The sequence below is a fragment of the Notolepis coatsorum genome, assembly GCF_963971535.1.
Source record: "Notolepis coatsorum genome assembly, chromosome: 15".
NCBI classification, from domain to species: Eukaryota; Metazoa; Chordata; class Actinopteri; order Aulopiformes; family Paralepididae; genus Notolepis; species Notolepis coatsorum.
In genome coordinates, this window is record NC_140179.1 from 16,748,182 (window position 1) to 16,820,270 (window position 72,089).

Genomic DNA, 72,089 nt, shown 5'->3' on the forward strand with positions numbered 1-72,089 from the left:
AAATATTTCTTAATTAAATGGGTATTTGGAAGAGGAAGTGTGTTGATTGGTAGTATGTGTAAAATGTAAATAAAAAATAGAAGAAATGATGTATCATATGGTATTTATTTAGTATGTATAAATGTATTGGATTGTATAGAGATACAGCATTTATACGTAATTAACAATGGAATAAAAATATATAATTTGAGTTAAAAAGGGGTAGGAATGGAAAAAAGGTATACTTCTTCCTACTTCTTTTTCGAACAGGGTAAACTGTTTTGTTTATCGGTTTCTCTTTTTGTTGTCAAATGAACAGATATATTTTTGTCTTTCATTCATTCCAGACTCGGATATCCAACACTGAGGAGAGGCTCTGCAGTTACCACAGCTCACCACTAGAGGGTAGTAAGTAGCATATGGCCAAATAATATGGAGTTACCACAGCTCGCCACGAGAGGGTAGTAAGTAGCATATGGCAAAATAACATGGAGAATAATATTTCACAGCCGTTTTATGATAATAATAATATTAATAATATTAATAATAAGGAACGCTTCACGAATTTGTGTGACAGAGAAACACACACACACTCGCAGATAGGTAGAGAGCTTTTAGGTAAGAAACGTCAACATGTCAAAATACTTCCCAAAGGTCAGTGAATACCACGACCACAACACCAGAGGAAGCTCAACAAATCATGTTAAACCCAGATTCGGCTCAAACAAGGGACTAAACACGTCTCGCAATTATGCCACATCATTGTGGAACGCCCTACCCAAAGCTGTAAAGGAATGTGAATCCCTACCCACATTCAAAACCGCTCTAAAAGAGCACCTACGGGAGGCTGCAATTCGAAACTGGCCACCGTAAATGTCCAAACCCCCTCCTAATAGACAGTCTCCTCCCCACCGTATGTATATATTCTCTCCCCACCGTATGTATATATTTCTCTCCCCATCGTATGTATATTTCTCTCCCACCCACCCACCCCCTCCTAATGTACAGTCTCCTCCCAATCATATGTATATACTCTGTCAGGATCTATGGGTAACAGTACTGTATGCCATAAATGTCATGATGTCATGTATGTCATAAATGTCACTATGAATTGAAAATGGGGGACCCTGATGTAAACAAGACAAAAGTCTTTCTCTGGTCTGCACTTTGCCGCCCAAGCACGAGTTAACTCGTGATTCGATTCCACCCGTTGAGGACCAGAGCCACGAGTTAACTCGTGGCGAGTTGTTATTGTTTTATTCCATATTAATAACGCTATTAACGTCCGCGATCGACTTGCAGGACCTACCCACATATTTGATTTTCGAAACATGCAATACCGGCCAGATCCGCTTAGGGGCGCCATCGCTCCACTGCAGTATCAATGAGGGCGATTGAAAAAAAAAATCTTTTCACTGTCTGTGGGCGTTTCATATGAGCCTCGGTTCCAAACGAAGACCCTCCATCTTTGATCCCGTTACCGAACGCATATTTCAGCCTGGAATAATGGGATTTATGATTAGCCAATGGACATATCGATCTACCAGATTACGATGACTAATGACGAAATGCTGCCGGCGATCACATGGCCTGACGGTAGGATACTATTCACCCAAATTACAGCTGGATTGGACATTGTTTTAAAACGTAACGTGATCGATCAGTGAAAATGGCTACCCGCCGCCCCCATTTCATCCATAGATGCTCTGTAATAGTCCGGATGCTACGCAGTTTGTTTTATTTCATTCGTATATATACAGCAGAAATGGCGTTTGATATAACGTGACTAGGTCTTGCTCGAAAAAGAGATCTTTGATCTCAAGTGACTACCTGGTAAAATAAAGGTAAAAAAAAAAAAAAAAAAAAAAAAAAAAGAAAAAAAAAAAAAAACTAGCCTTTAGCCTATTATCTAGCTCCCCAGAAAAAAACAGGCGAAAACTGTGATAAACCTTATATTCACGGCGCTATAAAATGACAACCAACCGATGGATTTTTATTTTCTTTAAGCCATTATGAAGGCACGGTTTATGCACTCAAGTGACAATGAGAATGGACAGATAGCAATACTATAAATTATATATATAGCTGTTAGAAAGTACATCGGTTTGTAAACAAACCTCTGTCCTCTGGCCTATAAATCGGCGCTACATGCTGGCCGTCAATGTGTTAACAATTGTATGTATTGAGCCGTACTGTATTGTACCCATTCTGCAATCTGTTAAATAAAGTTTTCATGCATTCATTCATTCAGTCTTGTTTACAGTTCAAGTTTCTTTATTAGTTCTCATACAGAAGTACAGAATACTTTTATACAAAATGCTTCTTTCTGTTACGCTCCAGAGACTGTGCTAGACAAAAAGATAAGTATAAAATAAGTATAGCAGTATAAAATAGAAGTCACGTAGACACAAGTGTTCAATATGTTCAATGCAGAGTAGAAGTAACTGAGTTACCATACAATATACTATACAATATACTAATATACAATATACTATATAGTGCAAAGCAGAAATGGGATGAGGTACAATTTAGGTACAATTTACAGTAAGGTGTACTGAGGTATGGGTTGTAGTGCAAATTCTTTGCCAATAAATATAAAGTGTGTTTAGGTGATCTAAAGTGTGTAAGTGGGTGCTGCAGTGAGTTGTTTGTTTAAACTGAGTGTGGATGTGTGTGCTGTGAGTGCATTTGATGGTTGTTGTATAGTGTTAGGTCGCTTTCACACAGGAGCTGTTTGGTCCGGACTATCGGACCAGAATTCGATAGTCCCCTTTTTTGGGTTTTTTGTGAATGCGCGTCGAACTCTGGTCCGCCAAAAAACATAGGTCTCGGTTCGCTTCATCGGACCAAACGCGGACCAAATATAGGAAGTCACCTGATAAACTGTGCATCTTGGGTAGAAGGAAGAAAAAAACAGCAGCTTATTATTATTATTAATATTATTATTATCGCAGCGTGCGCGGCATTCACTGCAAAACAAGCACACTGTAGCCTAAACATGTCTCCTGATAAACTGTGCATCTTGGGGTAGAAGGAAGAAAAAAACACAGCGGCTTATTATTATTACCGCGGCACGCAGCATTCACTGCAAAACAAGCACACTGTACACATATGGGCAGAAGACCAAATAAAACAGCTGCTTGTGGGCACTCACAAAAACAACGAGGTGTACAAGTTGTTTAGCGAGAGGATGGTGGTAATGGGCTTCAATAGAACAATGGATCAATGCCACGTCAAAATAAAAAACTCTGCCTCCGCTGATCTGGAGTCAGACAGGGCTCGCAGTCCACAGACACACACGCGCACACGCACACACAGGCTCGCAGCCACACACACATTTCCACTCTATTGTCCAATAGACGAGCGCCCTTTTCGACCGCGTGATTGTTCAGAAAGTTTTGGTGCGCTTGACAAATTGCTTTGTGAATGCAGACGAACCAAGTGAAGAATGCAACAATGTTGCAACTTCACCACCAGAACCGCACAGAGTCCACCAAAACTATATGTGAAAGCAATCTTATTGTTCGTTGAGCAACCTGATGGCCTGGGGATAGAATCTGTGCTTGCCATGAGACTCCGGTATCGCTTGCCTGACCGCAGCAGTTCAAACAGGCAGTTGTTTGGGTGGCTGGAGTCTTTGATAATTCTCTTAGCCTTACCCATGCACCGCTTGTTGTAAATGTTCTGGAGAGTGGGAAGCCCCCCTCCAATTGTGCGTTCGGCTGAACGGGCCACTCTCTGTAGTCTGCTACGGTCTTGTGCGGTGCTATTCCCAAACCAGGAGGTGATATTGCCAGTCAGGATGCTCTCTATTGTACATGAGTAGAAGTTCTTAAGGATCTTCTGGCTGACTTGGAACTTCCTTAGGCGCCTGAGGAAGTAGAGGCGTTGCCGTGCCTTCCTCACAACACTGTATGTGTGAGGTCCATGTCAAGTCCTCGGATATGTGGACTCCGAGGTACTTAAAACTGTTCACTCTCTCAACCGGTGCCCCGTCGATGCATCAGGGTCCCCCATTTTCAATTCATAATGACATTTATGACATACATGACATACAGATAATACAGTACTGTTACATCCAGAAATTTATTTTTTAAGTGATATTTATTATTTAAGTGGAGTCACTTGTCTCCTATCATTTAATTGGTAAATTATGTTAGTACTTCGGGATCTAGGCGTAGTAGATATATCAAATTTAATAATAACTCAAATGCTGCTGTCAGTCAGTATTTTAAGCGTCATGTGTCGTTAGCGCTTCCTGATTGCTGATCTGGACCAAACTACAACTGTACAAGCAAAACTGTACATTGGAATATCGACGAAACCATACTTGGTTCCAAGAAGAGGGTCTCGTTTATTATTGGGTTAGGGGACATTTACTGTACATTGGAGGGGGGGTTGGGTTAGGACATTTACAGGGGCCAATTGTCACATGACATATCTGTATAAAATGTATTGGCAAATAACTGCCAATTTATGACCAGACGTTAAGTATTATTTATTAATTAATTTGTATTGAGTTTATTTCTCCTGATATGACCTTATTCAATCTACTCTATAAAGTATAAAATACACTAATTGTGCTCTAATTAGCCATCTCCAGTACTGTTTTCACTGTTGCAAATGACCAGAGCAGCCAACTCCTGTAGGGGAGCCCCCCCCCTCCATGTCTCCCCATGTCTTCCAGCTGTGTTTGACACCTTAGCTTTACTTCACCTCCTCATTTTCACCACTAGATGGCCTCGTGTACAAAGAACCCTGTGGTTTTGATTGTTTGTTCACCTCCTGTCACCTTCTCTCATTTAATTTATTTCGTTTTTATCATACAGATAAAATACATATCATACATGTAGCAGAATTCATAGCAGGAAAATCTAGTTCCATTAAATTTCTCACATTGTAATTGCAATAGTGTCGGGGCAATGATCCTACCTGTACAATCAATGTTAGTTATTTGATTCCTCACTGCAATAGTGAGGTATTATAAATAGTGAAATATTGGTAATGGTAACACTTATCAAGCAAACCTAATCAAGCAGTCCTGCAATGATGCAGACATAATGACAAAACACAAAAGTGACTCAGACAGTAGAATAAGACATTCCACACAGCATGGACAATGAGAGACAAGATGTTAGCTTACTCATATATTCCAAAATGTATTTTCATACCACAATGGAATCTAAACGGTATATATTGAGAAATGCTGTGCCTGAGGGGTCTGGGCTTTTGCATGGTCATTACGAAACTCTTCTTAGAAATAGAAACTGGCCCGGTAAATGTCCAACCCCCCCCCCCCACCCAACCCCCTCCTATGTACAGTCTCCTTCGAATGTATATATATTTTTTTATGATCTCTTTCTCAGTACTGTATATTTGTATGTCATAAATGTCTTGACGAAACAGTACTGTATATATGTATGTCATAAATGTCTTGATGAATTGAAAATGGGGCACCCTGATGTAAACAAGACGAAAGTCTTTCTCTGGTCTGCATTCTCTTAACAGTTGTGTGTATTGAGCTGTACTGTATTGTACCCATTCTGCAATCTGTTAATTAAGTTATCAATCAATCAATCAATTCTGAGATACTTTTGCGACATCGCCACCCAGGACATGGAAAGGATAGTCTAATCCTGTATCCGGTACTTGCCCCTTATTTGAAATACCTCATTGCTGACTCTTTGTAAACAGCAAAGAATTGCAACAGCCGTGACAATACAGCTGTCTCTTATCGTTTAGAACCCCAGTTTTATTGAGTTGTTTTTATTTTTTTTGCAGGGGGTATAAGCTTATTGCTCATGTGTGTGTAGTTGTATGGCTATATTTTGGCCCAGAGGAATGTATTCACGTAACGAAGCACTTGTTTTGTCTTGTTCGATTGTTCCTTTATTCGCTGTGATTTAGTTTTCTACTGCTCCCAGGATGTTCTGTTTTGCAGTAACGGCTTTACTCAGAGCTTTCAGAAGCTCTGTCATGTTTCAATCTGTGTTTCTCGATATTTTTTTCCTTGTCCTTGATTATGTTTCTCATGATCAAAATAAAACGTTTAAAATCTCCAACGTCCAACACGTTATTTTGTCTGATGCACAATTTCTTGTTTCGCTTAACAGGGACAGGTGTCAATACTTTCACGAGTACTTATGAATACTGAACTCATGATATTGAATACCAATAGAGCACTTGACAGTGGCATTTACCAATTCGGCAAACTTAGTCTATTGAAAACTGAGGGGAATTAGTCTTATAAGGTCACATTTTAATTACATTAGTTTGTACATTAAAGGAGCATCATGTCATTGTGTCTTTACCACCACAGCACCAGGTGTACTGGGACAACATTGGAGAGGTGCCTGCAAATGAAGGCGATCTAGAGTCGAATGATTGTACGGTGAATAGCGCCATCCTGTGTCCATGATAATCTGCCACCAGTTTATACTGTAAATCAGTGAGAGTTGCCTAGTGCTACAATGGCCCGTCCAAAGATCTCTCGTCATTGTATTGACTATAGGGCTTAAACCACTACACCTTGTATTCAAGATCCTTATATTTAATGGTTATCGTGTGCACTGTGCAGTATCACAATTAATACGCTAACACACCATTCACCAGGCCAATATTGTCACGGTGTAGTACTGAACCCATTATGCACACAGACAGATCTTGTGAAAACCCAATATGGGTATATTTAATAGAATGGTCAATGTCCAGGCAGGGGTCGATCCACAGGGGTGATACTCATATAGTCCAGGGTGTGCAAGAGAGTCAGACAGACGGTGTCAGAGCAGGGACAGGGATAGTCAGCCGGGCAGGTGTCAGATCAGCTCCTTGTGAGTCAGCCAGTGTCTCCAGGTCTTCGCCGAGCAGCTGAGGAGAGAGGACAGAGTTAGACACGGTCAAAGAACACCAGATCCAGGCGTACAACTAGAACCAACAGAATAGTGAATACGAGCAAAGTAACACGACTAACCGGTAACGACAGATACAGATTACAAAACATACAATTAAAAACTAAAAATCTCTAGAAGATCTAGTACATTTACAAACCAATGAGCTTCTAGATACAGTAGAAAATATATGCAGCCAGTATGAGCTTCTAGATACAGTAGAAAATATATGCAGCCAGTATGAGCTTCTAGATACAGTAGAAAAGATATGCAGCCAGTATGAGCTTCTAGATAGACAGTAGAAAAGATATGCAGCCAGTATGAGCTTATTGCATACTCATCTTAAACAGTTGGCATTAGTGCAGAATTGAACTAAAACTGTCTCATAGGAACGGATTTTGGCATTTTGAATGACTAAATGACATAAATGAAAGCTCTCATCAACTCCAGCAGAATTGCTAGTCATTCATAATGGCATCGAAAGACTGTCCAAATGACCATAGTTCTGACAATTGTTTACCCCATTATGCGTCTGTATTCTTTCCATTGACTCCGTACAAGGTACCCATGTACATGTCAAAATACTTCCCAAAGGTCAGTGAATACCACGATCACAACACCAGAGGGAGCTCCACAAATCATGTTAAACCCAGATTCGGCTCAAACAAGGGACTAAACACGTTTCGCAATTATGCCACATCAATGTGGAACGCCCTACCCAAAGCTGTAAAGGAATGTGAATCACTACCCACTTTCAAAAAACACCTAAGGGAGACTGCAACCCGAAACTGGCCCCTGTAAATGTCCGAACACAACCCCCTCCAATGTACAGTAAATTACCAAGTATGGTCTTGTCAATAATCCAATGTACAGTGTTGTTTGTACAGTTGTACAGTGTCCCCCCCCCCCCACTCCTAACGACCCCCCCCCCCCCCCACTCCTAACCAACCCCCCCCCCCCCCCAACCACCTCCAATGTACAGTCCCCCCCCACCCCCACCTACCCAATCCAATGTACAGTTTCCACGCCTAATGTATATACTCTTTTCTTTCTGGACTCTTTTTGTATCACAAACAGTACTGTAATTGCAAATCTGGTATGTCATAAATGTATAGATGGAGCAGTACTGTCTATCTGTATGTCATGTATGTCATATATGTTACGATGAATTGAAAATGGGGGACCCTGATGTAAACAAGACGAAAGTCTTTCTCTGGTCTGCATCCCCTTAACAATTGTATGTATTGAGCTGTACTGTACTGTACCCATTCTGCAATCTGTTAATAAAGTTTTCATTCATTCATTCATAGGTAATTCTACCCTTGCTCAGCAGACATGCGACAGAGTAGAGCAGTCGTCTGGTAATCCGGGGGTTCATGGTTCGATTCCCACTCCTCCTGGGCAGCGTGTTGAAGTGTCCTTGAGCAAGACACTTAATTGCCCTGATGAGCAGGTTGGCACCTTGCATGGTCGCCTCCGCCGTCGGTGTGTGAATGTGTGAGTGAACGGGTAAAATGTGAGGAACAAATTGTAAAGTGTTTTGGATAAGTGAACTGGAATAGAGTGCGGAACCTGCGGGTGTTGCATAACTTGTCTCATCATTACTGTACAAATGTTTGTCAAGTCCTGTTGGATAGTTAAATCTAAATACTAATAAACTATGAACTTGTGAAAGTGTTGTTCTTTTTATATATGTATATACACACTATATGTAAGGGCAGCCGAACAACAAAAAGATGCCAGTGGTATGAAGCTCTTTCCAACACGTGGTGCTGTTGACAGTAAATCAGGTTGTCTTGTTGAGTGCATTTAAAGCTTGCAGGATGGAAAGCATAGCATAAACTGGGTGTTTAAACTGTAACTTAAACTAATAAACTTGTGTTGCGAAATAAACCTGAAAATAACAAAAAACAAACATAACACGCCCGTTTGAAAAACTGTGGCTTCCCTGTGACGGTTCCCCAATTCCCTCCCGCTGCGCACCTGTGACACACATAAATAGGCTGTGCCCGAGAACATCTGAGCCCCTCCCATATGCCCGCTGCCCAGCTAATTAGTCAATAATCTCAAGACACCTTCACAATAACACAGCACCTTCATACAATAAAGTAACCACGGTAAAATCATCAAATTGGCTACAACACTATACATTGGTTTTGATAGTCTATCAGTGAGCTGGATACAATCCTACCTGGAGGGGAGAGAACAGATGGTGGAGGTAAACGGTACCCTACCCCCCCCCCCCCCCCCCCCCCTCACAGTGAGCTGTGGTGTTCCACAAGGAAGCATACTAGGACCGCTACTATTCCTAATTTATGCAAATGACATGTCGTCAGCTTGTGACTGCAACTTGTTCCTGTTTGCGGACGACTCAGCCCTGCTGGTCTCTGACAAGAACAAGTTACAGGTTGAAAAAGCCCTCAGCTCGGAACTAGGCTAAATCTGCTCGCCGACAACAAACTATCATTACACATGGGCAAAACAGAGTCCATTCTCTTCGGTTCAAATAACAAACTCAGCAAGACCGACGGCTTCTCAGTTACAGTGGGTGACAATATTGTCACAAGGAAAGATTAAATTACCTACCTGGGTTCCATCCTAGAGGCTAATCTTTCCTGTGACAAAATGGCATCCAATGTAATAAAAAAAGTCAACCAACGAACTCTATTCTTGTACCGGATCTCCTCCCTGGTAAACAACAATACCCTGAAGACTCTGGCAGGAGCACTCATTCAAGGGTACTACGACTATGCTTGCACCTCATTTTTGTATTTGTATTTATTGGTTTAAAATACAGAGACAGTGCATATTAAGGAACATTTGACTGTAAATATGCCAGTTTAGCCAAGTTGGCTAATTTTCAACTGTAGTCTCTGGGGCAGGTGACATGAGCACAACAATAATTAAAACATAGTACAATAATTAAAACACAGTAGGAATCAATATAGGTTACAATACACTAAAATACATACAAATAAATACATTAAAATACATACATTAAAATACAACCCCTCAGTTAAAATGGTCGCACACTTGACCATCTCTCAACCATGATTTTAAGTTAGTTTTAAATGAGATGTAACTTTGATACTCCCTGAGCCGTGTTGGCAGACTGTTCCAGGTGTGGGCTGCTCTCACGGAAAAGGCTGTCTGACTAAAAGCAGACCTCCTGTTTGGGACTACACAGTCCCCTCTGACTACAGACCTGGTATATCTATCAGCAGATGCTTTCTGCCAAAGCACCTCAAAGGCACTAAAAAACTAATTACAAACATCTCAAAACAAGCTAGTCAGACTACTGCTTGACCTGACTCCTAGAACCCACCTCACCCCTGCCCACTTTGACAACCTAGGATGGCTTAGAGTAGACGACAGAGTACAGCAACTTGCAATGGGCCTGGTCTACAAGATACACTACACGACCAAGGTACCCATGTCAAAATACTTCCCAAAGGTCAGTGAATACCACGATCACAACACCAGAGGGAGCTCCACAAATCATGTTAAACCCAGATTCGGCTCAAACAAGGGACTAAACACGTTTCGCAATTATGCCACATCAATGTGGAACGCCCTACCCAAAGCTGTAAAGGAATGTGAATCACTACCCACTTTCAAAAACACTCAAAACACCTACGGGAGACTGCAATTCTAAACTGGCCCCTGTAAATGTCCTAACACAACCCCCCCCCAATGTACAGTAAATGATATTCCAATGTACAGTTTTGCTTGTTCAGTTGTACAGTGTCCTGGGATCATCCCTATGTTCCCCGGGTCCTATGTTCCCCGCTTGATTGATTAATAGATTGAACATTTTATTAATTTTTATTATTTTATTAATTATTAATGTCCACCTTGTTTCTAACTGGTTACGGTTAGAGTTTGGAATCAGGGCTGGTGGTCTAAAATTGTCAATCAATCAAAGCGGGGAACATGGACATGCTCCCAGTGTTCCCCACCCACTCCCCCCCCCCCCCCCCAACCTCCTCCAATGTACAGTTTCTATGTCAAATGTATATACTCTCTTTTCTGGACTCTTTTCGTATCACAAACAGTACTGTATTTGCAAATCTGGTATGTCATAAATGTATAGATGTAGCAGTACTGTCTATCTGTATGTCATGTATGCAGGCACGTGCACACATAGAGGCCAAGGGGTGCTTGAGCACCTGCCTTTTTGCGCCTCATGAAAAAAGTGCCCCTTTTGGATTTATTTTTTATTTTTAATTTAATTTAAAAAAAATTACCATTACGCATATAGACTGCCCTTCCAACTGAAAAATGTCAGGATAGAATCAAAATATTAGGTAAAGAGAGAGATGCCCCATATTCCATTGCAGTTTGCACGGCCTCCTCACCGTGCCTCTCCGCGGACCTATTTTATGCATAGCGTGGGTGGTGATGATGATAGAACCGCTGTGGCGCATACAGTTGAATGCTGGTATTACACTCATTGAGGGACACGAAGAAGTCAATTGTTAAGGCGATGCAGACCAGAGAAAGACTTTAGTCTTGTTTACATCAGGGTCCCCCATTTTCAATTCATCCAGACATTTATGACATACACAACATACAGGTATATAGTACTGTTACATACGATATGCAAATATACAGTACTATATGGTGGGGAGAACATATTTATATATATATATACACACATATAAAGATAGCAGGGTCACACTGAACTCGTGGAACAACTCGTTGTCGAGGGGTAGCCATTTAAATTTCTACTGGGCTGGAGTGATTTGATTTGAAATCTTTATTTAGAACATGTAAATACAAAACAATATAAAATCAAAACAAATCATTGCTCTCTAGAAATGAAAAGGAAAAAAATAAACAAAAACAAAACATACTTAACTCTATTTACATGTTCGAAAAGGAGTAGGAAGACATAATTGTATACACTTATTTAATCCTACCCCTTTTACACTACTCAAATGTGTACCAATTTAAAACCTTACAAAACAAATATATATGAGGGGGCGGCTAGGTGGTGTAGTGGGCAAGGCGCTCGCCACCAATGCAGGAGACGCTGGGTTCGAGCCCAGCTCTCCGCATTGCTATTAGCTTGGCTGGTCGTTCATACTAACACAATTGGCAGCGTTAGGGGTGGGAAAGCTAATGGGTGGGGATCGGACGTTGTGGACAGCGACTCCTACAGGTCGGTTGGTGCGCCTGCGCAGCAGAATCAGGAAGCGACGGGGGCGGCGTATCCCTCCCACGCAGACCCCCGCCGCTGAGAGATCGCGCTGTGCAGGTGAAAAGATGCGACGGCTGCTTCCTCGAGTACCGGAGGGGACACGTGATGCAAGGCTTCGTCCACTCTGCTGACAGGTCCGTTGTTTCCTATGGTTCACACAGAGTAGCTTGCTGCCTTGTCATAGCGCAATTAGGCCGCCGTGTCAGGAGAGGGCGCTGTGCAAAAGTTCGTCTGACATTTTAGCGGCCTAGCAGGTCAACAGCAGATGATGACGCCTCTGGCCGCAACCGCGACCATTTGCCATGTGTGTGGCTTTCAGAACGTAGCTGATGGATCCATGAGACCCCAGTCCGAAAAAATATGTACATACACAGAAGAAAAAAATAATGCATCACGGAGGCATTAACACTTTGATTGCCTAAGGCTAAATTCATGATATACCATCCGTTGCCAGCTCTATTTAACATGGAGAAGTTCCCCTTCTTTGCAGGGCTATAAATTCTATTGCTAGATTTCCATTATTAGGGCCCATTCAAGGTCCTATATGTATTGTTCATGGTGTAGCAACGTTAGACCATATTTTAGTATGAATATGTGAATGAAAAAGTTTAAGGTATAAGTATGCTTTCATCTCTTTCTGCAGCTTTCTCCAGAACGTGATTTATAGCCCCAAATGCATTATATTGATGATGAAATAGTTTGATAGCAATCGGCGCGATATAAAAAATTCCAACTGGACGTACTTCTGGAAGTTACTACACGTCATCTGATGTTGACCGGATGGGCGAGGGGGCGTTTATAATTCCGTGGGCAGCGTTATACCATTCATCTAATGTGGGTCATATGTTCATCAGATCAGTTAGTATCGAACACGGTAATATTACATGCTAAAACTCACCCCAGTCTCCTCGGGCCGTTGGGCGATCAGCGTGGGGTAGACAGTTTTCCATTATGGGATGTCGGAATACCCGGTCCATTTCCAGGTTGTATAATAGTATATACGTCCAAATCATGTTGTTTATCGAGTTATTGGCAACGGATCGCTATGTATTGTGTCGAGCTCGAGTCCCGGGACCTATAGCGATCCACATGGCTTCCTGTTTGGCACTTCTGCCGATCGGCCACCAGATGGCGCTCTTGAACCGCTAGAGGATTGAGAGGAGCTCAGAACTGTGTGTGAAGGCTGCAGAGGGGAAATATGATTCCGATCACAGATTTTTGAAATATTGATATTAAAGACTAGTTAGGGCGTCCTCGGCAACTTTAGCATGGCTAGGAAAGACGCCTAAACACGTTTTCGGCACTTAGTGTTAAGCCAAGTCGTGACGAGGCGTAAGTGACACGCATAGAAGTCCTAGGTCATTTAAACAAAGCTAGCGCTTAGGTCCCCGGCATATAGTGGATGTAAAAAACGAAAAATAAGTGGCATTATGTAAGTTATAAAATACAGACCAGGCCAACCCCCCCTTAAGTCAGACGGCGAGAACAATAAAGCATCCAGGCGACACCTAACGTCACACAGTCGACCATATTTATAAGAACAAAGAAATATAGAGTGATATGGGCGCGTTAGCCATAGCGAGGTGCTAACGGCCCAAAAGCAAGCTACTACCGCGTTTGGCACTGGTGAGGCCGGTATCGGGCCCCTCTACGCCGGGTCTTCAAGAAGTCCACGGCGTCCTCAGGCGATGAAAGATGTTTTCTCGCGCCGTCTCTGGTTGTGATGATAAGTCTCGCAGGGAACTGAAGAGACGGCTTGAGTCCTAGCTTGTAGAGCGGGGCCATGACGTCTTTGTAGCGGGAACGCTGCTCCACGACTTCAGGACAGTAATCTTCAAAGATTAGGACTGGTTCCCCTCCTCTTCCGTGCCTCCCAGATAATCCTCTCTTTTATTCGATAGTGATGTAGGCGAGCAATAGGCCTGGAACCGGGTGCTGGCTTGGCAGTAAGGGCCCTGTGACACCGGTCCAGTTCGGGTGGCGTAGGGAGGACCTCCTTCCCCAGAATTTCAACCAGTACCTCCGCAAAAATTCACTGGGCCGGTCACTATGAACGGACTCATCCAATCCTAATATGCGAATGTTAGACCGGCGGCTCCGGGACTCGACGTTGGTTAGCTTAGCCTTTAGCTTGTCATTGTTCTCTTCTAGCGCCGTACACCTAGCCTCTAGCTCGTCCACCCTGTCAGTCCAAGTATTCAAGCCGTCTTCTACGGAGGTCAGACGCTCGGCATGGTCGTTAACCGACGTCCAGAGGCTGTCGAGTTTGGATTCGAGCGAGGCAGCGGACGCTCTGATTTCGTTGGTTAGGGATTGCCTTAGCTCTTCAATTAGCCCAGCAATGGCGGTTATATCAGCGGGAACGTCGTCCTTCTTGGATTAATTTCTCAGTTGTCTCGTCGCCATTGTGGTTCTTGCAGCCAAAATAAATAGGTAGAAACATAAAGGGGGTATATACAAAAAGGTTTAACCGAGTTGAAAATAAAAAGAGGCTTTTAGGACTAAATATAGAAATACGGGAGTCACATCGTGGCCATGAGCGACTACCCCATCCTTGACCCAGAACCGGAACCCCCAGAAAACAAATGCTTGTAATGTAAAGACGTGAAAAAGGTTTGTTATGACACTACCTTGGTCACGCCAATGGAACGAAGTTGCAATATTCAGTTGATCATTTGTAGGGCTTTACCGAATGCTTCGAAGCTTCGAACATAATGTTGACATTCGAATTCTAAATCAACATTCGAATTTTTTATTAATTTTTTTAATTTCTTTTTGTATCTATTCAATCTGTTTAAACCAATGGGAGTTTTCTTCACAGTTGCAGTTAGATTAGGCTACACTAATATTATACTACAAGACGTCACCATCACTTTCATACCAACCGTGCCCTTATTGGATTATTTATGTTGACGAAACTGATGAGTTATATTCATTAAAAGAAAGTTGATTTAATAAAAGAAAGACTAATTTAATCAGATTAATCACTTTATTCAAATTGAGGATTCAGTTAAAAAAAAGTATTATTAAAAAAATTAAAAGTTTTTTTTTTTTATAGACATTCGAAGCTTCGTTCGAATACTTTAATCGAAGCTTTGAATGTTCAAAAATGACATTCGGTACAGCCCTAATAATTTGTTCAACTTTCAATCTTCTGTCGTGCCTACATCCTTATATCTGATGTAAGGCCTTTACTCCTAGTCCACCTGCATAACTGTGACATCACGACTAATTGGAAAGGCTTACAGTGTGACAAATCTAGGATGTTGGAGTCCCATAAGTTGAAGCTATTTTGTTTTGTTAGAGGATTCTGTGCGACATTATTCAGATTCAGATTATTTTATTGTCACGTCGTTCAGTACCGAACGAGGAACCTAAACACTGGGACCAGGATTCTATTGAAGTGTCTGTCAGCGCTCCAGGAGTTGTTGTTGCATCAGTGACGAAACCTTTGTCTTATAGGAACCTTGGATCCAGGCCAGGGTTAAATACCAGCTTTCTATTCATCACTTGACAAGAACGGGGTCAAATTAGACACTTAATACTATTTAGTTAATTGTTGAATAATTCCTTCAACCTTTATTCTCACAGAGGTCAACACAAGCAATTCTGAATCAACACAAAGTCACCTTTAGTGAGGTCATCCTGGAGGAGTTAGTCAGTGAGGTCATCCTGGAGGAGTTAGTCAGTGAGGTCATCCTGGAGGAGTTAGTCAGTGAGGTCATCCTGGAGGAGTTAGTCAGTGAGGTCATCCTGGAGGAGTTAGTCAGTGAGGTCATCCTGGAGGAGTTAGTCAGTGAGGTCATCCTGGAGGAGTTAGTCAGTGAGGTCATCCTGGAGGAGTTAGTCAGTGAGGTCATCCTGGAGGAGTTAGTCAGAAATACAGAAGAGGAAATCTGTTATGCTTCACATACAGTAGGTTTATTGCTCTGTTTCAGGTCATGTCCACACAGACATGAAAAACTCATTTTTAACCCCTCCGTACCAACTGTCTTTTAGAAAATCTCTGCACACAACTGCAGGGAGCTCTCCAGGGTCCTGATGACGGGCTGCAGGGAGCTCTCCAGGGTCCTGATGGCAGGCTGCAGGGAGTTCTCCAGGGTCCTGATGACGGGCTGCAGGGAGCTCTCCAGGGTCCTGATGGCAGGCTGCAGGGAGTTCTCCAGGGTCCTGATGACGGGCTGCAGGGAGCTCTCCAGGGTCCTGATGGCAGGCTGCAGGGAGTTCTCCAGGGTCCTGATGGCAGGCTGCAGGGAGTTCTCCAGGGTCCTGATGGCAGGCTGCAGGGAGCTCTCCAGGGTCCTGATGGCAGGCTGCAGGGAGCTCTCCAGGGTCCTGATGACGGGCTGCAGGGAGCTCTCCAGGGTCCTGATGGCAGGCTGCAGGGAGTTCTCCAGGGTCCTGATGACGGGCTGCAGGGAGCTCTCCAGGGTCCTGATGGCAGGCTGCAGGGAGTTCTTCAGGGTCCTGATGGCAGGCTGCAGGGAGTTCTCCAGGGTCCTGATGGCAGGCTGCAGGGAGCTCTCCAGGGTCCTGATGGCAGGCTGCAGGGAGCTCTCCAGGGTCCTGATGGCAGGCTGCAGGGAGCTCTCCAGGGTCCTGATGGCAGGCTGCAGGGAGTTCTCCAGGGTCCTGATGGCAGGCTGCAGGGAGCTCTCCAGGGTCCTGATGGCAGGCTGCAGGGAGCTCTCCAGGGTCCTGATGGCAGGCTGCAGGGATGCTCCATATTTAAAACATTCGTAAACATGTGGACCGGAGCGTTGGACACAATCCACCCTGGAAGGCGTTTTCCAAAAAGCTCCATCTTCATGTTGGACGGCCAAAACGCAGAGAAAATACTATGTTTTAAAAATATCCATGTATGCTGGACATGACACCACTTCTCCCATGAGTCAAACCCCAGGGCTACTCTAGTGACAAGAGCCCATCCTCCTCATCTTCATCCCTTTCAGTAGCGTTACATCCTCCTCATCTTCATCCCTTTCAGTAGCGTTACATCCTCCTCATCTTCATCCCTTTCAGTAGCGTTACATCCTCCCCATCTTCATCCCTTTCAGTAGCGTTACATCCTCCTCATCTTCATCCCTTTCAGTAGCGCTACCCGTCTCATTCTAGACCTCTCTGGTCTCCAGCCTGCTTGTCGTGTCCTCACTGGTCTTTGGACTTGTGCTCCTTGCGAGCGCGAGAGGCCATGAGCTTGAAGAAGAGGTCGGGCCACAGCGTGCGCAGGTAGACGGCGAGGAGGGGCAGGAGCCCGGCCAGCAGGACGTCTTTACTGCGGCGCCGCACGGCCGTCAGCACCGTCTGGGCCACGTCCCCCGGAGCCCGGCCCGTCGCTGTGGTTCTGTCCACCACTGAGGAGAGAGCAGACACACAGCATCAGAGACATGTCCACCACTGAGGAGAGAGCAGACACACAGCATCAGAGACATGTCCACCACTGAGGAGAGAGCAGACACACAGCATCAGAGACATGTCCACCACTGAGGAGAGAGCAGACACACAGCATCAGAGACATGTCCACCACTGAGGAGAGAGCAGACACACAGCATCAGAGACATGTCCAGCTGCAGCTGTGACCGCACTTCTCTGCTCACATCGCAGCGACAACCAGAACCTGCCGATTCCTCCTGAGCAACGTCAGAAGGATCCGCCCCTTCCTGACAAAAGAAGCCACCCAACTCCTCGTCCAATCAACAGTCATCTCCCGCCTCGACTACTGCAACGCACTGCTAGCTGGCCTCCCGGCCACTGCCACCAAGCCTCTTCAACTCATTCAGAACGCAGTGGCCCGCCTGATCTCAAACCTACCGAAGTCGGCCCATGTCACCCCACTTCTTAGGGACCTGCACTGGCTCCCCATTGCTGCACGTATCCGCTTCAAGGCCCTCGACCTAGCATACCGTGCGGCAAAGGGAACCGCTCCCGCCTACCTCCGGTCAATGGTCTCTTAACTACACACCCTCAAGACCCCTACGCTCTGCATCTTCTGGCCGCCTCAGACCTACTCCTATCCAAGCTCTGGGAGGGTCATCAAAGAGAAGTCGCCTATTCTCAGTCCTTGCCCCACAATGGTGGAATGAACTACCCAACCCAGTTAGGACAGCCAAAACCCGTCCAATCTTTCGCCGTCGACTAAAGACGCACTTCTTCAACCATTATCTGAAATAAAATTACAAAAAGAATATTATAATAATTTAACCCTAACTAACCTTACTGTCATGCACTCGTCCTAATAAACTAACCTACACTGTAACACGCAACACTTTGATGAATATTGTTACTCAGCTGAGTTGTGCCCTTCCTGATGACCTGTCGTACAGAACTTGTAAGTCGCTTTGGATAAAAGCGTCAGCTAAATGACTAAATGTAAATGTCCACCACTGAGGAGAGAGCAGACACACCGCATCAGAGACATGCATACAACCTGCATTTAATCCTTTCATTTCAATCTAATACTCTTTAACCGCTTACCACGAATTCGGGCCGCCATGCCCGTGCACGGGACGCACGCACACACGTCGCGGCACTTTGCAAGCATCTACCGGCTGCATTTTTTACCTCTGGTCTTACCTCCGTACTTGGAGCCGTCCCCAGTGACGGCGTTGACAGACAGGTTGGTCTGGATGTAACCAGGACTGATCACAGACACTGGGATCCCATAGCGCTCCACCTCGGCACGCAGGCAGTCAAAGTAGGCCTGGGTGGCGTGTTTAGAGGCAGCGTCTGTCAAGAACAAGACTAGTTAGTGTTTAGAGGCAGCGTCTGTCAAGAACAAGACTAGTTAGTGTTTAGAGGCAGCGTCTGTCAAGAACAAGACTAGTTAGTGTTTAGAGGCAGCGTCTGTCAAGAACAAGACTAGTTAGTGTTTAGAGGAGTCTGTCAGAACAAGACTAGTTAGTGTTTAGAGACATCTGTCAGAACAAGACTAGTTAGTGTTTAGAGGCGGCGTCTGTCAGAACAAGACTAGTTAGTGTTTAGAGGCAGCGTCTGTCAGAACAAGACTAGTTAGTGTTTAGAGGCGTCTGTCAGAACAAGACTAGTTAGTGTTTAGAGGCGGCGTCTGTCAGAACAAGACTAGTTAGTGTTTAGAGGCGTCTGTCAGAACAAGACTAGTTAGTGTTTAGAGGCAGCGTCTGTCAAGAACAAGACTAGTTAGTGTTTAGAGGCAGCGTCTGTCAAGAACAAGACTAGTTAGTGTTTAGAGGCGTCTGTCAGAACAAGACTAGTTAGTGTTTAGAGGCGTCTGTCAAACAAGACTAGTTAGTGTTTAGAGGCAGCGTCTGTCAAGAACAAGACTAGTTAGTGTTTAGAGGCGTCTGTCAGAACAAGACTAGTTAGTGTTTAGAGGCAGCGTCTGTCAGAACAAGACTAGTTAGTGTTTAGAGGCGGCGTCTGTCAGAACAAGACTAGTTAGTGTTTAGAGGCGTCTGTCAGAACAAGACTAGTTAGTGTTTAGAAGCGTCTGTCAGAACAAGACTAGTTAGTGTTTAGAGGCAGCGTCTGTCAAGAACAAGACTAGTTAGTGTTTAGAGGAGTCTGTCAAACAAGACTAGTTAGTGTTTAGAGGCGGCGTCTGTCAGAACAAGACTAGTTAGTGTTTAGAGGCAGCGTCTGTCAAGAACAAGACTAGTTAGTGTTTAGAGGCAGCGTCTGTCAAGAACAAGACTAGTTAGTGTTTAGAGGCATCTGTCAAGAACAAGACTAGTTAGTGTTTAGAGGCGGCGTCTGTCAGAACAAGACTAGTTAGTGTTTAGAGGCGTCTGTCAGAACAAGACTAGTTAGTGTTTAGAGGCAGCGTCTGTCAAGAACAAGACTAGTTAGTGTTTAGAGGCGTCTGTCAGAACAAGACTAGTTAGTGTTTAGAGGCGTCTGTCAAGAACAAGACTAGTTAGTGTTTAGAGGCGTCTGTCAAGAACAAGACTAGTTAGTGTTTAGAGGCAGCGTCTGTCAGAACAAGACTAGTTAGTGTTTAGAGGCAGCGTCTGTCAGAACAAGACTAGTTAGTGTTTAGAGGCAGCGTCTGTCAAGAACAAGACTAGTTAGTGTTTAGAGGCGTCTGTCAGAACAAGACTAGTTAGTGTTTAGAGGCAGCGTCTGTCAGAACAAGACTAGTTAGTGTTTAGAGGCAGCGTCTGTCAGAACAAGACTAGTTAGTGTTTAGAGGCAGCGTCTGTCAAGAACAAGACTAGTTAGTGTTTAGAGGCAGCGTCTGTCAAGAACAAGACTAGTTAGTGTTTAGAGGCAGCGTCTGTCAAGAACAAGACTAGTTAGTGTTTAGAGGCAGCGTCTGTCAAGAACAAGACTAGTTAGTGTTTAGAGGCAGCGTCTGTCAAGAACAAGACTAGTTAGTGTTTAGAGGCATCTGTCAGAACAAGACTAGTTAGTGTTTAGAGGCGTCTGTCAGAACAAGACTAGTTAGTGTTTAGAGGCAGCGTCTGTCAGAACAAGACTAGTTAGTGTTTAGAGGCAGCGTCTGTCAGAACAAGACTAGTTAGTGTTTAGAGGCAGCGTCTGTCAGAACAAGACTAGTTAGTGTTTAGAGGCGTCTGTCTGAACAAGACTAGTTAGTGTTTAGAGGCAGCGTCTGTCAGAACAAGACTAGTTAGTGTTTAGAGGCGTCTGTCAGAACAAGACTAGTTAGTGTTTAGAGGCAGCGTCTGTCAGAACAAGACTAGTTAGTGTTTAGAGGCAGCGTCTGTCAGAACAAGACTAGTTAGTGTTTAGAGGCAGCGTCTGTCAGAACAAGACTAGTTAGTGTTTAGAGGCGTCTGTCAGAACAAGACTAGTTAGTGTTTAGAGGCGTCTGTCAGAACAAGACTAGTTAGTGTTTAGAGGCGTCTGTCAAGAACAAGACTAGTTAGTGTTTAGAGGCATCTGTCAGAACAAGACTAGTTAGTGTTTAGAGGCAGCGTCTGTCAGAACAAGACTAGTTAGTGTTTAGAGGCAGCGTCTGTCAGAACAAGACTAGTTAGTGTTTAGAGGCAGCGTCTGTCAAGAACAAGACTAGTTAGTGTTTAGAGGCGTCTGTCAAGAACAAGACTAGTTAGTGTTTAGAGGCAGCGTCTGTCAGAACAAGACTAGTTAGTGTTTAGAGGCGTCTGTCAGAACAAGACTAGTTAGTGTTTAGAGGCGTCTGTCAGAACAAGACTAGTTAGTGTTTAGAGGCAGCGTCTGTCAAGAACAAGACTAGTTAGTGTTTAGAGGCGTCTGTCAGAACAAGACTAGTTAGTGTTTAGAGGCGTCTGTCAGAACAAGACTAGTTAGTGTTTAGAGGCGTCTGTCAGAACAAGACTAGTTAGTGTTTAGAGGCGTCTGTCAAGAACAAGACTAGTTAGTGTTTAGAGGCGTCTGTCAAGAACAAGACTAGTTAGTGTTTAGAGGCGTCTGTCAGAACAAGACTAGTTAGTGTTTAGAGGCGTCTGTCAGAACAAGACTAGTTAGTGTTTAGAGGCAGCGTCTGTCAGAACAAGACTAGTTAGTGTTTAGAGGCGTCTGTCAGAACAAGACTAGTTAGTGTTTAGAGGCGGCGTCTGTCAGAACAAGACTAGTTAGTGTTTAGAGGCGTCTGTCAAGAACAAGACTAGTTAGTGTTTAGAGGAGTCTGTCAAGAACAAGACTAGTTAGTGTTTAGAGGAGTCTGTCAGAACAAGACTAGTTAGTGTTTAGAGGCGTCTGTCAGAACAAGACTAGTTAGTGTTTAGAGGCAGCGTCTGTCAGAACAAGACTAGTTAGTGTTTAGAGGCGTCTGTCAAACAAGACTAGTTAGTGTTTAGAGGCAGCGTCTGTCAGAACAAGACTAGTTAGTGTTTAGAGGCGTCTGTCAGAACAAGACTAGTTAGTGTTTAGAGGCAGCGTCTGTCAAACAAGACTAGTTAGTGTTTAGAGGCAGCGTCTGTCAGAACAAGACTAGTTAGTGTTTAGAGGCGTCTGTCAAGAACAAGACTAGTTAGTGTTTAGAGGAGTCTGTCAGAACAAGACTAGTTAGTGTTTAGAGGCGGCGTCTGTCAGAACAAGACTAGTTAGTGTTTAGAGGCGTCTGTCAGAACAAGACTAGTTAGTGTTTAGAGGAGTCTGTCAGAACAAGACTAGTTAGTGTTTAGAGGCGTCTGTCAGAACAAGACTAGTTAGTGTTTAGAGGCGTCTGTCAAGAACAAGACTAGTTAGTGTTTAGAGGCGTCTGTCAAGAACAAGACTAGTTAGTGTTTAGAGGCGTCTGTCAGAACAAGACTAGTTAGTGTTTAGAGGCAGCGTCTGTCAGAACAAGACTAGTTAGTGTTTAGAGGCGTCTGTCAGAACAAGACTAGTTAGTGTTTAGAGGCAGCGTCTGTCAGAACAAGACTAGTTAGTGTTTAGAGGCGTCTGTCAGAACAAGACTAGTTAGTGTTTAGAGGAGTCTGTCAGAACAAGACTAGTTAGTGTTTAGAGGAGTCTGTCAGAACAAGACTAGTTAGTGTTTAGAGGCATCTGTCAAACAAGACTAGTTAGTGTTTAGAGGCGTCTGTCAGAACAAGACTAGTTAGTGTTTAGAGGCGTCTGTCAAGAACAAGACTAGTTAGTGTTTAGAGGAGTCTGTCAGAACAAGACTAGTTAGTGTTTAGAGGAGTCTGTCAAACAAGACTAGTCTATATTGTTGTTAACTATATTAGCTTAGCTGCTTGATGACAGCTAGGTTTGTTAACTATATTAGCTTAGCTGCTTGATGACAGCTAGGTTTGTTGACTATATTAGCTTAGCTGCTTGATGACAGCTAGGTTTGTTGACTATAATAGCTTAGCTGCTTGATGACAGCTAGGTTTGTTGACTATAATAGCTTAGCTGCTTGATGACAGCTAGGTTTGTTGACTATATTAGCTTAGCTGCTTGATGACAGCTAGGTTTGTTGACTATATTAGCTTAGCTGCTTGATGACTAGGTTTGCAGTTGCCAACATGACAATTGAACTAAGAATTAGATATAGAATCATGTAGTATTGTTTACCTTCTAAATTACTTCTCTAGTATCATACGATACCATCATGTTCGCTCTAGCATTGAAATCGAGCTGCAAAAGGATATTGGCCGACACCGATATTTAAAAGAAACTGCCAATATCGACCCGATATATCAGCAAACCGGTCGACCGCTACTTTGAAATGATGAGGTTTTACTCACAAGCTGATCTATAAGGAATGATGAGGTTTTACTCACAAGCTGATCTATAAGGAATTATGAGGTTTTACTCACAAGCTGATCTATAAGGAATGATGAGGTTTTACTCACAAGCTGATCTATAAGGAATGATGAGGTTTTACTCACAAGCTGATCTATAAGGAATGATGAGGTTTTACTCACAAGCTGATCTATAAGGAATGATGAGGTTTTACTCACAAGCTGATCTATAAGGAATGATGAGGTTTTACTCACAAGCTGATCTATAAGGAATGATGAGGTTTTACTCACAAGCTGATCTATAAGGAATGATGAGGTTTTACTCACAAGCTGATCTATAAGGAATGAGGTTTTACTCACAAGCTGATCTATAAGGAATGATGAGGTTTACTCACAAGCTGATCTATAAGGAATGATGAGGCTTTACTCACAAGCTGATCTATAAGGAATGATGAGGTTTTACTCACAAGCTGATCTATAAGGAATGATGAGGTTTTACTCACAAGCTGATCTATAAGGAATGACGAGGTTTTACTCACAAGCTGATCTCTAAGGAATGATGAGGTTTTACTCACAAGCTGATCTATAAGGAATGATGAGGTTTTACTCACAAGCTGATCTATAAGGAATGATGAGGTTTTACTCACAAGCTGATCTATAAGGAATGGCTATTTTTCCCTGGACGCTGCTGATGACCACGATGTGACCGCGACGCCTCTGGACCATGGAGGGCAGCAGGGCTACAGGAGGATGAAATACATTATTATTATTATTAGCAGCAGTATAATAGTAGTAGTATAATAGTAGTATAATAGGGGTGGGAATCACCAGTTTCATCATGCTACGATACAATATCGATTATTTGGAAAACGATGCGATATTTGCCGATATCACAAAGTCTGCCACGATGCGATATGATACGATTCAGGTGCCTGCGATAGATAGACTATATCATATGCCCATTTAATCCAATCAGTAACATTTAGATCAACTCAAAAAAGGTAACGAAAATATACAAAATCTTTTTTATATCTTCTAGACATTTAAATGAAAAACAATCTATTGTTTAACAGCCACACACCCCTGCTGCTTTCTCTGTGCCTGTGAGCAGGGTTAGGTTAGCTTAATTAGCGCCAGCAGCTAACGTTAGTTTAGGTTGCTGCCAGATGGTTAGCGAATCCAGCTGCCGGAGCTGCACTTGAGATTTTCAAAATAAGATATATGAACCGATCTTTTTACGTTGCATCAATCCTATTGGATCATTGATAATTAGATCGATGTATCGTCCCACCCTTACGTAGTAGTATAATAGTAGTAGTTTGATTTATATTTTTTAGTCTTACATACAGATGTATGCCCAGCCCATAATGGGCTTACAAGACACATAAACAGTAAGTGATCAATCATATAGACCAAGATGGCCACAAACATTCTTACAAAATAAAACATAATAACAAGCTGTAAACAATGTACTTCAAAGAAACAAGAGGAATTCATCTAAAATTATATAGGATATAATGTGTTTAATGCTTTCTCCAAAAATCCCACAAAACTGAAAATCTCCTCCACAAAAAAAAACTCCAACATACAACTCTACTGCCAAAACAAATCCGGAATTTTATAAATGGAACTTTCTCAAATAAAACCCTCCTCAAGTCGGTGTACAAGGGGCAATAAAAAACTAAATGAAATTCATCCTCCACCACTCCCAGATCACATGGAACACACAACCGCTCCTCCTCAGGTTCACCTTGGAATCTACCCACTTCCACAGCCAATGGCAGGGTGCCAGACCTTAACTGGGCACACAGAGACCTCCGTCTTCTCTTTAAGTTTAACATTACATAAGTAGTAGTAGTAGTATAATATTAGTAGTAGTATAATAGTATAAAACCTCTCTTTTTCTTTTGCAACAGCCTATTCAAAACGTTACTGCTTGTCAAAACAGCCTATTCAAGATGTTGAAAATAAAAGGAGTAGTTTTTTATTTTATAAACCATTGAAATAAGAAGCGGAAGTTTAGACTCATTTTATGGAGCACTGTAATGGAGGTTGCTGTTCCTCCTGTCACCACTAGGTGCTCCCCTATAATAAGGAAGGGGAAAGCCTGTAGTAGCAGCAGTAGTAATAGCAGCAGTAGTAGTAGTAGTAATATTAACACTTTGACTGCCATGAAACGTGTTTTGACGTCATTGCGGGCCATGCTCAAGTTGCCGGAGGACGCTGTACAGCGTCCTTATATCAATATTTCAAAAATCTGCGATCGGATTCATATGTCCCCTCCGCTGGCCTGAGATCCACCAGCAGGACCCACTGAGCTCTCTGGCGGTTCAGGAGCGCCATCTGGTGGCCGATCGGCGCAATCGCTTTAACAGGAAGTGGCATAGAGGTTGTGCTAGACGTCCGTAGTACTTCCGGGCGCTCGCTATAGGTCCCGGGACTCTGGCTCGTCACGCTACACAGTGATCGATTGCCAATAACTCGATAAACAACATGATTTGGACGTATATACCATTATACAAGCTGGAGATGGACCGGGTAAATTTACATCCCATAATGATAAGATTTCAACTCTACGATGATCGCCCAACGGCGCGCGGAGACTGGGGTGAGTTTCAGCGTGTAACGTTACCGTCTTCGATACTAACTGCTATTATCAACATTTGACCCACATTAGATGATTGGTTTAACGCTGTCCACGGAATTATAAACGCCCCCTAGCCCATCCGGTCAACATCAGATGACGTGTAGTAACTTCTAGAAGTACGTCTAGTTGGAATTTTTTATATCGCGCTGATTGCCATAAAACTATTGCATCATCAATATAATGCATTTGGGGCTATAGATCACGTTCTGGAGAAAGCTGCAGAAAGAGATGAAAACATACTTATACATTAGACCATACTTTACTATGAATATGTGAATGAAAAAGTTTAACGTTGCTACACAATGAACAATACATATAGGACTTTGAATGGGCCCTAATAATGGCAATGTAGCAATAGAATTTAAAAAGTTATAGCCCTGCAAAGAAGGGGTACTTCTCCATAGACAAATAGAGCTGGCAATCTATGGTATATCATGAATTTAACCCAAGGCAACCAAAGTGTTAATAGTAGTAGTAGTAATATTAATATTAATAGTAGTAATATTAATAGTAGTAGTAGTAGTAGTAGTAGTAGTAATAGTAATATTAATAGTAGTAGTAGTAATATTAATAGCAGCAGCAGTAGTAGTAATAGTAGTAGCAGTAGTAATATTAATAGTAGTAGTAGTAATATTAATAGTAGTAATATTAATAGTAGTAGTAATATTAATAGCAGTAGCAGCAGCAGTAGTAGTAGTAATAGTAGTAGCAGCAGTAGTAATAGTAGCAGCAGTAATAGTAGAACAAGATAAACACAGTACAGTACATACAGTAAATATAAGTAGGTATATTTAAATATAACACAAAGTACATGCTGAGTCTCAGTGCATTATTTATTATGGGGACATGATGGAAAATGTGTTTTTCCTGGTGCTTGTGTGGATCTGGTCTGACATGCGTATGGGATTAAAAAAAAATTAGTTGATCCTCAAGGCCTGGTATCTTTGAACTTGGGGACTGCATACTTTTTTCGAAAAGTGTATCTTTATACTTGTAGCACATGCATAAGCCTGGTCTCTTTTGAAAGATAACATTCTGAAGTTTCTTACACAATAAAGAAAAATCACTTTTAGTGCTAATGAAATAAGAGTAACATAGGGCTGAACTTGAGTTGTACTTGTACACTCACGTTTTTCTGTAGTAGTTGCAATATCCCAAAAAATTGGTATAAGCTGGAAAAAACCATAGCCTGAAGTCTTATGTAGTACAGGTCCAAATTTGTATAAGAATCTGTTCAGAAATGGGTGATGTAGAGTCAACTGACTTTGGTAAACTGTGTAAAAAAAAAAAAGGGTTCTCCATAATGTAATCCATTTCCTCATTGACAGCAATGCATTCTGTGTATTTTTCACTTCCTCATTCCGCGTGTAAATTTTCACCTAGATCCCTAATTCCCACAGCCCCATGTGGGGAAAGCTACACGCATTGGCTACAACCCTGTCCAATAATCCTCGCAATCGGCGAATGATTTGACAGTTCCAGAGCCTCGGGAGTCAGGGGTGGTAATCTGAGGCTTGGGATTTTGTGGAGTGAGGTGGCATTCGAACGGCAACAAATAGGGCTTTAATTCTATATATAATATGTTTTATAAAAAATGCAGACCCTAGCCGCTAGACGCTTGCAAAGTGGCGTGTGTCGCGCCGGTGGGCAAATCATCCTTAAAATGCCCTGTATACGGTACCCCACCTGAGGTTAGCCAACAAAAAGATAATGCATCCGTAAAATTAACAACACACACATAGGCCAGCTTTGATCATATGATGAGTGTTTTGAACATTGAACAGAGATATGAATGTACAAATACGGGGGGTTGGTCAAACTGGAAAGTGTGGTGTGTTTATTACGGCACAGTGATTTAAACTTATCATTTGTCTTACTTATTATTATAATATTATTTATTTCTCCCAAATGAAGGTTCCGACGGCCTGTCTGTGGGCCCGACATTAACAGCCGTCTATTACATTAGTCCATATAGTCTACATTACATTAATAGCCTTTTGAATGTATTACTGGTATTTCTTTTATAATATGTATATTTTTGTATGTTTGGTTTTACAAAACAGGGGAAGTTCTCGATAAGCCTCTCTAACTTCTCCTACACAATATGGTTATGTATTATTATTTTTTTAACTTTTGTTTAACTCTTTGTGTCAATAAATAAATACAAATACATGAATAGCCTACTATTACATCACCTTAGTCCAAAGACTGATAAGAAAACTGTTATGACAACTCTCTTCCTATACTCTTCCCAAGCAATTGCGTGATGCAGGCGGCTGTAAATGTGATGTGGGGCGGGCTGTTGGAGTTTTAAGAGGTTAAAACATGAATGTAAGATGAAAAGATCTGGAGGCCAGGGCTAAATAAAAAAATATAAATTCAACCTGCTTTATTGTACTATACAACGTGAGAAAACAGACTATCTGCTTCGCGCTGTGTACTAGAGGGGCTCGCAACAACTTATAGGCCCCCCCTATCCCAACCCCCCACCCCACAATGTACAGTTTCTTACATTGTAAGTTTTTTACACTTTTTGTATCACAAACAGTACTGTATTTGTAAATCTGGTATGTCATAAATGTATAGATGTAGCAGTACTGTTTATCTGTATGTCATATATGTTATGATGAATTGAAAATGGGGGACCCTGATGTAAACAAGACGAAAGTCTTTCTCTGGTCTGCATCCCCTTGTGTGTATTGAGCCATTCTGCAATCTGTTAATAAAATGTTCAACAATCAATGGTGTTATGAGTTTTAATAAAATCATGCAACATAATTATTTGACCATGTAGTTATTCAGCAGCAGGCTATTATGAGCAATCGAAATTCGTTAGATTGGACATTTTGATTGATTGAAACCATTATTTTTACTCAGGTGAGCTCTGAGGTGAGGCCACCTCATTTACAGAACTGCTCAGTGTACAACAAGATAAAACAACAAAACAATGTGCAGTGCAATCAGTTAAAATCAGTTCCAACATGAATCATAGAGAAATGAAATCAGACATTTAAATTCCCTAAGGGAAGGAAGAACTTCCAACTTTAACTTGAACTGAATGTCTGCATAAGAGAATGCTGTCCTGCCGAGTCCTGTACTAGTCCGTGGAACTTTAAATGTGATCCAGTTACTAGATCGTGTTTGATGGGCGCTGGAGCATTCCTGTCAAACAGGGCAGCAGCTATATACGGTGGCTGTTTTTGTTCGGTCAATGCCTTGAAAATGTACAAGAGCCAACGATAGTCTCGCCGAGCTGCCAGGGATGGCCAGCCAACCTTACAGATTAATTATATCAAGCGGAGAACGAATGAATGAAGTTATTTCAGAACACTGCCCATTGAGTAACAGACAAATGACGTGAAAAAAGCATTGAGTGCTTGAGGTTATTTACCGAACAAAAAATGCTTCAAAGATTCTCATGAATAGAACAATTAGATCTTATCCTTCGTCTGTTGTCATTATTAATATTTATTTTCCCCAAACGAGCGTCCCGACGGCCGTCTGCGGGTCGCAAAACATTAACAGCGTGCGTCGGTTATAATCACATTTAACATGTTAAGCATTAAGCAGAAGAAGAAATACATCTCTGACCTTGAGTCAGAGCGATGGGACCAAAATAGTTGGTGTCCATGACGTCTCGCTGGACAGACAGGTGCGTCTCCAGGATGCTGCCTCGGTAACTGATGCCTGCGTTGTTGACGAGGACGTCCACCTGGCCGTGGCAGCTCAGGATGTCCTCCGCGGCTCGGCCCAGCGTGTGCGGCTCCGCCAGGTCAAACACCACCAGGCTGGGAGGGTGCGCCCCCTAAAGGTCAAGGTCCAGGTCAAACACCACCAGGCTGGGAGGGTGCGCCCCCTAAAGGTCAAGGTCCAGGTCAAACACCATCAGGCTGGGAGGGTGCGCCCCCTAAAGGTCAAGGTCAAACACCACCAGGCTGGGAGGGTGCGCCCCCTAAAGGTCAAGGTCCAGGTCAAACACCAGGCTGGGAGGGTGCGCCCCCTAAAGGTCAAGGTCCAGGTCAAACACCACCAGGCTGGGAGGGTGCGCCCCCTAAAGGTCAAGGTCCAGGTCAAACACCACCAGGCTGGGAGGGTGCGCCCCCTAAAGGTCAAGGTCCAGGTCAAACACCACCAGGCTGGGAGGGTGCGCCCCCTAAAGGTCAAGGTCCAGGTCAAACACCATCAGGCTGGGAGGGTGCGCCCCCTAAAGGTCAAGGTCAAACACCATCAGGCTGGGAGGGTGCGCCCCCTAAAGGTCAAGGTCCAGGTCAAACACCACCAGGCTGGGAGGGTGCGCCCCCTAAAGGTCAAGGTCCAGGTCAAACACCACCAGGCTGGGAGGGTGCGCCCCCTAAAGGTCAAGGTCCAGGTCAAACACCACCAGGCTGGGAGGGTGCGCCCCCTAAAGGTCAAGGTCAAACACCACCAGGCTGGGAGGGTGCGCCCCCTAAAGGTCAAGGTCCAGGTCAAACACCACCAGGCTGGGAGGGTGCGCCCCCTAAAGGTCAAGGTCAAACACCACCAGGCTGGGAGGGTGCGCCCCCTAAAGGTCAAGGTCCAGGTCAAACACCATCAGGCTGGGAGGGTGCGCCCCCTAAAGGTCAAGGTCCAGGTCAAACACCACCAGGCTGGGAGGGTGCGCCCCCTAAAGGTCAAGGTCAAACACCACCAGGCTGGGAGGGTGCGCCCCCTAAAGGTCAAGGTCAAACACCACCAGGCTGGGAGGGTGCGCCCCCTAAAGGTCAAGGTCAAACACCACCAGGCTGGGAGGGTGCGCCCCCTAAAGGTCAAGGTCAAACACCACCAGGCTGGGAGGGTGCGCCCCCTAAAGGTCAAGGTCAAACACCACCAGGCTGGGAGGGTGCGCCCCCTAAAGGTCAAGGTCAAACACCACCAGGCTGGGAGGGTGCGCCCCCTAAAGGTCAAGGTCAAACACCACCAGGCTGGGAGGGTGCGCCCCCTAAAGGTCAAGGTCAAACACCACCAGGCTGGGAGGGTGCGCCCCCTAAAGGTCAAGGTCCAGGTCAAACACCACCAGGCTGGGAGGGTGCGCCCCCTAAAGGTCAAGGTCCAGGTCAAACACCACCAGGCTGGGAGGGTGCGCCCCCTAAAGGTCAAGGTCAAACACCACCAGGCTGGGAGGGTGCGCCCCCTAAAGGTCCAGGTCAAACACCACCAGGCTGGGAGGGTGCGCCCCCTAAAGGTCAAGGTCAAACACCACCAGGCTGGGAGGGTGCGCCCCCTAAAGGTCAAGGTCCAGGTCAAACACCACCAGGCTGGGAGGGTGCGCCCCCTAAAGGTCAAGGTCCAGGTCAAACACCACCAGGCTGGGAGGGTGCGCCCCCTAAAGGTCAAGGTCAAACACCACCAGGCTGGGAGGGTGCGCCCCCTAAAGGTCAAGGTCAAACACCACCAGGCTGGGAGGGTGCGCCCCCTAAAGGTCCAGGTCAAACACCACCAGGCTGGGAGGGTGCGCCCCCTAAAGGTCAAGGTCAAGGTCAAACACCACCAGGCTGGGAGGGTGCGCCCCCTAAAGGTCAAGGTCCAGGTCAAACACCACCAGGCTGGGAGGGTGCGCCCCCTAAAGGTCAAGGTCCAGGTCAAACACCACCAGGCTGGGAGGGTGCGCCCCCTAAAGGTCAAGGTCCAGGTCAAACACCACCAGGCTGGGAGGGTGCGCCCCCTAAAGGTCAAGGTCCAGGTCAAACACCACCAGGCTGGGAGGGTGCGCCCCCTAAAGGTCAAGGTCAAACACCACCAGGCTGGGAGGGTGCGCCCCCTAAAGGTCAATGTCAACTTTATTTATATAGCATATTTTAAATCAACCGAAGTTGTACCAAAGTGCTGTATAATATAAAAACAGAAATACTAAAAGAAATACAAAATAATACAGTATACACACACAAAGTCACAAAAACTACAATAAAATGTTTTAAACAATCACGACACGACCAGGGATGTGTGGCTCACCAAGCCTCAGAACGCCAGTAAAAACAGGCGAGTCTTCAGCTGTGTTTTAAAACTCTGTAGGGTCTGGGCAGCAGACCTCATGTGCAGTGGAAGACCGCAAAAAGCTTGATCGCCTTTAGTCTTTAGCCTCGACCTCGGGACATCTAAAAGTAATTTATTTTCTGACCTCAGTGCTCTAGCAGGGGTACAAAGATGGAGGAGTTCAGCTAGATACTGAGGGGCCAGACCATTTAAGACATTAAAGGGTCACCAGGCTGGGAGGGTGTCCCCTAAACCTAAAGACATGGGTACCACACAAACACATGTTACAACAAGTAAACATGATGATGTATTTGTATATATTGACCACCAGGTTGTAAACATGATGTATTTGTATATATTGACCACCAGGTTGAACCGCTGCCCTCACTCCACTGGCTCCCAGTGCACTTTAGGATTCATTTTAAAATTCTTTTATTTGCTTTTAAAGCCCTTCATGACCTTGCTCCACCCTACCTCTCTGAGCTGTTGCAGGTCTATACACCTTCTCGCTCTCTCAGGTCAGCTGACCAGCTGCTCCTAGTAGTGCCTACAACTAGGCGTAAGCTCAGGGGGGACCGTGCTTTCTCCGTTGCCGCCCCCAAAATGTGGAATGAGCTGCCACTGCAGATTAGGCAGGCCTCATCACTGCCCCGTTTTAAAGGCCTCCTTAAGACTCACCTCTTCTCTCTGGCTTTCGACACCATGTAGCTTGTTGATTTTATGATCTTATTGTCTTACTGTGTTGTTGTTGTATCGTTTTGTTACTGTTTCCCTTGCTTTTAAATATATTTTTTTAAGTACTCTGATCTATTTAAACTTGTATTGCTGCCTATATTTACCTAATGTTTTTTTATCTCTGTTTTGGTACTCTTGTTTTTTTTTTCTATTTTTTGTGCTGCTAATAGTTTTTAATATGCTCCCCCTGTACAGCACTTTGTGCCCCTGTGGCTGTTAAAGCGCTTTATAAATAAAGTTGGATTGGATTGACTTGTTCTCTTGTGCCTTTTTGCTCAGATTAAGACTGGATGAGGCTGGAAGGTCTTTCAGTAAACTGCTATGGAGCCACAGAGAGGTAAATGGTAAATGGTGCCTTTATATAACAGCTTTTATCAAAAGTGTTGCAACTGCAAGCTTTTAGGTTTCCTGTGTGTTCTTCATCATCATCATCATCATCATCAGTACCTGGACGTCTGAGCTGTTCAGCTCCTGGATCACAGACTGCAGGCGGCCGGCGTCACGTCCACAGAGGACCAGCCTCGCCCCGGCAGCATGGAAGAGACGCGCACACTCTGAAACACACACACACACAGACAGGCTGAAACACACGCTAGGCGGTAAGTCTCAAAGTGTTCCTGCTAGGCGGTAAGTCTCAAAGTGTTCCTGCTAGGCGGTAAGTCTCAAAGTGTTCCTGCTAGGCGGTAAGTCTCAAAGTGTTCCTGCTAGGCGGCAAGTCTCAAAGTGTTACTGCTAGGTGGTGAGTCTCAAGGTGTTACTGCTAGGTGGTAAGTCTCAAAGTGTTCCTGCTAGGCCGTAAGTCTCAAAGTGATCCTGCTAGGTGGTGAGTCTCAAAGTGTTACTAAGGTGGTGAGTCTCAAAGTGTTCCTGCTAGGTGGTGAGTCTCAAAGTGTTACTGCTAGGTGGTGAGTCTCAAAGTATTACTGCTAGGCGGTCAGTCTCAAAGTGTTCCTGCTAGGCGGTGAGTCTCAAAGTGTTCCTGCTAGGTGGCGAGTCTCAAAGTGTTCCTGCTAGGTGGCGAGTCTCAAAGTGTTCCTGCTAGGTGGTGAGTCTCAAGGTGTTACTGCTAGGTGGTGAGTCTCAAAGTGTTCCTGCTAGGTGGCGAGTCTCAAAGTGTTCCTGCTAGGTGGTGAGTCTCAAAGTGCTTCTCGAAGAGCTCCGTGAGAAACAGCTTGATAGCAGCCAGGCTAGGAGCACTCAGTGTGGTCTCTGCCTGGTGGGGGCTAGGAGCACTCAGTGTGGTCTCTGCCTGGTGGGGGCTAGGAGCACTCAGTGTGGTTTCTGCCTGGTGGGGGCTAGGAGCACTCAGTGTGGTCTCTGCCTGGTGGGGGCTAGGAGCACTCAGCGTGGTCTCTGCCTGGTGGGGGCTAGGAGCACTCAGTGTGGTCTCTGCCTGGTGGGGGCTAGGAGCACTCAGCGTGGTTTCTGCCTGGTGGTCGGAGGGTGTTCCCTGTCGGCTACCGAGGACGCAGCACCGCGCTTAATCGTCTGTTTGCTTGGCATGTTTGTCACAAAAATATTATACTGTCGAAATCATCAAATAAAAAAGGGGAAAAAAAGACTAGTGGAGGGCATTAAAACTAAGTGTTAGTTTGTAAAAGTTAGGGGAGCAGTTGCGAATGTGTGACCTCACTCCATGACACCGCCCTCCCACCTTAAGTCTTCTTGAGGTGTCTTGGGCCCAGTGGTGCGTTGGTCATGGGACGGGGTTGCACGCCGTTCCACCAGGTCTGTGAGCAGGAGCAAACGCACGCACAAGAATGCGCTGCACTCAACTGATGCGCCAACTCGCCAAGTACCCACCTGGCTACTTTGCATAATAGCTCAGGTCGTCAGGTGTGTTCAAATACGTCCTCAGATACATTCACACAAAACTTGTGAATGAAATGAGTTACATTCCATTCCTAGAGGCAATTAGGCATAGTCTTTATTCTGTGCGCACGCAAGGGAACATTTATGCGCATGCGCGGGAGCGCGAGCACACACCCGGGAGCACGAGCGTGCACGTGACGTAATTAAAACACAGTGCAACCAGGTATGAAATCACCAACGTACCACTGCTTGGGCCTAACCCAGACCCTCATCTATTCAGTATAGACGGTCATATATACATTACAGTTCTCATAGCAGTTATGGCCGTTCCCGTACCGGGGAGGCCCAGCGCTTAGCGGATGAATACAGGAAGTAAACCTGTGAGGTTGCTGCAGGATAAGAGCTTGCAGGCGTACCTTTCCCCAGCCCAGAGCTGGCTCCGGTGATGACCACCACGGAGTCCTGGAGGGAGACCCCCGGTCTGAGGCGGAGAACCACCCGGTAGAGCAGCCAGACGCCCAGACCGCCCAGCGCCAGAGGGAGCACGGCCCCTCCCAACACTCGCTCCATCTCTCTGGGGCAGGCAGGCTGCACTGTCTCTCTGGGCAAACAACACACAATACAATAATAATAATAAGAAGAAGAAGAAGAAAACAAAGCTGGGACCAGTGTAGCAAGTTAATCAGAAAAGTCTTTATTGTCAAGTAAGCTTGCACAATGTACAAGAAATGTGTCTTTTGGTGCATCATTAACACATTGGACGCCGGAGGTCGCTGTGGTGGGTGTATGGCCATTTGTGCCAGCGCTGTAATGCAATAGGGGTAGATGCCGGTGTTTGCAGTGCTAAACCTATATAAAATATTATAGCTATGGATCTAATAACAACGTCGATTGTCAGTGAGTTTCTTCCGGTCAACATGCAAAAAACAGATAAAAATCATCCATACATTCCCATTTTATACCGTGGTGAATATGAGTATAGTTTTAGAGTGATCCTGTGTAAGATCCTGTGTAATCCAGGAAAACTCCGGCAAACAGCGCTTTACTGCATTTTATTATAAATCGTGCCATTTCTCACCTGGATCAAGAATCATTCTGAAATCAACGCTAGATTACCGGTATTATGTTTCATCATGCACGCACGAAAGGGTGGGGGGAGGGGTGCGGGGGGTTTCTATGCTTCGAGCGCCACCAATGGCATACATTACACAGTCCATTACAGACATGCTGCGATCGCGGGAAAAAAATCATCGGATCAACGCAAGATTGATAACATATAGTCCTTACCTCGTTTATGATGTACTGCAAAAAGAATAATCCAATTATCTGATCGCCATTCCAAATACTGATTGTGGTCGTGTGTCCAACGTTATCCACCAAAGAAAATGAACGGGGGCGGGGAGCCTCGTCGATGCCATCCCTATAAGCTGTTGTCTTGCCGGAGTGTTCAGACCCCGCCCCCACGCCACAGCTCGGCCAAGAAAAAAAACCACATCGTTTCAAATGGAGTGCAATAGCGGTCTCAGACAGAGTTGCCACAGCACAGCAGGATGAATTATGAATGGAAATAGCTAATAAAAGGAAAAACGACACAAACGAGAATCTACGTTTTTGGCAATCAAAGGGTTAAGAAATCACTAAATCATCATCGTCAGATACTGATAATGGTTACCGATATATCATGCAGCCACAAGACAGAGAATAACCCATATTCCCATCTATTATCTAGTGTTAGTCCTTGTATCAACTGCTCAGTCAATCAGATTTTATACTATAACTGACACATTCATTTCCCCTGGGGATCAATAAAGGAATATCTTATCTTATATCTTAATCAACAAGAGACTAAACGTGTCTCCATTTTGGTGTTTATTTTTGGTGGTGGGGGTACCGATTTGTTTATATTTGCATCACTGATTGGGCCTTTAAGCTAGCAGCTCCAGGTTGTTACCAGTGATGCTAGTGCTGCCTTTACCGGCTGTGTGCAACAAGGTGGGACCAGGCCCCTTTCGTCACTGTGATGCACTGAGTGAATACACAGTCCCTTATACCTTCATAGAAAAATCCCATAATTAACTCTGTCTCGCTTTTCTCTATCAAAATGCTTCTCGTACAAGTATCGCAGATACATTTCAAAAGGTACTCACAATTGCACGAGGGTTTCGGACAGACAAACGCTAGGGTTTGAAAGCTCGGCGTTGCTAATATTTTTTTTTTAATATATTCTATAAACTGGTCAACACTGCTTTATTTCTGGCGTTGGGTGCCTGATGCGCCTGGTGATCACAGCGCAGGCGCATCAGTCAGCTAAAGCCGGTTTGACCAGTCTATAAAAATAAATGTAAATGTTTATTAGCAACGCCGAGCTTTCAAACCATAGCGCTTGTCTGTCCAAAACCTTTTGTACCTTTTGAAATGTATCTGCGATACTTGTACGAGAAGCGTTTTGATAGAGAAAAGCGAGACAGAGTTAATTATGGGATTTTTCTATGAAGGTATTAAGGGACTGTGTATTCACTCAGTGCATCAGTAATGAAAGGGGCTAGGTGGAACCAGGCAGGTGGGACCAGGGACCAGGCAGGTGGGACCAGACAGGTGGGACCAGGCACAGGCAGGTGGCCGGGACCAGACAGGCAGGTGGTACCAGGCAGGTGGCCTGGACCAGACAGGCAGGTGGGACTAGACAGGCAGGTGGGACCAGGGACCAGACAGGCAGGTGGGACCAGACAGGCAGGTGGGACCAGGGACCAGACAGGCAGGTGGGACGGGACCAGACAGGCAGGTGGGACCAGGGACCAGACAGGCAGGTGGGACCAGACAGGCAGGTGGGACCAGGCAGCTTGTATTTTAATGCCAAGCAAGCAGTGCAAAAATTTACCGTAGTGGCGTGCAGTAATGCGCCTGCCATTTTCCGCCGCCCAGCGCTCATGTGCGTGCACCGCCGGCGGTGGCGTGCTCGCTCGGCTCAGGTGCGTGCGTGCGCCGGCGTGCTCGCGAGGAGGTGCCCGCGCATGCGCATGAGATCCCACCTTGGTTCGTCGACGCATGCGCATGAGATCCCACCTTGGTTCGTCGACGTATTGGTTCAATTTGTGGTTATTATTATTATTAACACGCTTTGGCTTTGCACGCCAGCCAATTTGAATTTGGTTAATCACCATACACGTGATGGACGCAGCAGGCGATCACTCATATTGTTATTCCGCTGCGCCGAGGTACAATGATTGATTGATTGATTGATTGATTGAGCAACATGAGCTAACTGGCTGAGCTAACGCGGAGCTAACACGCAGCTAACATGAGCTAACTGATGCATTTTATTACCTGCTGTGCTGTAATCAAGCCAAAGCAGAGGTACATCATTTTAGTACATAGTTATAACAGCTAAGGGGTGTTGTTAATGCATTTTATTACATGCTGTGCTGTAGGTTACATGATTTAATGTACAGTTTCTACGCCAAATGTATATACACTCCTTTTCTGGACACTTTTGTATCACAAACAGTACTGTATTTGCAAATCTGATATGTCATAAATGTATAGATGTAGCAGTACTGTCTATCTGTATGTCATGTATGTCATATATGTTATGATGAATTGAAAATGGGGGACCCTGGTGTAAACAAGACGAAAGTCTTTCTCTGGTCTGCATCCCCTTAACAATTGTATGTATTGAGATGTACTGTACTGTACCCATTCTGCAATCTGTTAATAAACTTTTCAATCAATCAATCAATTGATTGATTGATTGATTGATTCAGCCAAGCCAAAGCAGAGGTACATCATTTTAGTACATAGTTATAACAGCTAAGGGGTGTTGTTAATGCATTTTATTACATGCTGTGCTGTAGGTTACATGATTGATTGATTGATTGATTAGTACAGGTCAATACTACAATTGTTAATACCTAAATAGCTAGCCTGCTGTTTTTGCATTCATTTGGACTTTAGACGCAGTGGTGGGGTTTGTGAGAGAGCATGGGACAACAATATAGATGACTACCCACATTTAAAGGTAATCGCTGTTGTTGATTATGATCATTCCTAATCTTTATGTGGGGGTCTTAAATTACCAGTAGGCTAATTGCATGTCTCCTGTAGGGTTGGCTGCCTGAAAAGTTTGCACTTCACGTGTGTGAGTATGAGGAAGAGGTGGCCCCAGGAGGCGTCCCAAGAGACCACACTGGTTTCACGTCTACAGTACGCGCGGATGTTCGCACTGTGGAACAGGCCAAGGAGTGGGTGGAGTTGGTGAAGGAGTCATCTGAGGTAACATGGAGAGTGGAGGCTACCAAACCAGCGCTGGGGCGCTCCGTCCTATTCAAGGTAAGAATTGTGTTACGTCATTTGTTAGACTACCATTTGTGCCTTTCACCCATACGCATACTGCTAGTGCTAACCCATACTGCATTCAATCAAAATGTTACACAGACGCAGTACAGGTGCCAGCATAAGGTGCATAAGGTGCATAAGGCGAAACAGAAATAAAAAAAAAACACCGGCTGCCAAGCTACCATGGTTGTTATACTAAAAGTTAGAGGAATGACCCGGTGAGTTTGCACTATACAATACTTATAATTCAATTGTTTTTATGGACATAACAGTTGGCCTAGTTTTTATTGTTGATTTTGATTTATTTTACAGGAGCACAGACCCACACATCCCTAATTTTCCAATGCACATTCGCATTGTGAATAGGCACAATCATAACCTCCATGTCTCAGCGGCCCTGCGCTATCGCGATGTTGGGCAAAAGGCCATAGACACGCTGACCGCGTTATTTGCGATTGGCCACAAGCCTCCTTCTGCTTTGTCTGTGCTAAAGCACGACCTCAAAATACAACACGGAGACGCCTACTTTTGTGCTGCAGCCAACAGAGCGATCTGCCCAGACCTGTCCTATGTGCAAAGGTAGACGTTCGTTCAGTTATAAACTACAGTATAAACTATACATTTTATGCAGTTACAATTACACCAACTAAAATTAGTGTTCTTTGCCAGATTATTCGCAGCGGAGTACAGGGTCCAATTTGGCGCCCGGAGTGGCCCGAGTATGGTGGAAGCCCTCGGTCAGCAGGTGGACGCCTACAACGCCATGTGCCAGGACGCGTGTGCTGTCATGGGAACCTCTTCTCTGGGAGCCCCATTAATTGCGCTGTGCTCTCCTCTCATGAAGAAAGTGCACCACCAGGTATTCTGGCTATCTTTTTCATGGTGTTCCATTTAAGTAACTAAGTAACACACTAACTAACACTAACTATGCCTGCCTGCCTGCCTCTGTGTCTGTCTGTCCGTCTGTGTTTGTCGGTCTGTCAGCTGAAGCACAGTGGCGAACTCTGCTTCATTGATTCCTCCGGCAACATGGATAGGGAAAATATCAGAGTTTTTTTGTTGCTGACGCACAGCCCTGCCGGAGGTCTACCATTGGGGATCTTCTTCTGCCAGTCTGAGGACGAGGAGACGATTTTTGAAGGGCTACAGCTGCTGATGACTCTGATTGGAGAGAGGGCCTTTGCTGGCAGGGGAGCATCAGGCCCACGGATCTTCATCACCGATGACTGCGCGGCAGAGAGGGGAGCCTTAGGGAGGGCATTCCCACAAGCCACTCTTCTCCTGTGCTCTTTCCATCTGCTACAAGCAGTATGGAGATGGTTGTGGAGCAAGGCGAGTCTGGTGGCGTGCAGAGACAGGCCAACTCTGTTCACTGTGGTTAAACAGATGCTCTACTCCGAGGAGACAGCAGAGGTGGACAGGCTGTACTTGGCGGCGAGAGAGCACCCTGTTGCAGTCAGGTTAGTGCTTAGACAAGTGTGCTTATGTTTAGCTGTACACAGACATTCCCACAATCACACAGCACAGCAGTCTTGCAAATTCGGTACAAGAAAGTCAGGAGGCTTGTGTTTGCATACTTCATATATGTGTCTACCTCTCCTTGCTGTCATTACATCATGTATGTGCATCTTCTGTGTTTGTTTCCTTATTTGATCAATTGCAGGTATGAAAAGTACCTGCGGTACATTGAGCGCCTCTACAGTCGCAGAGAGTGCTGGGCACTCAGCTACCGGGCCGCGCGCGGTCTCCTCACCCGGGGAAATAACACTAACAATTATTCGGAAGCAGCGATGCGGGTCCTCAAAGACGGGATCCTCCAGAGGACGAAAGCCTTCAACCCATGCCAACTCTTGGACATCCTGACCTCGAGGCTGGATGTCTACTATGAGGCCCGCATTGTGGATGTTGCCCTCGAACGCTGGATGGCGTACCAGAAGAGGAGATTCCTTCCCCAGGATAGCGACATCATTCCATCTCAGATCCAGCAGGTACTATATCAAATCGGTCACTCGGTCAAATGTCACTCGGTCATCATCGCAAAAGAATTGACCTTCACTGACGTTTAAAACACCTCGCAGAGGCGGCTCGGTATTTTAAACTCTGTGTCGGTCAATTATTTTGCGACAATGACCTCGTAGCTATGCATTATCCCTTACTTGTATGACTTATGATTTGTATAGCTTGGGGACAACAGGTACGAGGTGCAGGGCTCGGTGACGGAGCCATACATCGTGGACATGGAGGCGGAGCTGTGCTCATGCCCGGCAGGACAAACTGGGGCCCTCTGTAAACATCTGGCAGCAGTGGCCAAGTTTTACAGTGTGGATATGTCCAGCACTTTCCTCCCCACAACTCCGGAGATGAAAGCAACACTGCTCAAATTAACATCAGGAGGTAAAGCTAATACCTTTCTTTTCACAATAATAAACCATAATAGACCTTTCCTACACTGAACGCAAGTCCCGCCCCCCATTGTTACTGTTGCTTTTGTTGTGGTGGGAGTGATTACAATGCTTAGATATCGGAATCCAGCTTTGGACCATTTGAACTTGACCTCATCCTCTAGTTGTGATGGCCACACTGTCATGTCTTCTTCTTATATTCTGTATAATACTATAGGAGGAACCGTCTCCTTGGACTTCCTTCAACCCCTGAGACTTGCTCAGCCAGCATGCCAGTCATTCCAGGGTAAGTAATACCACCCTTGCACACACACACACACACACCATAAGATGTGACATACTGTAGTTGTTGATTATGCGGTGTCTTTGTGTCAACAGAAGCCATCCCTGGGCCAAGCAGTACGCCGATGGACCAGCTGCAAGACACCAGCGGTCAGTTATGAACTTGTCTTTTTTTGTCTGTCACTTTCTCTCACTCACTCACTCACACACACACACACCTTTCCTACACTTTGGACCATTTGAACTTGACCTCATCCTCTAGTTGTGATGGCCACACTGTCATGTCTTCTTCTTATATTCTGTATAATACTATAGGAACCGTCTCCTTGGACTTCCTTCAACCCCTGAGACTTGCTCAGCCAGCATGCCAGTCATTCCAGGGTAAGTAATACCACCCTTACACACACACACACACACACCATAAGATGTGACATACTGTAGTTGTTGATTATGCGGTGTCTTTGTGTCAACAGAAGCCATCCCTGGGCCAAGCAGTATGCCGATGGACCAGCTGCAAGACACCAGCGGTCAGTTATGAACTTGTCTTTTTTTGTCTGTCACTTTCTCTCACTCACACACACACACACACACACACCATAAGATGTGACATACTGTAGTTGTTGATTATGCGGTGTCTTTGTGTCAACAGAAGCCATCCCTGGGCCAAGCAGTATGCCGATGGACCAGCTGCAAGACACCAGCGGTCAGTTATGAACTTGTCTTTTTTTGTCTGTCACTTTCTCTCACTCACACACACACACACACACACACCATAAGATGTGACATACTGTAGTTGTTGATTATGCGGTGTCTTTGTGTCAACAGAAGCCATCCCTGGGCCAAGCAGTAGCAGTACGCCGATGGAACAGGATTTGGTCAAGGAGATGATGTCAGTTATGTGGCAACACAGTCGCGACCCCCTCTTCACTGCTGGACTCGCGGCCATGTCAAAACAGTTTTTTCTGCTGACGAGAAACCCTTCCGCATTGTCGTCAGCCTACCACACATTCGGCAAGTCCAGGAGCCTGTCGACGAGGGCTGGCGCATTACGCCGAGCTGCAATGCGGCAAGGCCCGATCATTGGCTGCCAGCCAACTGCAGTGGCACGCAGGAAGTTGCCAGCCGGCTCAAGGAGGCGAGTTCAAGCTGGGCGACCTGCAAAGCGACACAACCTGAGCGCGTCGGTGGCTTTGAACATTAGTGGGGCAAAAAAACATTGAAGCTCATAGTCTCCCAGTCCCTCCACTCTGCAGTAAACAGACATCACTGATATAGTGTCTGGTCAGTAACATGGGTCTAGAACCCACCTCACCCCTGCCCACTTTGACAACCTAAATCAATAGGAGGACCAGGAATGGAACTGGGAACCTCTTCCGATTACCAGACGACTGCTCTACGTCCTGAGCCACTGTCGCGCCTCAAAAGAGAGTGACTTGATCGTGGCAATAGTATGTGGCGTCATCAGAAGCAGGTACCCCTCCCCCACCGGCACTTACATTGGGTTCAATGAGGCAGAGGCCATGTTTGGAATGACCTGATAGAACTCTTTATACACCTGTCCCACGAGTGACTGTAACTGTACCCGTTCCATTCTTTGTAATAATAGCAGGACATCTTCAATTTCAAATATTTGAATACAATTACTGTAAAAGCAACTCCCCCTCCCCCCACTGACTTACATTAGGTTCAAGGAGACAAACCCTTTACATTTAGTAATTTAGCTAACGCTTTTATACAAAGCGACTTGCAAGTTCTGCAAGACTGTGTTACAGTCTTGAGGGCATAGTAGTAAAAACATAATTATTAGCATAGTGCAAGGACGATTAGTAGTAGCAAAGTGTATGATAGTAGAAGACAGTACAAAGGTTATTTTATTTTTATTTATTTTGTTTCCAGAAGACATCCTCAGACATCTTATTTATTTATAACACTGTATACTGTATCTTCCTATGCCATGTTTTATTTTTTACAACTATATGTAACAGGGTGTAATATCCCTTTCATTATAATTACACAACATTCTGTGATTTGACTCTGCCTCCTTCAGTATTCTCCCCCTTTTCTCCCCTTTGATCTGATTCCCGTGGAAAGGTGTGTACATTTATTTCCCTCTTTTTGGTGATTTTGATTTTTTTTATTTGATTTGAAGTCTTTATTTCGAACATGCAATGAATACAACAAACAATAACAAAAAAAGAAAAAAACAACTCAATCTGCATGTTCGAAAAGGAGTAGGAAGAAGTATTCACTTATTTAATCCTACTCCTTTTCCACTACTCAAATGAGTGTACTATTTTTGATCAGTATAGTCACAGAGCGTTGCGTCAGCGAGGCACACAGGATCCTGAAAGACCCCAGCCACCCGAACCACAAACTGTTTGACCTCATATGCCGTCTGGCAGATGGTACCGCGGTCTCGGGTCCACATCCAAAAGAACGCTGAACAGCTACTTCCACCGGGCAAACAGACTACTGACGAATAGACTCTGAATTATCACATGAGCATACACACAAAAGCACCTTAGAGACTTACACACCACACAAGCACACTTATTAGACACAAACACTGCTGCTATTTACACTATAGATTTAACTTTTTTATTTTGTATTTATCCACAGTTTTTTTTACCTTGTATTGTAAAGTTTGTATAGATCGTTGTATATTGTTGTCTACAAATCTACGGTTGAGGAGCTGGGAAAAACAAGCATCCCACTTTCTGAGGAATAAATATGTTTCCTTTTCATGTATGTCTTTTATTTAATTGATGTTGTGATAAAGTTTGTATGTACGTTGTGTAATATGGTGTTCGGTCCACTTTGAAATCCTGCAGTACACAACAACTATGTCAGGCTAGTCCATGAGCTGTCAACATTGTGGAACATATGTACTGGGGCTAAAAGTAGCATGCAGTTGCCCTTTTGTTCCGAGTCCCTCTGAAGATGTGTGTAGTTCTAGTTCAGCCATCACGTTGAAGCACATTCATTCATTATGTAGTTTTAGTTGTTTGCGATTGTTATTACAGGAGATAAGAATTGAACACAATACATACAGTATAAACATATTTTTCTACATTTCTATAAGCACTACAGTACACACAATGACTGTTTCTCTATTCCTTTTTTTTATACACATCATAGTAGCACTAATGCCCAGTGATGAACACCATAAACAATCAAGAACATACATTCTTTCCACAATAAATTATAAACCATGCTAACGGGTCCAACTTTGGCACGGTTCATTTTCTTTTGGTATTTGTCTATGTTGTCTATGCAAGGTTTATACTTTACAGTACAGGTAGTACTGTACACAGTGGTTATTAGATGTTTCATGGTTTTCAACATTTCTCAACCTCCATAATGCCACTGAGCTCTGCACAGAATATTTTACCAGCTAGTAAACAATAACAACATTTGCCAGCTGGGTACAGACCCTCACGGAGTCATATCTGAAGTTATCGAGAACACACAAATATATTATTTATTAAATCTAGAATAATTAAACTTGAAGACATGGTTAAGTTTCAAACAATGTTAATTATGTTTAGGGCAAGAAATAATACACTGCCAGAAAAACGACAAAATCTTTTTCATTTAGAAAGTGAGTTTAGTAGGAGAAAATACAATTTTAAACATCAGTTTGCACGTACCACACTTAAACAGATGTGTCCTTCAGTTATTGGTGTAAAGTTATGGAATTCTCTCCATAGCGAGCTTAAGGGATGTAACAGTGTTAAATCAAAATATTAACCATTAAATAAAGGTTGTAATTCCTTCATAGTTAAAGACTGTAGAGGTTGAGTACTTCATTATCTAAACATGGTAAGTTAGTTAGAGTGTTGTGTTCAGTCAGACAGTAGACAAGTAGAGGTTGAGTACTTTATTATCTAAACATGGTTTGATTGATTGATTGAAAAGTTTATTAACAGATTGCAGAATGGGTACAGTACAGTACAGCTCAATACATACAATTGTTAAGGGGATGCAGACCAGAGAAAGACTTTCGTCTTGTTTACATCAGGGTCCCCCATTTTCAATTCATATAGACATTTATGACATACATGACATACAGATAGACAGTACTGCTACGCCTATACATTTGCAAATACAGTACTGTTTGTGATACAAGTGTCCAGAAAAAGGAGTGTATATACATTTGGCGTAGAAACTGTACATTGGTGAGTTAGAGTGTTGCGTTCATTCATAGTTAAAGACAGCCGAGGTTGAGTAGTTTCTTCTGATATTCCAGTAAAGTACACGTTAACGTTACAATGTGTTGTGTTCACAACACTGTTTAGTTAAAGACAGCCGAGGTTGAGTAGTTTCTTCTGATATTCCATAGTAAAGTACACGTTAACGTTACAATGTGTTGTGTTCACAACAGCGTTTAGTCCGACGACGCGTCGCGATAATATACTATATTCGCGAAGTACACGTTAGCGTTACAATCGTCGCGATAATATACTATATTCCATAGTAAATTACACGTTAACGTGTTGCGTTGTGTTCACTCATAGTTAAAGACAGTTGTGTTCACTCATAGTTAAAGACAGCCGAGGTTTCAAGTGATGCAATGTACGCGGAAATGCCATATCATTTGTCTAAGCGGGGCCTGAAAAGAAAGGCGCTTTACCGCACTGGCCTGCGGTGACGAATGCGGAAGCATTTTTGCACTGCTTGCTTGGCATAAAGCTACACGCGACCAGGCAGACAGGTGGGACCAGACAGGAGCCGGGTGCTACTTCCTTGTTAAGGTATGAACTCACCCGGTGTTAGCTATAGCAGCTAGAACACTTCATAACCACTGACAAGCTCGCTCTGGACAACCAGCTAATGTTAACTAGGTTTAGCTACTTACTAGTCGTCTGTCTCTAACTCACCTGAGTAGCTGTGTCAGGTCGCGGGGGTTGCTGGTTCGACGCCTCTCTTCTCTCGAGCACGACGCCTCACAGCGCAGTTGGAGTGCTGGGCTGCGCGCGCACCACCGTGTGCTCCGCAATGAATTGTGGGCATTTAAGTTTTAAAGGGAGCGACGTTTCATAAAAAAAATAAACAGAAAAACAATAACAAACCTTTATAAGAGCCGTATAAGCTTTTCATACGACACAATTCCCGTAGTGGCCAGACCCCTCCTCCACATATGTATATATTCTCTGTTATGATCTCTGGGTAACAGTACTGTATATTTGCATATCATATATGTCACAAATGTAACAGTACTATATACCTGTATGTCATGTATGTCCCCATGTCATAAAAGTATATGTTGTGTATATCATAAATGCCACTATGAATTGAAAATGGGGGACCCTGATGTAAACAAGACGAAAGTCTTTCTCTGGTCTGCATCCCCTTAACAATTGTGTGTATTGAGCCGTACTGTATTGTACCCATGATTCTGCAATCTGTTAAATAAAGTTTTCATTCATTCACGCACACACTAATAGTCCAGTCCCTTACCGCAGAATTACAATGCATTTGCGATATCTCCATAATATCACAGCTTAGGGCACTCTTTTCTGTTACTTCAAACTATTAAAGGTAGATTCTGTAATGCTAATCAAAGCAAATGGAAACAAACATTTTAGAATTTCTAAATACAGTACAACTCCTGTTTAGCTGTCAATCACTTCAAAAGAAAAACTTAAATCCCTTGATTGATTGCCAGAGAGGAGCGGGAATCGAACCGGGAACCTTCCAACTACTGCTCTACCTCCTGAGCCACTGTCGCCCCATTTAACTCCACCAAAAGGTAAAAGAGTAATTTCATGTAACATAATCTTCTTTCTAGAATATGTTAAATAAAACAGAGCACCCCATCATCACCTGTCTGTTTTAGAAACAGCCTCTCCCAGATCAATAGCTTCCCTGTTCAAATCAGGAACTCATACCAAACATGAATGTCTAAATGAGGTCAGAGTAATATCTCCACATTTCCATAGCACCCATTACAGCTCTTCATAATAAAACACAACATACTTGTGTCCTAATGATCAGGATAAACACTCAATGAAGAAGCCCACTCCCATCACCAAGAAAGTCTAACATGGCTATAAATAGTTACTATGGAACTACACTATGAATGTATTACATGGACCATGTCCCCAAACAGCAACCAATCTATAGCCGACAGCTGTTCATCACTGAACATGCTCTTTATGCACGAGAATATCCTCATGACTTCTTGCTGATATGTAAAGCACATACCTTCAGCTGATCTACTGATCTCAGTGATCACATACCTTCAGCTGATCTACTGATCTCAGTCAATCTCATTGGACAGATTTTCTGAAAAGAATACACCCACACACTACCAGGTGTAATTGTGTGTTAATCTTTCAGAAAAGCTGTCCAATACCACCCAAGTTTCCTGCCAGTCCTGTGTTTGAACCAGCATCCCTCTAGTCACAAGCCCGCTTCTCTATTATATTTATATACTAATATATAATAATAATAATAATAATATATCCACCACCACCATCTTCAGAACTGGGGAAATTGAACTGCATCATTTGGCGGGTACACCCAGAGAAGGGATCAGATGTGGCTGGCTGGTAAACCTCTCGGATGTTTGCAAATGAACCAATAGTGTGGATTTATCTCAGTGTCTCCAATATCTATTGTTGAAATATTATTTAGCAGGGTCTGAAAACATCTTTCCAGCTCCAATATGGAGCAGAACGGTGGATTACAGCATTTACTGTTCACTGGTACAGCGCTCCACATTGCTTTCAGTTTAGCTGGTCGTTCACTATTGGCCGTATTAGGGGGTGGGAAACTGATGGGTGGGGATCGGACGTTGTGGACAGCGACTCCTACAGGTCGGTTGGTGCGCCTGCGCAGTAGAATCAGGAAGTGTCGGGGGCAGCGTGAGCCTCCCACGCGTTACTCCTCGCCACTGAGAGATAGAGCTGCGCAGGTGAAAAGATGCGACTGCCGTTACCTCTAGTACCGGAGGGGACTTGTGCTATGTATGACTTAGTCCACATTGCAGCCGGCTTGTGGGAGGCAAGAAACAGCGTTCGTGACAGGGGAGGGTTGAATTGGATGATACGAAATTGGGATGGGAGAAAATATAGAAAATGGGAGAAAAAGTGGATAAAAAAAAAAAAAAAAAAATTAAAGTTCAAATAACCTCAAAATCTAGAATAAATTTAATCTCCTGATGAAGGTAATAAATATCATTACTGGTTTAGTTTGTTCACAAACCATCCGTGAGACACCAAGTGTACCAAGTACCAGAATGCATGCTGTTAATTAAATAATGCAAATAATTAAGATATTAGAAGCCATTTAATCCGTTTGAGTCATTCATCACTTTTTTACTGTAATGGATGACGTTTGTAAAAACACAAGTTTGAGAAGTTTGTATCGTTTGTGTCACAAATGAAGCGACTCCACCCAAATGAAGCGACTCCACCCACATGAAGCGACTCCACCCACATGAAGTGACTCCACCCACATGAAGCGACTCCACCCACATGAAGCGACTCCACCCACATGAAGCGACTCCACCCACATGAAGCGACTCCACCCACATGAAGCGACTCCACCCACCTTAAGCTCCAATTTGTTAAAAATAGAGTAATTTCAATCCATTCAAAAACCATTTGCAACAGAGTGCCTTGAACTCAACAGGGCCCAAAACCACGTCGCTGGAGGTATCAAGTTACATTTAAAATACTTTAAGACCTTTTATTGCACACCTTCCAATTACAATAAAGTCTACTATACAGAGGGACTTAAATATAATTTTTCAGAGAAATTATTTGTTGACTAACTTACACAATGATTGCTAAACAAATGCTAATAATACTTTTTTTTTTTTTTTTTTTTTTTTTACTTTAAACATCTTACAAACTGAAACGCTGCTCCAAGAGATTTTCGGACTTAAAATGTCTCCCAGTTCTGGAGCAGATCAGATGGGGCACAGTGGAGCACGCTGGCGAGATCTTCTTTTACACATTCTCTCATAAAGAGCGACGCGTGACAATTCCCACAAGAAGGTGCTGCTCTTCACTCCGTTAAGGACACCATGTAGAATATGTTTAATGAAAAACAACAGTAAAATAAAATACAGAAAGGTAAGTTTGAAACATCCTAATGTTTTAATGAGAGGGTGTCGACGTACTGAGCAGGTCTGTCCTGTTTCGACTGCACCCTTCAGTCCACGGGGGCCGGTTCTGCCTCTGGTGCCTGTATTCAGGGAGGCGAGGGGGGCAGAGGAGAGGTGCAGTGAAGGAAACCATGGAGCTAAGTGCCTATCGTCACTTACAGGTAAAGAAACATTGAAATGGGGGCAATTCCTTATAGTTGTATATATCTCCCTCTGATCCAACAGTTCAAAATGTAAGCGTCCACCTGGTGTGGAGCCGACCTCTCATCATGTGAGCGTCCCCCACGCGTGTGGACCAGACCCTCTCATCATCTCTCACATTTACATCTAGGGGCAATTTTTTCCTTTCTCTGTAGATTTTTTTTTGTATTTTTTTCTCATTTTTCTTTAGCTTGTTTATTTCTCGTCGTCGTCGTGGGTTAGGGTTAAAACCCGTCTCTTGGGAGCGCGGCTCATACGGCGTAGAGTTCGTAGATCTTCTTGGCGCAGTAGGCCAGCGCGGCCAGCGCTATCGTGTTGTGGAGTCTCTTTCTGTGCACGTCGTCGCGGCGCACCAGCACCACGGACGTGGAGGAGGTGAGCGTGTGCAGCGGCAGCCGCGAGAGTTTGTGGCTGTCGTACTCCACCTGGTACTTGCAGCAGGGGTCGAACTGCCAGGAGATGCCGTAGAGTGCGGAGCACGCCACGCTGAGGGCGCCGGCGGGCAGCGCCACGTACCGCGTGTACTCGGGTGGCAGCGAGAGCGGCGTCATGAGGCACGCCGTGCCCGACAGCACCGCCGTCTTGTGGAGACAGTTGCCCACGGCGATCCAGCGGGCCGTCTCGTCGCCGATGCGCGTGGGCTCAATCACGATGTATTTGTACTGCGCCTCCAGCGCCTGCTCCAGCTCGTACTCGAACTGGTCCTGGGCGTTCTCCCCGTTGTAGATCTCGTGCACGATGTAGCAGTCGGTCGCCGCCATCACACTCCTGTGGCGCGGAGAGAGAGGAGGGAGCGGTGAGGGTGACAGTCTTTACATCAAGCAGCCAGTTTAAATAATGTTACATCAAGCAGAGTTTAAATAATGTTACATCAAGCAGAGTTTAAATAATGTTACATCAAGCAGAGTTTAAATAATGTTACATCAAGCAGTTTAAATAATGTTACATCAAGCAGAGTTTAAATAATGTTACATCAAGCAGAGTTTAAATAATGTTACATCAAGCAGAGTTTAAATAATGTTACATTAAGCAGAGTTTAAATAATGTTACATCAAGCAGAGAGTTTAAATAATGTTACATCAAGCAGAGTTTAAATAATGTTACATCAAGCAGAGTTTAAATAATGTTACATCAAGCACAGTTTAAATAATGTTACATCAAGCAGCCAGAGTTTAAATTAGGGCTGGGCGATATGACGATATTGTATAAATATCGGGTACAGTTCATTAACTATACACTTTTTAAACGTATCGTGGATATCGTGATGTTTTGCCCAAGAGGATTGTGTCGCGTCAATCTGGTCCACACGTTGAAACTTTTGAACAGCGCCGCCCCACACACACACTACTGCATCAAAGTTACTACTTATGATAACAAAGGCATTCGTTTTGTGGCATTAACGTTATATAGTTACACGTTCAATAACATCAGCGTATTTACATAGCAACGTCCGAGGTCGACCTAGATATAGCAAGCATTAGTCGTTCATATCTCAGCCCGTGCTGACTCAGTTGTGCCCATTCTGCGGTCTGTTAATAAAGTTTTCAATCAGACAGATGTATGGAAAGGCTTTTATTATAACATCCGTTGCAGTAAAATCATTATGCCTCCAGTCGTTTAGTCATCCTGCGGAGCTAAAAGCTAAACGTCGGCCGCGGGGAGCTACCGCTACCATTGTTGTTGTCATTGAGCTCTCCAATGGCGGAAGTAAAAAATTAATACACGCTTGCCGATTGGTGCTAAGAACAGCAGGGCGGGTGCAAGCGGTGTGACGTAATTGGCAGACTCGACTGTCAATCAAAATGATTCTGTTTGCCGTCTGAATGAATGAAAACGTTATTAACAGATTGCAGCATGGGTACAATACAGTACAGCTCAATACAACAACAGTGGTCTGGAGGATGCAGACCAGAGAAAGACTTTCGTCTTGTTTACATCAGGGTCCCCCATTTTCAATTCATCATATTTCATATCTAAATCATATAATATCTCATTGCTAAATATATGCAATATATAATCTAATAATCCAAGAATCTAAATCTAATATATAATATAAAAATGCTAAATGCATGGGTATTTTATTTCGTCTTTAATGTTAGCTTGCAAACTCAAATACTGTCTTGGTAAGCCTCATAATGAATTGTTTGGGGAAAAAAAGAAAAACATCGTGATGCGTATCGTGTATCGCCGAAAGGTCAGAAAATATCGTGATATCATATTTAGGCCATATCGCCCAGCCCTAGTTTAAATACTGTTACATCAAGGAGCCAGAGCCTATTGTAATGACCCTGCTGTGTTACAAACATATCATTCATTCATGGTTTTGTTTCAGGAACACCTGTAGTAAAGTAATATATATGCATGCTGCCTCTTCACTGCTAAAAAAGCTAGACAGTAGACAGTGTGTGCCGTGCTTCTCTGCGCTTCATCACTAGTGCCAAAAGGCTTATTCGCCATTGTGTGCTTTATCAAATGGTAGGATGGACCTCTCTGTACATACAGAGGAAATCCCACATGTTTTATATATAAGGCCGTCCTAGGGAAGCTTCCCCTATATCTTTCTAATCGAATTAGCTTTGCCTCTAGCAGCTACCATACCAGGTCCACAAGATGGCTACTTTAAAAAAAAAAAACGAGAATACACACTGAACCATAGCTGTCAACATTGGGATTTGAAAAAACTGGATATTTCGCCCCGCCCCCTCCCAATGTAGTCTCCTCACCCTCGTATGTATATTATATATATATATATTTATTGTCTGCACTGCGCAGCCGTGGAATCGCGAGGCCATGGATTTAGAATAGATAGAAAGGGCACATTGTGGTGTATCATAATTAATTTGTTGAATACAATAGGATTTTTATAACGTTGACACAAATGAAAGAATATTTACACCTCTGATTTAATTCATTCATTAATTTAATTGTAGGCACTGTTTATATTGTACATAGTCCTGTGTAGGATTGTCACGATACCAACATTTTAGTTTCGATACTATACCAACATTCATTTTGATACTTTTCCTCAAAAAAAATAAACACAGATGTCAGATGTCATTATTGTTCTTTATTTTAAAATGCACTACGCCAAATGCAGCAGCAGCAGACTTCTGTAGTTTAAAAAAATTCAAGGGGTAGAAAAAGTATGGTTTTATTATTAGTATTATTATTATTTTACATTTGTCATAGCAGAGGGCCTAATTAGTTTGAGATACCATAACCTACCCCCTCCTAATGTAGTCTCCTCCCCATCATATGTATATATTCTCTGTTAGTAGGGATGCCCCGATCGATCGGCCACTGATCGTTATCGGCCGATAATCAGTATAAATATGCGATCGGTGATAATGCTTTATTTCCGCCGATCGTCAAAACCGATTGTCTCGATGTCTCGCAGATAATACAACTACAAGTATGATTATATAATATATATTTTTTATTATTAAAAAAAAATTATATAAAATACGTTTTTTATTTTAATTTTTTAATCAAAACGATCGATATCGGATCGGTATCGGCCGATATGGCTCAAGACGATCGGTGGCAAAAAACGTGATCGGGGCATCCCTATCTGTTAGGATCTATGGGTAACAGTACTGTATATTTGCATATCGTATATGTCACAAATGTAACAGTACTATATACCTGTATGTCATGTATGTCCCTATGCCATAAATGTCATGTATGTTGTGTATGTCATAAATGTCATGAATTGAAGATGGGGGACCCTGATGTAAACAAGACGAAAGTCTTTCTCTGGTCTGCATCCCCTTAACAATTGTGTGTATTGAGCTGTACTGTACTGTACCCATTCTGCAATCTGTTAAAGTTCTCATTCATTCATTCATAGAAAACATTTTGATGAGTGAGACTGATTAGATATAGCCTATCGTAATATAGAACTAGGTTGTCATAATGTTTAACACAAATCAAATAGATTTCCGTTGTCTATTGATCCCCAAGGGGATCAATAAAGGAATATCTTATCTTATCTTATGTATGAAACATTAAATGGGCAATTGTCAAACGTTGAGGATCTTTATTGATTAACTTTAGCCAGCTAGCACATCTAGAGACAGTTTGCATAGAATAAACTAAGCTAACGTTAGCTTATATAACGTTAGCTAGTAGCTATGTCATTCTAGTTAAAGCTGAGACTATTATGGTTAGCGTTGGCTAGCTGGCAAGATAGCCACGCTACTAGCCAGCCAGGTACCATCGCTGGCTCTATAGCCACGCTACTAGCCAGCCAGGTACCATCGCTGGCTCTATAGCCACGCTACTAGCCAGCCAGGTACCAACGCTGGCTCTATAGCCACACTACTAGCCAGCCAGGTACCAACGCTGGCAAGATAGCCATGCTACTAGCCAGCCAGGTACCAACGCACTTCGGGCTCCCACTTTATCTAGTAGCTGCAGGTTTTCTGAAGCTGCCATTGCGAATTTAAATCTGTATTACATAGGGCTGTCTTAAATACTTCGAAGCTTCGTTCGATGGCACAAGCTTCGAACATACAAAAAAAATCGTTATTTTTCACTGTCGTTGGCTGTGAGAGCAGCCCCACTGCACCCAGGCAGAGCAGCCGAGTGAAACCTTGTTGGCTGCGTCACAGTCACGAAAGGGGCTACTTAATTAATTTATCCAATCCACTTTATTTATAGAGCACATTTAAAAACAACAAAGTTTACCAAAGTGCTGTACAAGTCCCACAACATAAGATAAAAAAAATAAAAAAAAATAAATAAAGATTATTAATAATTAATATATATATATTTTCCCCCCCCCGAAGCTTCGAATTAAAATCGAAGCTCGACCCGAAGCTTTGATTGCCAAAAAAAGCTTTGAAGGTCAGCCCTAGTATTACATAACTTCCTACAAGAAGAATGTCGCTGCTTTCTCTAGTCGGGTCCCAACTGCAAAATTACTGTATTACCCTGTATTTTACTGTCGTACACGTTTACTATTATGTAGACTATTCTGTTTTGTTTTTTTGTGTTTACATGTGATGTATTGTATATTGTATACATGCACTTTTATTATGTTCTTGTGTGATGTACCGCACATTTTATTGCTGTCTGATATTTGCAAATGTTATTGCTGTCATCTTGGCCAGGTCTCCCTTGCAAAAGAGATCTTGTATCTCAATGGGACTTCCTGGTTAAATAAAGGTTAAATAAAATTAAAAAAATAAAATTGCTGCCATCTCTTCTCGTTTTCGTTTTCAAGGTAAAGGTTGTGAACGTCTTTCTACTATTACCCTGCACATACCTGTACCTCCCCTCCACACAACTAAGTTAGCGCAACGTCACAGCTGTGCTCCAATAGGAAGGCATTTGCGCTCATAAATGAATAAATAATAATTTTTAAAAAAGTACAATTTTTCCCCAAACGCAGTATAGTATCATTTCAAACACTCTAGTACCGCGGTACTATACCAATACCGGTATACCGTGCAACCCTAGTCCTGTGTGTTGTATATTGTATCCTATGTTACTTTTGTGTTTATTGTCTCTTTCTATATACACCGTGGGAAGGGGGGGGGCACGTAATGGAATTTTTCTGTATGTCTTGCACAAATTGGAAAATGACAAAGTTGACTTTGACTTTTAACAGTCAAATAGTGTCAGACACTAATTGTAATGTTAAAAACGGATACTGCTGTAATATAAAGTGAAATTCTACCATGCCTCAATGTATCAGCTTTAAACATACACTAAATGTTAATGTTTTTTTTTTGTTTTGATCCACTTTTTCTCCCATTTTTCTACATTTTTCTCCCATCCCAATTTCGTATCATCCAATTCAACCCTCCCCTGTCACGAACGCTGTTTCTTGCCTCCCACAAGCCGGCTGCAATGTGGACTAAGTCATACATAGCACAAGTCCCCTCCGGTACTTGAGGTAACAGCAGTCGCATCTTTTCACCTGCGCAGCTCGATCTCTCAGTGGCGAGGAGTAACGTGTGGGAGGCTCACGCTGCCCCCGACACTTCCTGATTCTACTGCGCAGGCGCACCAACCGACCTGTAGGAGTCGCTGTCCACAACGCCCGATCCCCACCCATCAGTTTCCCACCCCCTAATACGGCCAATGTGTATTAGTATGAACAACCAGCTAAACTGAAAGCAATGTGGAGCGCTGGGCGAGCCCAGTCTCCGCATTCGTGGCGAGCGCCTTGCCCACTACGCCACGTAGCCGCCCACCACTAAATGTTAATGTTAGAAATGTTAATTTCCATTATTTCCACCATGTGCAACATTTCCTAAGAACAGCAATGTCCATTCTATCAACTCCAAATCTGTGCTATGAGCTCAATTCTCCCGGTGCATGCAGAAGTGGAATTTCTGTCTTGTTTTGGATGAATGAGTAGAAATGAAAAACGGAAATCTTCTTTTATTAAAGTAGTTTTGACATGTGATATAGATAAAGATATTGTTTCATTGTGTATTGATTAACTTTACATTTGCTCTTCATTACTTTACAAAAGTTATACTGGCACAGTCTAATACAGCAATGGATTATGGGTAAATGCAACGTTAAAGCAGTGCCAATTAGGGATGGGTATCGTTAGGATTTGATCAATACTACTACTCTTATTGATACTGCTTAACGGTTCAGTACTTTATCGATACTCTTATCGGTTCTTTTTGATTATTTTTTTATGCTTTTTATATTTGCAGTTGAGAGCATTGGTCATCTCCCTACAGTAAAGATTAGAAATTATTAAATTATTGTAAATTTGTGTGGAGTGGTGGGAATAGCTGCTTCAATAATAACTTATAACAACAACAGACAAGTTAGACAACTATGTATACAAAAAAAAACGATATACACTGAATGATTAGTTGTTACCTAAAGTCCTTGGACTCCACTGTAGAGAACGGTGCAGGCCTTTGACAACAAACTTTGTCACAGCCCTGTGACACTCGTTCACCCTATCCTCTGTCATCCTTCCTCTAGCTGCTAGGGAGAAAGGATTTTGGGTGGTGGAGGTAGAGGGAGGATGTGTGGTGGCCTGGGCTCACTGGGCTGGGACATGGTGGCTGACGCCTCAGCTTGACGATCTATAAAAAGTGTTTAGATTGTAGTATTTGTAGCTAAACAATTATTTTGTTTATTAGCCTATTTGTAATAATTCGTTATTAGCCTAGGCAACTCCGTATCTTGGCTTACCGGCTGCAGTGGACGGATGGAACACTGCGCGCAAGGTAGTCGAATACGGCGCATTTCTGCACACTAATATCATGTTTTGCCAACAGATGTTTTGATAAATTGCTCGTATTGCCACCCTTACTGGCAAATGTTTTGTTGCACTTGTGGCAACGTGCGTTGTCGGCATCGACTCTTGTAAAGTATATCCATACTTTCGAGCGCTTCGCTCTCTCCGCCATGACGAGTGCATGCAGAGGCAGAGCTGTCTGTGTGCAGCGAGCTTCAGCACGGAGACAGCACCTTCCTTAAGTTAAGAAGTACCCGTATGTGTATGACTATCGCGACTCGCGAGGTGTGTGTGTAATAATAATGGCTCGCTGCGGCTCGCTTCTCGTGCAGAGACAAAGAGAGGAGAGATCATTCCCAACTTTTAAATAATAATAATAATAATAATTTCTAAGTATCGATAGCAGTACCGATGACGTCGGAGCTTATAAATACTCCGGTCTTTTCTAATATAGTACCGGTTCCCGTTTAGAACCGGGGTCCGGGGGTCATCCCTAGTGCCAATGTAAGACTGACTTTACATTAAACGAATGACAATAATATAGTATAAAGTAGGGTATTATTTGGACTAAAGAATGGTGTTGTCTCACCCTACTCGCATGTTAAGGGAGAGCACCATACATTATACACTGAGAAACCACTGCCGAGAGTGAGCTCTCCGGGAACAACCCCACTTTGCCAGTATCGCTTCTCTGCCTTTAGTAGGTAGTTGTAGAATGTAGGGCTGTCTTAAATATTTCGAAGCTTCGTTCGATGGCACAAGCATCGAACATTTAAAAAAAAAATCGAAGTTTTAAAAAGAAATATATATATAAAAAATGTTATCAAACATTTTTTTTCCAGTTTTTTTATCAATTCTTTTTTTTTCCAATTCTTTTTTTTATAAATATAATATATATATATAAATAAATGCATTCGAAAAGTGTATTTAGGAACCAATTTAACGTTAGTTTAGGTTCGTGTTAACGTTAGATAATGTACAAAATAAACGTATTTCCGGTCGCTCTTTTATTTTGAAACCCACCGACCGGAAGTAAAAATGATGCCTCGTTTTCTCGCTTACGCGTCCGGTTCTGTGTTTGTTGGTTTCCGTTAGCTAGCAGCATATCAACACCAGCCATGGGAATACTGTTTTCTAAATTGTGGAGGCTTTTAATCGTCAAGGTAAGAGGATTTGAAGGCATGGTATCCATAAACTTCAATCGGTTCAGATCCTTTGAATGAAATGAGAATGTAAACAAACACTGGCGTCACGTTAGAAAGTATCACTGCGTTGCGTGAAATCACTGACTGAGCCCAGAGAGGAGTGGTTCGGCAAAAAATAGTTCAGAGTGTTTCAAGAGACTGGCTACAGTAATATGATGCTGGGCTGTAGTGATCAGTTCCGTGTGGCGCAAGTATGTAAAAAAGAAAAACAGAAACAACACGTTTGTCATCTCATCTGTAGTAAATAAATGAAGCTGGAATCCATTCGTGACCATGAACAGACCCAGTGTCCCGGATTCAATCTCCTCTCCTCTAAAGACGCTCTGTGGCTAGGCTACAGCCATATCAGACAGAGCAGATGTGTAAACTGAGCTACACTTTCTAACAACCTGCCCACTACCAAGATATCAGAGACATACTCCCCAGTCCCCAATATGAATTGCAAACACCCAAAGAGAGAGGCTCATTAGGCTTGCATTTCTTTGCATCAAAGATGCTACAATCTTCAGCTTTCAAAAAGATGCTGTGTTTGACCAAGTGTTTCCTCAAGTTGCTTGTATTACCCTTCCCTGCTTTGCACGTCGCGTTACAAATGTTGCAGAGTGCGTTGTCAGCATCTATTTTGATAATGTGTAACCCCACTTTCGACTTGCCATATTTAGGGATGGGTACCTTTCACATTTGAACCGATACGGTACCGGTACCTGTGAATCGATACCGGTACCCAACGGTACCTTTTTTAGGTACTTTGGTCTCAAGAAATTTAATTTACCTACCTCAGTCGTGAAAAAAAAAATCAAAACTTCAAATAACTACAATTTCGACCGTTTTCGGCTTGCCATTGCTCCGACTGCTTTGTTGTTGAATCAAGTCAAATCCTAGGTAAGCATATATTGTGCGTGTGAACGTTGACATGAAAAGAAAAAAGGTAAAAAAATAAAAAAATAAATATATATAATTTATATATGAATCGATACTCGGTAGTACCGACGTGTTTCGGTTCGGTACTTTCCCATCCCTAGCCATATTGCCCCGACTGCTTTACCTATAGTCAAATCCTAGGTAAACATGTATTGTGCGCAACACAACGTTCGTGCGGTTTCGTTTAGCAATAAACGAAACCTTGACGCCATCGGACTTAACACATATATATATATATATATATATATATAAATTAAAAAAAATTCGTATACATTTTTTTTAAATAATAATAATCAGATTTTTTATAATTTTTTTTATACAGACAACGGTATCTCACGTGAATCGATACTCTGTAGTACCGACGTGTTTCGGTAAGTACCTTTAAAAGTACCGAATTCGGTACCCATCCCTAATGACGTGCCTGGGTGTAAGTTAAGAGACGGGATAGAATCAGCAACATGACGTGCGTGCCTGAGTGTAAGTTAACACATCCACCGCCGGAAACGCTTTAAAACGTTATTGCCCGCCATGCTTTGACCGCCAGACCACGCTGTACAGCGATATTGAGATCAATATAAATTTTTTTCGCCATGGCATTCATAATTCATATATACACCTCCGGCGCTGCAGCTGGACCCTACGGCTAAAAAAAACGACGGCTCAATACCGCCGCCTGGTGGATGGTCGGGCGAGTTACACTGGTAAACAGGATATGGGGGCTGTGCGTCGATGAAATTCATCCGGCCGTCAGATATTGTTGCATGACTCCCGACAGACACAATGTACATATCGATCGCTTTTAGGGATGCACGCAGGGAGCGAAATTTACTTTTTGACTCACCGGCCAGTGGCGGGTAGATGGGAAGAATCTACCCGCCAAGCATATTTCTTACCTGCCAACTTTCTTTTGATAAAAAAAATGTATTATTATTTTATATAATTTTCTTTTTTTAATAAAATATATATATTATATAATCATACTTGTGATTGTGTTATCTGCGAGACATCACCACCTCGCTGTCTGCAAACAGCTCCACTGTCTGTGTGTATACTCGAGTGGCCTCCAGCTGAGAACTGTGAAGAACTCCGCTAAAGAATTGGATCATGATTTTCGGTTTTCACATGACTATTTGATTGCCCGCCACACGGCGGTCAGACCTCTCAGTGGGAGGCGCCAAACGTAAAAACTCTAGTTTCGGTCCCTGGATGCACAATAATTATCGGGCCGATATCAGTAATTATGACGTCATCCCGATAAAGTTATCGATAGCTCTGATTAGAGCTGCCGCGGTATTGCTATTTTCCTTACCGCACAAATTTGCGAAATATTTCCTACCGCCGCGGTTATTACCGCACAGTGCGCACAACAAAAAAAAAAGTTTGAATGCATTTTTTTTTTTTAGTAGTCTACTCTTATAGCCTGCCTCTAGTCTAATAGCGCTTTTCCACTGCATAGTACCTACTCGACTCGACCCGCTTTAGGCACCTGGTACTTCGTTCCTTTTCCACTGCAGCCAGGTACTACTCCGTTTGTCTCCGTGTGGGGATGCAGGCGGTGCCGCTCGCTTGTGTACACTGAAAGCTCCGTGGGCATAGCCAATTAGCCATGTCCGAGGGCTTGCAGCAAGCCAGAGTTTAACACAGTTTAAATCAATCAATCAATCAATAACAACATTAACCATACTCTCGTTGCGTCTATTCTGCCAAAGCTAACGTTACCTCTCATTGTGTATTCTACCAAGCAACCCGGGTTTAACGTTACCTCTCGTGTATATCGGCTGACGGTAGTATTAGGCTAATAACAACAACAAACTTAACACATCAGCGATCTTGTTGTGACACTAAACTCTCCGCTCGGTGGTAAATTGGGTTGATGTCGGTTTTGTTTCATCAATAAATAAGGCAGAATACACAGTGAATCCATTCTTTTTTGTTTATTGCACTTGGTTCTGTCGCAAACAAATCCTGAATGAAATGCATCCTTAGCGAGGCAGTAAAGATGGCGGCGTTCTGTTTTTGTTCAGAGCCTCCAAACTGTGACGCGTCTCTCTTCTGACCAGTCAGTGGTCTGCAATGTTTCACATGACTTTTCTGGTACCACTTCTACCCAATAGGGTCGCTTGGAACCGAGTAGGGTATATCTGCAAAGCCGCAAGCCAACTTTATTATTATGATAAAAAAACAGCGGTGACGCGGTATTCAGCCTAACTCTGCGGTGAGCGTGATGCAACAGCGATACCGCGGTAATGCGGTTATCGCGGCAGCTCTAGCTCTGATAATATAATATATTTTTTGGTAAAAAAGAAATGCGGTGTGGGTGAATTGGGATGAAGGGCGTTTGTTTTTACTGTAGGCTCCTCCCGTTTTGCCAGTACTGTGGTACGACTGATAGCGTGTGGTTTAGGAAGAGGGCGTTTTACACAAATCCAGCGCTCCCTTTCTTGGCTGTGACGTAGCCACGTAAGTTTCAGAAGCAGCACGGATGTAAACAAAGATGGCGTCAGTAGTGTGGGAAAAGTTTCAGAGGAAAAAAGTTTGCTTGCTATTTGTAACTATGCAATGCAGAAGTTCCACGAGGAGGGAAAAGGGCAACAACTTATAATACATCCAACCTAACAAGTCACCTGCAACATCACCACCGCTACGAAGGTGTGTTAAAAGCCTACGACGACGCGCAAGCAGCTAAAGCTGCTGTGAATCTAGCCCCTTTCATGACTGTGATGCAACCCTTGGTTGAATACGCAGTCACTTATTGCTCCGTAGTAGCCAGGTTAATTTGCACCACCAAGCACTGCTTAAAAGCTAGCGGCTTGAGCCCTTGGGTCATTTCTGTCAAACTTCTTTAATTTAGCAAACGCCTCGTCAATAGGTACAAGCGCCACGGGTTCCTTTGTAGCTGGCTTTGGATTCACAGCAGCTTTAGCTGCTCGCGCATCGTCGTAGGCTTTTAACACACCATCGTAGCGGTGGTGATGTTGCAGGTGACTTGTTAGGTTGGCTGTATTATAAGTTATTGACGGATTGTGAATTTTCTGATTAAAATTATATTTATTTAGAAAAATAAATATGGTCACTTTATCAGTCAAAACAGTTGTCTTGGCTTTGTTTTGTTCATAGTAGTAACGCTCATGTCATGATAAATCTGGTTAGGTCAAAACTACAGGAATATACATTTAAAAAAAAAAATATAATACAATAAATATCGGTTATCGGAATCGGCCTTGAGGAGCAGAAAGTTATCGGTATCAAAAAATCAATGTCGTGCACCCCAAATCACTTTATAAACTCAATAATCGATATGATTTCGGCGTTTATTGCGACATACAAACCGGAAATGGACCTAGGCGATCGACGTCCTATACCTGGGATCTTTCACCGCCAGTCTCATTGACGCACGGTAAGAGGACACTAATGCTATTTTCAGCCCAATTGTTTATTCTTTTCACTGCAAACCGATCTGATCAATATATCACCCATATACTACATAAAGCATTTACTGACGATCACGGAATTATAAACGACCCCCCCCCTTTCATCCGTGCATGATGACGCATAACATATAGGATCATATACAGTTGCATTTTTTAATATAGGGTGTATCGGGAATAAACGGCAGTTGATAATCTATATGCGTTTATGCCTATAACTCACGTTCTATGAATTACTGCAGAAAACGATAAAAACATACTTATATTCTAGAAGGTATTTTTGGAAGAATCTATGAATGAAAAAGTATAACGTTCCTACATCCTGAACGATGTCAATTTAGCAATACAATTAAAAAAGTTATAGCCCTTCAAAGAAGGTGAACATCTCCATAGGCTTAGAGTGGTGGCAGTGAGGCTACATTGATGGATATAACCGTGGCAGGGAATGTGTTAAGAGATGGGACAGAATCAGCTAAATATCTAAAGTCTCAATAAAATAGGGCCACAAAAACGGTACAATTGTGAAATGAGAGCAGGACACTGAGCACACGCCTCATGAGAGAGGACACTGAGCACACGTCTCATGAGACACTGAGCACACTCCTCATGAGACACAGTGAGCACACGCCTCGAGACACTGAACACACGTCTCATGAGACACTGAGCACACGCCTCATGATCATGAGACAGAGACACTGAGCACACGCCTCATGAGACACTGAGCACACGCCTCGTTAGGGAACCAGTCTGCAGATCATTCATTCAAACCTTTATTACAACTCGTTAGGAAGCTGATGACGCCCTCATTTACAGCAACGACCCGTTTACAATCAACAGAACAGACAAAAACAAACAGAGTCGCACAATACAATTTTAAATAAACAAATCTGTTAAAACAGGAAATCCTTCTCTTAAATACTGTAAATGTTGGAAAAACATCCTACATTAGAGTGAGTTGGAGGTCATTCCATGTGAGGAATCTCCCTCGCCTATATTACTACCTACTATACTAATATGTCTCCATTATACTATGTACTCAACACTGCAGCACCCAAGTTTCAACACTGTTTGATGAACATTGTTAAACTGAAAGTTGCACCCTTCCTGCGGACCTATTGTACAGAACTTGTAAGTAGTTTTGGATAAAAGCGTCAGCTAAATGACTAAATGTGAGGATCCACAACCCAACACAGCCGGCTGTATTACGTGGATGCCTTCTAGTCACCACCACCATCCCGTCTTTGCCAACACTAACACACAATAAGGCGCAACTAGCTAGCAACATCCTGGCGATGAGGTAGTCCTTACGTCATAATTTGGGACCATACCCCCCCCCGCTCCCCCTCGATATGTGTGGTCCGTGCTCAACCCTTTGAGATGCTAGGTGTTACCAAGACTGGAGGGTAATGTGGCGAGAAGACGTTTACAGCTGCGTTGCATTGTGGGACTCTTCACATGACATCACAGCACCTTTATGGAACTCTGCCACTGGGAATCATACTTACTATACTATGTTAAGTTTGTTATCCCAATGGGTCACCACATTCCCATAGGTTAGTAGTAGTATGATCGGTAGTTGTATGTGTGCTTGTTTAATAATATTTATAATCATCTAGATCATATATATATCAGATATGTCTACCATTTTTTTTACCATCTCTGCTCATCATCATATGACAGGAAATAGTTGTGCTTCAAATTTGCAAAGTTCAGGCAGTGCCATTGGTCTGAGGCCTGCAATGGCTGTTGACAAGACAGCAGAACCTGCCATTAGATAAGATAACAAGCATCCGCGTGTTTTAAGCAACAGTAATGATGTCATAATTAAGAATAAAGGGGGATTCAATCATCTAACGGCCAATTAATGTTTGAATGGCCTCGTCGTGAAACTGAAAACAACTTTGCCAAGTTGGTTATTAACGTTAACGCATTCGCTTAGATAACATTGGTCAAAGTAAGCCAACATTAGCTTGCTTGCTTGGTACAAAGTTGGCCACCTTACATATCATTCTGAGAGCAGAGGACAACATTAGAGAGTCGCTTCATAGACTAATCAGCCACGGAACCTAGTTTATTTTGTAAGGTCCACGTAGCCAACTGTGAGCGTTAACTTGCAGTTCGCTGAGCCAATGTTAATGAAAACATCACGAGCAGCGTTAGCCAGCTAGCGTTAGCTGCAACACATTAGCCTGCTAGCAGCTAGCGTTAGCTGCCTGCAACACATTAGCCTGCTAGCTGCAACACATTAGCCTGCTAGCAGCTAGCGTTAGCTGCAACACATTATAACCCAATGGAGACATTGGAATGAGTCGCGTTGGCGTGTTCCTGAGGACAAACACGTCGAGAGAGCGGCATATATAATATATATAACGGCGGGTTATCATCCGAAAACAACTTGGTTTAATGGCAACGATCTAGTATAACTGACCTCTCCCTGTTCACTGGGACACCGCGCCTCCTTCCCAGCGACGCCATGTTGGAGATGCAACACAGACAGTGATGATGACGTCATCAACGAGCGGTGCATTGATTGATTGATTGAAAACTTTATTAACAGATTGCAGAATGGGTTTGATTGATTGATTGATTGAAAAGTTTATTAACAGATTGCAGAATGGGTACAGTACAGTACAGCTCAATACATACAATTGTTAAGGGGATGCAGACCAGAGAAAGACTTTCGTCTTGTTTACATCAGGGTCCCCCATTTTCAATTCATCATAACATAACATATGACATACATGACATACAGATACAGTACTGCTACATCTATACATTTATGACATATCAGATTTGCAAATACAGTACTGTTTGTGATACAAAAGTGTCCAGAAAAAGAGTGTATATACATTTGGCGTAGAAACTGTACATTGGAGGAGGTTGGGTGGGTGGGGTGGGGTTGGGTGGGTTGGGTGAGGGCTGTACATTGGAGGTGGGGGTGGGTGGGTGGGTGGGTGGGGTGGGGTTGGGTGAGTTGGGTGGGTTGGGTGAGGGCTGTACATTGGCGGTGGGGGGGGGGGGGGTTGGGTAGGGGACACACACATTTTACACTGTACATTGGAATACTGACAAAGCCTTACTTGGTCATTTACTGTACAACTAGGTTAGGACATTTGTAGGGGCCAGTTTCGAATTGCAGTCTCACGTAGGTGTTTTTTGAGTGTTTTTGAAAGTGGGTAGTGATTCACATTCCTTTACAGCTTTAGGTAGGGCGTTCCACATTGATGTGGCATAATTGCGAAACGTGTTTAGTCCCTTGTTTGAGCCGAATCTGGGTTTTACATGATTTGTGGAGCTCCCTCTGGTGTTGTGATTGTGGTATTCACTGACCTTTGGGAAGTATTTTGACATGTACATGGGTACCTTGGTCGCGTAGTGTATCTTGTAGACCAGGCCCATTGCAAGTTGCTGTACTCTGTCGTCTACTCTAAGCCATCCTAGGTTGTCAAAGTGGGCAGGGGTGAGGTGGGTTCTAGGAGTTAGGTCAAGCAGTAGTCTGACTAGCTTGTTTTGAGATGTTTGTAATTTTGTTTTTAGCACCTTTGAGGTGCTTTGGTACCATGAGGTGCAAGCATAGTCGTAGTACCCTTGAATGAGAGTCTTCAGGGTATTCTTGTTTACCAGAGAGGAGATCCGGTACAAGAATCGAGTTCGTTGGTTGACTTTTTTTTATTACATTGGATGCCATTTTGTCACTGGAAAGATTAGCCTCTAGGATGGAACCCAGGTAGGTAATTTCATCTTTCCTTGTGACAATATTGTCACCCACTGTAACTGAGAAGCCGTCGGTCTTGCTGAGTTTGTTATTTGAACCGAAGAGAATGGACTCTGTTTTGCCCATGTGTAATGATAGTTTGTTATCAGCGAGCCATATGCAGATTTTGCCTAGTTCCGAGCTGAGGGTTTTTTCAACCTGTAACTTGTTCTTGTCAGAGACCAGCAGGACTGAGTCGTCTGCGAACAAGAACAAGTTGCAGTCACAAGCTGACGACATGTCATTTGCATAAATTAGGAACAGTAGCGGTCCTAGTATGCTTCCTTGTGGAACACCACAGCTCACTGTGAGGGGGGGGGGGGATTGGGTACCATTTACCTCCACCATCTGTTCCCTCCCCTCAAGGTAGGATTGCATCCAGCTCACTGATAGACTATCAAAACCAATTGCTTTTAGCTTGTCAATCAGAATGGAGTGATTGACAGTGTTAAAGGCTTTTTGTAGGTCCAGCATGACCATGCCGCAGTATTTGCCTGCGTCCACCTCTTGTTTGATGTGGTCGTTCAAATAGAGAAGGCATGTGTCAGTGGAGTGGGATGTTCTGAAGCCAGATTGCAATTCGTAGATTCGATTTTTTTCCGCTAGGTACTTTTCAACCTGTTCGTAGACCATTTTTTCCATGACTTTCGAGATGGAGGTAAGAATAGAAACAGGGCGGTAGTTGCCTGGGTCTAATTTACTGCCCTTTTTGTGCAGAGGGGTCACTCGCAATTTTGAAGTCATTGGGGACGTGTCCCTGTTTTATGGAGAGGTTTATTATGTGTGTGATGACTGGGGTGATGGCGGCTGCTGAGTCTCTGAGGAATTTGGAGGGGATGTTGTCATGGCCAGTGGCCTTGTTAGGTTTGAGGGCGCTCAGTTTTTTGAGTACCTCATCTGTTGTTACCATTTCCAGTTTGAAGTCGTCTTTGCGGACCCCTAGGTTTTTGTAGTGTCGTGGAATATATTATCATGTCCTTATAGATCTGTGTTGAGATATCATGTTATACAGCGTGACTTTCAGTGTGACCAGCTTGACTGGTTAATGTGTATGTCTCTTTAAGAAGACTCCAACATCTCCCCAGTCATAACAAAGTTGTTGTTGCTTCCAGTGACTGAGAACCATTTTTGTTTACCTTCGTCATCATATCTGATATATTATGTTATGTCTGACAACTGTGTATTTAATTACGTCTGACTAGAGCTCTTGGTCAGTCTATGGCCAGACGCTAATGTGTTAACATGTTGTCTCTGACTATAAACTGTCCTTTCATTGTGGCCACGGTGAAAAACATTCCTATTATTATTAATAATGACTCAGAATGATTTGTAAACGGCTCATCGTTTAGTCCTTTAATATTTCCCATTACAGATGGCAACGAGAGATTTTTTTTTTAAACCGATGGGTGTCGAGGTCGGCCGCCAAGCGGACTCTCCAGAAGGGAAATTCCGGGGGAGTGCTGCCCTGTCTCGAGGCTCCTCCGTGCAGCCTCCGTGTAGCCTCCGCTTGGCTGTCGCCTCCGGCATGGACCTTGGGGACCGGTGATAAGGAACACCCTGTGAGCTGTTGACATTCTGATTTCTGTTTAAAACATTTGTGTTTTTAAATGTATAATTAGAGGTCTAAACTAGAACATGGTGCCGGTCAGAGCTATTTTTTATATGTATATTACTATGTGCTCTGCAGTGGTTATTTTTTCATTGTATTGGTATATTACTGTGCTTGGTAGACTGGCGATGGTTTTTTCTATAGTTTCTCAATCTTGGTACGTCCCGAATGTATTAGGCAGGGATTAGGCTCGTGCCTTATAGACAGGTGCGGGGGCCTACCACGAGTATAATAAAAGATGTTGAGTTCAAGTCTGCATCCCGAAGAAGAGGGGTGGGGGTTTTTGGGCTTCAAAATTATATATATATATATATATATATATATATAGCGCTAGTTTCGCTCTGCAGGCTCTGTATTTGCTTTTCACAAAAAGCAGGAATTGGGACTGTGCTGTGAGATTGTAAATAGGGGCTGTTAGTAGAGGGAGATAGCTGTGTTAGGGGTGATCCTGAGAGGATTTGTTTTGGGGTTTTAAAAGGTCCTTTGGAACGCTGTGAATAGGTGATCCTGCCGTAAAGGGAAAAAGAGACAGTATGTTCCAGGGCCATGCCAATAGCAGATAATACAGAGTTCCGTCCAGCTATGGGCGATGGGGTTTTTAAAAAGGTGGGCAGACTTGGGCCTGGTTACTATCAATCAATGGAAGGAGACTGTTTGAAATCATTTGTACAGCTACAGCAATGTTTTGATTTGATGTGTTTAGATACTTTCAAATAAGGCATTATGTAATGACTCAGTGAGTGGGACGCAATTAAGAGGCTGCCAACAAATGTGGAGCGGTACTTTATTAACACAATAGAAAAAAACTTGATGGAAAGAAAGCAGATATCCAATATTTACAACATGTTACAACTAGATGATCCAGGAGATACCACCTATATTAAAGAAAAATGGGAGTTGGAAGCTAATGTGATCATAGAAAATTAAGAATGATTTAAGCAATTATAAGATCACAAATAGCCCTATGTGGAAGGAGTTTGACTGGAAAGTCAAGGTCAGGTACTTTAGGACTCCTCAAGTTCTCTCCGGATTTGCTGGTGGGTCCACAGCAAGGAAAATGATAACTATTGCATGGTTACGAAATCAACCACCTAGTCAAACAATGGACCAAGAGATCGAGACAGATATACATGGAAGAAATGACTGCACAATTGAAACTGAAAAAAGATATGTTTATGCAGAGATGGTCACTTGTAACTTGATACACACTAACATGAGTCTGACCTACCTCCCTCCCTCTAGTTTATTTTCCTATGTCCTTTTCCCCTCCCATGGGTTGTTTATGGGGCGTACTCGGTTTATACTGCTTATTATTGCTGAATATTTTGAATAAGCTGGAAGAGCTTGGGTGGCAAATGTCATTGAATATGTGAATCAAGTATATACTGTATGATCAATGCAACGTGATGTTCACTATGACAAGGTCTCATTGAGTCATGGTGTCCTGCTCAAATAAACTTGCTCCACCAGTCTGTTGTTATTCCATCATTTATTTCTTTGTTGACAAAACCTGTTCAACAACCAGGAAATGCCCCAAGAGAACGTATATAAGTTGATAAATCTAGTAATCTATGCATGAAAAACATTCTGAAATATTATTTCAGGCAGTCTCCTAGTTACAACAAGATTGTGTTAGCAAGGCAGTGTTCTTTATACGTGATGTATTTACAACAACTCTTTGGTTTTGGGAGAGAGGGAGGAGGGGCCACATTGTTTATTTATGTCTCCTTGCTGCCCTTTAGTGGTCAGACCATGATTATTGCAGATTTAATTAAGTGTGCAACCCTAGTACCACTGATTCCTTCCAAGCAGTCATTTCAGCCCTACATGGCAGTTATTTCACTTATTTCAATTAGACCATCTGATCACACCAGGACGCTTTGAAGTGAAAAGTCTGGATGGTTCCAAGTTGTATTTTGCATCCCGTTAGCATCCAGTCTGGCTTTGTGATGAAGGTTCTATGTGATCTGGACCTGCAGTCTGGCTTTGTGATGAAGGTTCTATGTGCTCTGGACCTGCAGTCTGGCCAGAATGCACACAAGAGCAACATAAAGAGATGCAGAGAGGGATCAAGTGATGCCAACAGATTTAAATAAACGGCCATAATGTGATCTCACTCAGATCTCCATGATCAGCAATGTGATCTCACTCAGATCTCCATGATCAGCAATGTGATCTCACTCAGATCTCCATGATCACATCTCAAGAATCGCATTGTAACCAAAGAGGAAGTAATAAGAGAAGTAGCGAAGGAAAAGAACACAAAACAAACCCTAAAAAGGACAGAAGATGGGGTCAACAGAGAAGCAATGTCCACTTAAAAGTAACAGTGGTTTCATCCAAAACACCCTAGGGAATGTTCCCTGGTCACTGCCCACTAACCGAGAGTGCAGGGAGGTCAGAGATGTTCCCTGGTCACTGCCCACTAACCGAGAGTGCAGGGAGGTCAGAGATGTTCCCTGGTCACTGCCCACTAACCGAGAGTGCAGGGAGGTCAGAGACGGCAGCGACTGAGACTTGACTTCCATCCTGTCGTCACACGTCTGCATCTCACTGGAGAACCCAGACGGGCACATAGACAGTACATCCCGGTCTTCTTCTTATTGGAGGAAAATCCGCATCAGCATTTTCTGTTTTTACTTTTGTTTACTCTATGTTTCCAAAAGTCTGAATCCCTCTCCCACATGACCCTTGACCCGCTCCTTGGTGTCACGGAGAAGCTGGCGCTCAGTTCCCTGGTGTTACAGCAGCTCCCAGAAGGCCTCACAGCACGAGGCTATAATCGTTTGAGTCCCACGTCCCTCCATGTCCGGCGGCGTCACTGATAAATGTGCTCAAAGTACTGAGGCTGAGGGTTCTCCTTCACGTACTTCTGGATGTACCAGCAGGTCAGGTGGGCCTTCAGGTCCTCTTCCACCACAAAGTCCATGGCCGCCTGCAATCAGTCACAATAAACAAATCAATAATCACAGATCAACTACTCTGAAAAGCATTTCACCAAGCAAGCTAATTAGTTCATTAGTCCTACCATGGCCAGTTAATTGGCCCTACCGTGGCCAGTTAATTGGTCCTACCTTGGCCAGTTAATTGGTCCTACCTTAGCCAGTTAATTGGCCCTACCGTGGCCAGTTAATTGGTCCTACCATAGCCAGTTAATTGGTCCTACCTTGGCCAGTTAATTGGTCCTACCTTGGCCAGTTAATTGGTCCTACCTTGGTCAGTTAATTGGTCCTACCATGGCCAGTTAATTGGCCCTACCTTGGCTAGTTAATTGGTCCTACCTTGGCCAGTTAATTGGTCCTACCTTAAGACTAGTGATGTGACGTTTGAAGCGAGGCTCCGGAGCTTGTGTCGAGCAATCCAGCTTTTTTTAAGTGGAGCCTGTATCGAAGCGCGTATCAGGTGACGTACTGATGACGTCCGAAGCCTCGGTCCGGGGGGTACCGCCCCCGAAGCCCCACTCCGGGGGGTACCGCCCCCGAAGCCCCACTCCGCGTCACTGATTCAGGAAATGGCTTCGGGGTTGGTGCGCAACGCGTCTCCAACACGGGATCATCCCTATGTTCCCCGGAACATCCCCGCAACACAAGTGTCGACATAGGAATTCATTACGAGTTTCTTTGCGTTGGAGAATCCCGTGGAGTACTGGGAAAGACAAATAAATGTGTATCCTAATAATCCCAACATATATATATATAACAGATGGTAGCGCGAGGCACTGTCAGTCACGATGGACTTCAAGCGTTGTGAAGTGACTGGCGAGTAGCGGTACTGCGAGTTAAACTCACTCCACTTAAAAAGACACACTTTACACGTCATGAAGAGTGAATTCACCTTGGTGTAGCGGTCTGTGCTGTCACCTGTCGCCCGTGTCACGGCAGACCCGGGTTCTAAACTCCCTCGGGGCATCGAAGAAAGTTAAACACAACGCAAAAAAGGTGACCATATGATATCATCTCCGTTACATATAAACTTGCTGTAATGTCTAAATTGCTGTGCCTAATCTGATCACATCTGTATGATCCAAATGCAGGATGGCATGTCGATTTTGAGTTGCTTTTTCTGAATAAAAATCAATGAAGCAAGCACTTGTCCCTGCCATCATTCTGTTAGAAAAACACACTATATTAAATTATAGAATGTTGTAGTAACACAAGCACTTTCTCCTCTGTCCCTGCCATCATTCTGTTAGATAAACAGACACATTATTATTTGT

At 43.6% G+C, this 72,089-nt stretch overlaps 3 protein-coding genes across 5 annotated transcripts in view; all 3 read right to left on the bottom strand.

Moving 5' to 3' along the window:
- Positions 1-16,811: 16,811 nt before the first annotated feature.
- dhrs7b (dehydrogenase/reductase (SDR family) member 7B) lies at positions 16,812-46,397 on the bottom strand. 2 transcript variants are annotated; one of them, XM_084330290.1, is made up of 7 exons: positions 46,301-46,397; positions 34,821-35,005; positions 33,040-33,146; positions 29,458-29,671; positions 23,867-23,959; positions 18,643-18,795; positions 16,812-17,423 (listed from the first exon to the last, which is right to left on the bottom strand). In XM_084330290.1, exons 2-7 carry the CDS (start codon positions 34,972-34,974, stop codon positions 17,218-17,220), a joined length of 927 nt encoding a protein of 308 aa, XP_084186416.1. In that variant the 5' UTR covers positions 34,975-35,005; positions 46,301-46,397; the 3' UTR covers positions 16,812-17,217. The 2 variants fall into 2 exon arrangements, with proteins under 2 accessions (XP_084186416.1, XP_084186417.1); XM_084330291.1 differs by having other exon boundaries at positions 34,821-35,001; positions 46,301-46,331.
- A 2,539-nt stretch (positions 46,398-48,936) lies between these two features.
- On the bottom strand, positions 48,937-64,993 carry tmem11 (transmembrane protein 11). 2 transcript variants are annotated; one of them, XM_084330294.1, is made up of 3 exons: positions 64,939-64,981; positions 56,590-56,801; positions 48,937-50,505 (listed from the first exon to the last, which is right to left on the bottom strand). In XM_084330294.1, the coding sequence occupies exon 3, from the start codon at positions 50,496-50,498 to the stop codon at positions 49,989-49,991; it is 510 nt and encodes a 169-aa protein (XP_084186420.1). In that variant the 5' UTR covers positions 50,499-50,505; positions 56,590-56,801; positions 64,939-64,981; the 3' UTR covers positions 48,937-49,988. The 2 variants fall into 2 exon arrangements, with proteins under 2 accessions (XP_084186420.1, XP_084186419.1); XM_084330293.1 differs by lacking the exon at positions 56,590-56,801 and having other exon boundaries at positions 48,938-50,505; positions 64,939-64,993.
- A 3,653-nt stretch (positions 64,994-68,646) lies between these two features.
- Positions 68,647-72,089, bottom strand: part of natd1 (protein NATD1) — a 17,445-nt gene continuing 14,002 nt past the window's right edge. The window contains exon 3 of the mRNA XM_084330295.1: positions 68,647-70,808. Within this exon, the coding sequence (XP_084186421.1) occupies positions 70,692-70,808 (117 nt within the window). The 3' untranslated portion in view covers positions 68,647-70,691. The remainder of the gene's footprint in view (positions 70,809-72,089) is intronic.

Excerpts from the sequence above, each read along its gene's own strand:
- dhrs7b (XM_084330290.1), bottom strand. The coding sequence starts at position 34,974 with ATGGAGCGAGTGTTGGGAGGGGCCGTGCTCCCTCTGGCGCTGGGCGGT. Across the intron at positions 33,147-34,820 it reads CAGCTCTGGGCTGGGGAAAG|AGTGTGCGCGTCTCTTCCAT; the intron begins GTACGCCTGCAA and ends TGTGTGTTTCAG. Across the intron at positions 18,796-23,866 it reads CATTCCTTATAGATCAGCTT|ACGCTGCCTCTAAACACGCC; the intron begins GTGAGTAAAACC and ends TGTTCTTGACAG.
- tmem11 (XM_084330293.1), bottom strand. The coding sequence starts at position 64,985 with ATGGCGTCGCTGGGAAGGAGGCGCGGTGTCCCAGTGAACAGGGAGAG. Across the intron at positions 50,506-64,938 it reads GTCCCAGTGAACAGGGAGAG|GAGTGTGATGGCGGCGACCG; the intron begins GTCAGTTATACT and ends TCCGCGCCACAG.